Genomic DNA, 71,926 nt, shown 5'->3' on the forward strand with positions numbered 1-71,926 from the left:
CTTTAAAGTAATTAAAAAATATCATTTTCTACCCGACATTAAATAATTGATGTTGACCGTTAGTATAATGTAAGAAAAATTAATATAGCTATCTAACAAACATTTTGTAAGTATTTAATATTAGGATAGAGAATGCTATATTTTGATTACTTTAGAAGCAAAAATGTTGCATCAAAAAACTTATGATACTGGATGCTGTTTGAAAAATATTTCAAGGGCAAAATACCCTTAATTATTTAATTCACCATAGCTAATTTTAAAGGTGAAAATAAGCCATGCCCTTATCAAGGGCTTATAGCCTAACCTATTTTAGGTGTAGCCTAATTTATTTACTAAATAGGCCCAATTTAGGTTTAAGTCTTCGATTAGGTTTATTCAGTTTTGCAGAACGCTACTCAAATATATGTGTATTTTAATTTTTTGATAAAAATATTTTTTAATCATCATTGGTATTTTTATGATTTTAATTTTTTAATCAATTTCACAATTCCTAAATAACTTTTAAATTTTTGTAATATATAAAAATAATGAGTAGTTTTTAAGTTTGTATAATTTTAAAAAATATTACTTGTTATTGTATTTTTAGTTTTATATAAAATATAATTTAAATGATGATAATAAGTACATTTTTTTATAAATAAATTTTTTTATAATTTTTAAAACTATTTTTTTAGTTGGACTAGACTAGGCTCCAAATAATCGGGCACTGGATTGGCTCGAACTACATAAGGGTGTGGGCAATAGGTTAGGATGATGCCAAACTCCATCCAATATGTGCACACTCTTACTTGATTTATGATAGACATTTAAAAAAAGAGATAGATATATGATAGTAGATTCTTGATCTTGTGTAAATTCCCTACAAAAGTGAACTTACTTTTGCCCTAATACCTTGTTTGATTTTTTTTAATTATTCATAGATTTTTTTATTAGAGATAATTCTACTTAAAGTATGATCAGGTACTAAATATAAAGCACATATCTCAACAGAAATTTAGACCTTGGATTCTTCATATTATGAAAGACTAGTTCTTTTTGCTACACCCAATCCATATTAGTACCTCATTTCATTTTATTTACACGGTATTTAAGAGAGGGGAGAGATTTAAAGATCAATTTAAAAAAATTAATATTACTATAGTGACAATGTTATAAAAAAAATGCTCTAATTAAAAGCTTCCCTTGTAAAAATTAAAAACCCTTTGTTTTTAAAAACAGAGGTAAAAAGCTTAAAAATGGTTTAACAAAATTCATGTATAAAATCGCACAACAAATGAAATAACAGCATGATCATGTGACTAAACCTATATACTTAAGAGTTAAGACTTGTGAGACATTAATCCCAAATTCAATGTTGAGAGTGACTTAATTATAATTTAGTACCAAGAAAATAGCCTCACCCCTGATCAAATCTGACTTTTTTTTTTTGTTGGCCAAACTTTTTGAACTTTGACCTGACCTACGCCACCGCAAAAATAAATTGATCAAGCAGGCTGTGGACCGTGCTCTTTATGTAGGCAGGTTGGCATTTACTTTGCTTGACCTAATTTCAATTATAGCACTGTGTTTGAATTTATATAAAATTTTTCATTTGAATATGTAAAAGATTGTAGATTTGGATTTAATTTAATTAAATTCTTTTTTATCATAATTTCTGGTAATTTTAAATTATCTATGCATCTAAATTATTTAAAATTTTAATATTTTCTTCACATTTTTATTATTGGAGTCTTTATGTTGTCGATTGAAAAATATAAATAAGCTCTTGATTTTTAAGTTTTTTTTTTATGATTTGAATCTCAACTTTTGATTTCTTCCTTTAAATTTTTCTATATTTTTTAAACAAACAGTTTTAAATATAAAAATTTTAAATGTAAGAAATCTTAAATTTTAATTTATCAATCCAAATGTCATCTTAAATTTTTTGTGTTAAATACAGAGATTTAAGTGAAAAATTTGTTGTTATATAGATTAAAAATGTAATTTTGCAATGACTTAACTGAACTTTTATCATAAAATTAATTAAATTAATAAACAAAGGTAAAACGATCCAATTAGCCCCATTTACAATTGGGTACCAAACACCTAACTTTACGTCCTTTTTTTTTGCAGTTTTTTTCCCTTTTTGTGCTCCTTTTTTTTTAAATTGCTGTAACAAAATAAATTGGATAAAAATGATACTTTTCCATGTTGATAATTTCCATTTATTTTTTTAATTCTATTCAGTGCGTACTATACAGGAAAAGCTAAACTTACAACAATTATCCTACACAATACATGATTTTACACAATTCTATTAATTAGTGGGACGAAATTCTATATTTTTAGCTCAATTCCAGGGTTTATTTTCCATTTTTTTAATGTTAATTCCTTTTAAACATGATTATTTGTCTGCTGTTTCAGCACTCCTAATTGTGGTGCTCTTGAATCTCAATTCCATGTCCATTGTTCTGGCAACAAAAAAAATGATTAAAACAGTACACTATAAAAATTAAAATTAAATGATCAAAGCATGCTCTTTGGGACTTGTCTTACTTGAGCTTCACAGTTCATGCTACTTATGAGGTAAAGGCTTAATCATAATTTAATTAACGCTCCCAATAGAGTGAAAATAATGTTTTTAAATATTTTTAATCGAATCACATACACTCCCAATAAGTTAGTTATTTATCATTAAACTGACATCATCTTTTACGTTTATCTTTATTTAGTAATGTCTCAAGATGAATAATTTATTTATTGAAGGTATTTTTTTGGGAAAAAAACTTATTATTACATACTGAATGCTAAACATCTCTTATATTTTGACCATCTAATTTCAGAAAAAATATTTTATATTTTTAAACTAAGGGATTACATTTTTAATCACAACTTAGATGTTATTATATGTGCTTTGCATGGTATTTAAGCCGAGTAGCAATGTAGAATTATTCATAACTTATATCCAATATATGTTTCTACATATTTTATAATATAAAATAGAAGAAATACTCAGGTAGATCGAGTTTATCACTTCATTTGTAATCTATCCAATTAAAATACTTCAAATAATTAAAATAAAATATTGTGTGATATTTTTTTAATTAATTTTATTCTTATAACAGGATGCATATTTAATTTCTTGCCTTTTCTCTCTCTACTATCATTAATATCAGAATTAAATTATATTTAATATCATTTAAATGTCATATTTTTATTGGACAGATCACAAATGATGTGATACGCCGGTCTAAGAATTTTTCTATAAAATAGATAGATATAGAGAATAATAGTTGTTTGAACTAAAATGAGTTAAAATATAAATAAATTATGCAGAAAAATTGCCCTTTTAAAATAAAAATTAACATGTAATAAATAAATAAATATTAATTTAATAATTCCCCGACGTTTTTATACAACTATTTATTAATATTTAGTATTCTACGGTCAGATTTATTTATTTAGTGTTTGAAGTTACTATTTGATTTGATCTAATCATTTGATTTATTGATTGATATTTGAATGGACTGAATTTGAATCATGGGCTTTGTTGGAGCAATTATATCCCTTTCACTTAATATCTGGCAAGTGTATTCATTTTTTTTAAATAAAAATACAAGCCAACCACTATTCTAATAATGCTCTCGTTCATTAAAATTAAAAACTTATTCATTACCATTTTTTATGTAAAATGACGTATGGAAAGAACTGTTAATTTTTTTTTTTTAAGAATTTGACTTATACAGGAAAGAGTATTCAGGTTACCATTAGTCTTATAAGTAATTTAAAATGTTACGTATAGAACATATAGAATCGGAATATGAGCCGCCCTTTTAAGCCATTTTTAAGTGCTCAAGACTTGAAAAATTGTAAAATTTTAGTGTAATTGGGAATTTAAACCCACCCTTTTTAAGCCTTGATAAAAAGGCCCAGGCGGCTCCTTTTTATTTCATACCTAAAACATTAAATATTTTCATTTTTAAATTAAATTTAGATTTTATAGTATATATTTTTATTTTATATTTTAAAATTAAAATTTATATTACTTATTTACAACATGGTAAACCAAGATTTAAATTCTTGCTAGAAGAAGTGTCCATATTTAATATCTGATTGTAACTTGAATAAGATTGCATTTAATTGAAAGATATTTGTAAGTAATAAAAAAGAATTTATATATTATTTTTAAATTTTGAATATTATAATTTTTTATTTTAGATAAAAAAATATACAATATTATAATGTTAAAATTTTAAAAATAAAGACTAAGTGCCCGTTTGAATTTTAATTGTGTATAATAGATTTTAAAAATAATTGATTAAATAGTAAATTTTAATCATAATTGATTATGTTATAACACAATCTGTTTGGGTATTGTTTTTCTAAAATTAATTTTAACAAAATTGAAGATGTTTGGATAATTTATTTAGAATCAATTTTAACTGTATAAATTATTATAAAGGACATTTATTTTTAAAATTAAATTATTAATAAATTTGTATATAATATTATTAAGTTGTTACATTTTATTTAAGAAGTAAAATATATTATTTAAATTACATATATAATTAATTAAAAAATTTAAATTACATTAATATTAACATTTAAATTTATGTAAATAAGTATCTCAATATATCTTAGTTGAAATAAATTTAATACAAAATATTTAATTCTTAAATATCAAATATCAATTTTACAATAACTAATGAAGATGATAATATACAAATTAATTTTTAATGACATCGTGGATATGAGTCATATTTGACGAAGAAGTTAAGCACTATCTTAAAATTTTGGCAACATAAAAAATATAACAATATAACAAATGATGTAAAATCTCTCCCTCTCTGGAACTTTGCAACAATTTTCATAATAACCCTCAATTTCAAATTAAATTAAATTAATTTTCCTCTCTCAATTAATATTAATATTTTATTTGAATTAATTTTATAATAAGTGTTATGTGGAGGATGATAGTTGACAGGAACTTATGCTAACAAATTTTTTAAAAATATAAAGTTTGAATTTTACTAAGAAAAAAAAGAAAAGAAGAGAGTTTAGTTTTTATTTTTATTAAATTCTGTGTCTTTTTTACAATTTTTTCTTGAGCCTTTTTTTGTAATTTTTTTCAATATCTTTGTAAATTTGAACGTTGAGGCTGACTCTTCCACCTTTGGCGATTTTTTTATAAAAAACTGGTGTTTGGATAATTGACACCAACAATTAAATTGGCTTTCCAAACACATTGTAAGAGAAGAGGACATATGAGTTCTAACTTTGAGCCTAATCAATAAAGATTAAACATGAAAAATAATCAATTTTAAAACACATGGGCTTTTAAACCTAAGCTCACATGGGCTAAGCCCATAAAAACTAGCCCACCCATTCACCGGCTTTTGACTTAGGTGGTTGCTATAGACTTACAAAAATATGGAAAAATTTCAATAAATACCTTTTGACCATGGTTAATAAAATAGAGAACTTTATAAACTCTGAAATTTAACTGAAGTTGAAGGGCATTGAAGTGAAATTAAAATGCTGAAAGAAATGATAAAATTAACCCTCTCCACAAGACATATTCAGATGATTCAAACACGAATTGTTCATTTTCCTACTATTTGTTATTCATTACCTTACATCAACTTGGTCATTGACCTATTGTATGTTATTTGTCTGTATTTTTAATTGATTTCATTTTAAGTATACTTGTTTAAGTTGTTCATTTACTGTCATTCATTATTCTACTTTAAGTTGTTCATTGCCTTATTGTTTATTGTTTATCTATTACTTTCAGTTTATTTCATATCAAGTATTGTCATCATGTTAATATTAATTGTGCGTTTCTCTATGGTTCATTACCTTATATTAAGTTGTTCATTACCTTATTATTTGTTGTTTGTTTATTGATTTCAGTTGATTTCATTTCAAGTGTTTTCACCATGCAAACATGAGTTGTTTGTTTTTCTACATACCGCTATTCATTATCCTATATTAAATTGTTCATTGTTTTACTATATGTTGTTTATCCATTAATTTTAGTTGATTTTATTTCAAACGTTGTCATCATACTAATATTAGTTGTTTGTTTCTATACATACTGTTTTACATTACCCTACACTAAGTTATTTATTGCCCTACTATCTGTTATTTATCCATTACAAATGTCCAAAAGCAAGGAAAAAAGTTGATTACTAATTCAAAGCAATGAACAAACAACAAACAATAGAGCAATGAACAACAGTATACAAGAAAAATAATAATTTAAAATAATGGACATACAACTATTTTTTTATCAGGGACAGCCGTGTAATTTTTCTTAGTATTTTAATTTTACTCCAGTAGTATTAAAATGTAGTGAAATTTTAGAGTTTTGTTTCTTTTTTATTAATCATGGATAAGGATTCTTTATTGAAATTTTTTTAAAGAATATTTCTCCTTGGAAAAAGAAAAAGGAATTACAAATTGTTGGAATGGGCCAAGCAAAAAAGAGTATGCAGCGGCGACAACAAATTCCGAACAGATCGAACCTATGTCATTCTGGCGCCAAACACGCAAACAGGACAATCATCATTGGCGCGTAGATCCACAACGTGACAAACAAGATCACACAATAAAAAAAAATATTAATTATTATTAATCATGAAATAAATAAATAAAGCAGCCCTCACTTCATCGTCATAATTACTATTATTTTCTTAATCATTTCCTTCTTCATTCACGTCTCTGCTTTTATTCATTCTTTGCTGAAAGTATATCATAATCATTCAAAACCACTGTTGTGTTTCTCACTCCAGATTTGCTCAGAAATTCCACTTGCGTGCCCTTATGTGATAAATCACTGCCATTTTGACCAAGTTTCGCTGTATTTTTGGCCCGATTGGTCACCACGTCGGTTGCGTCTTTTTCATTCTTGGCTCCAATATATTATCCGAACAGGTTTGGTTTCTTTGGGAAGGAAGCGATTTTTACTGGCGGCGTTGCATGAGACAGAGATTAAGGATTGTTTGTTCACAGTGCAAGCCAAAAAAGGCATAGTGTTGCAGAGACTTGTCAGAGAAAGGTCTTGTATTGTTTTTCCTCCTTCGTACTTCCTGGTTTCTTTTGGCTTATAATTTCTGGGTTCCATTTTCTTTCTGGTCTCTTTCTTTCTTTATTTTTGGTTTAATTTAGAAAGTCAATGATTTTGTTTTGCGTGTGCTGATGACAAAGCGGCTCTTGTTTCTAGTGGGATGAGAATGATTTTGTCTTCTTGTTGTGATATATTCTAAGGGTATTGCCGTTTCTACTATTTGTATCATGCAAATGTGCTGGAATTTTTCTTTATGGATTGTCCTTTTGTGATAACCATATCGTGCTTCCTTCACCTGATCACTTTACACAAGTTTCATTGCTGTCTGTTAATAATAATACGCAGTCGAAGCTGATCAAATGATTTAGTTTTTTTTTTCCCCTGTTTATCGATGTGTTCAAACTTTTTTGGCCTTTTCTTCTGGTTTTCAGATTTTCCACTGGGACGGCCCAAGTCCTAATTTCCAATCTATTAGGATCTGTAAAAGCCTTATATCGCTGGTGGGGGCTAGTTCGTATTTAATATGTAAGTAGTTTAATTGCTTAAATGATATGATCCAGTCGTCCAGTTATGGATGTTTCCCATCTTAGACTTTTCTTTCGTACCCTTTTCTCTTCCTTTGTTTCTTCAATTTACCGTTCTGTTGCTTTTTCTTACTTTTCTTTCATGGTCATTTGATACCCTGACACAAAAATCATGAAAAATCATTCCAGAAAAGCTGGAGGTGTTGGAGCTTAGGTGGCTGGAGATTCAGCATCCAAATTTAGTTAATCCCCTTGGTATAACCAAGGAGATGTAACACAGGTTGGCTCTTATTTGTTTTATTACGTTGGAATCACTAGTCTGATGGCTTGTTTACTTTATTGAATAAATAGATAAAAGGAATTGAAGTTAACTATGTTGTGGTTATCTGGATGCAGTGACCACCCTTTTCTCTTCAAATAATCTCTGTTATTTGGTGCAGGCCAATTCATTTATACTCTAGGGAGTGCTTGAGTTCCATTTTTGTGCCTCTAACTTTAATTATAACGAAAATGGAATCAAGGCACAAAACACCGAGTGTTATGGCCAAATTGATGGGTCTTGATAAAGAGCCTTCCCAGCCGCCTGTCAGAGAAAAACAAAGAGTTCTCTCTGAGAAGTACCTTCAGAAAGTTGCCTCTATTGGGTTCAGAAGGAAGCGTTTGTCTTATAAGCATAATTCCTTGGGATTGAGCATGGATGAAAAGGAAGGATGTGGAGAAGTTTTAAGAGCGTTCAAGACAATAAAAAGAGATGAGAACCATACGTTGTCAACAGAAAATAGACAGGAAATCCTTGATTTGTTTGAGCCAAGGATTGTTGGTTTGGAACAGCAGCTTTTCAAGGGCGAGACCTTGATTGAACCCATTAATGCCTTAGATATTGAAAAAAGTGTGAAGCAAGGGAGGACTTCTGGAAAAGGAAATCTGCAATTGCTTCAGGAAATTGATAGCGACCTGCAAATAAATGTGAATGGAGAAGTTGGATTGTATGAAATGTTAAGATTTTCAAAATCTCAGCTTGAATCTAAGGGCATAACTTTCACTTCAAGAATTGTTGTTTTGAAACCCAACGGCAATGATGGAATGGGAGAGAACAGTTTAAAATGCATTTCTTTACCTTCTTGTGGATATTATCCTTTGGTTAATGGGATACTAAAGGACTTCTCTAGTCATGAAAGTTCAAGATCATTTCCTGGAATGAAAAAGAGAAAGAAGTTAGCCGATCACATGGAATCTATTGACTGGAGCCCCACAGCTTTTAGCAAAGTTTCAGAGGAAGTTTCTGGTCAATCAGGAGATGCTTCAAGCAGAGTTTTAGACATGAGGTCAGGTTCACTTTTAAGAAGTAATGGAACTTGTTGCAGAAGTTCTGAAATACTTTATCCTGTTTGTAATGATGATCCAAGATCTGGGACTAAGGACATACTTAAAAAATATTGGGGTTTGAGGAAGGATGCATGCTTGAATTCTTCACTGCATGAGTCAAATAAGCAAAATACCAGCATGAAAGACTGTTCACAGCATGTGAACCATAGGCCTTGCGCTGAGAAATCCAAGTCTCTTCTTTCTTATAGTTTCAATGGTAATGGTAAAGAAGAGAGTTGTATTAGACTGCTTAAATTGAAGAAGAAACTCTCTGAGAATAACTTGTCAGAGCAGAAACCAATACCTATCCAATTGTCTACGTCTCAGGCTCAGCCTTTTTTTTCTTATGGTGACAAAGATGAAGCTAATGACAAAAGGCTTGAGCACAGTAATATTTCGAAGCTAAATATTGCATCTCATAATTCATCAATTTATGGTCAAGTGGTCGATGAAAAGACTGATGCTGATGGAAGGGCCTCCGGAAATCCAAAGAATCAACTGTCTGAAACAGCAGCGTCCATTTTGTTGGAGGACAGCGATTCTTCTAGTCACACTTCATATGCTTCAATTCAACAGGTATTCTTCTTGAATCAGAATTATTATGATAGTTTTTTTTTAAAATCAAATTTATTGTTTCTTACAATTGGATTGTTCAGTTTACAATTTAAATGTTAAAGTCAGGTACAGGGAGGACCATGGTGTTTAAATTTCTGTCAAATGTTGTTGCTGATATATATGGTTATATTGTGAAATCAAAGTAGGATTGGAATTTTCATCTTCGGAGATGGAAAGACACATGAATCATCCATGAAAATAATGTGGTATTAGATATACTGTTTTGGGGATAGTTTACATTTTATTGGATCCTCTGGGTGATGAGTAAATTGTAGAATAGTGGAATTTGTTTGAAGAATTCAGATCCTGAGAGGTACAAGTCGTAAAAGTTATATTATTCAATGAACTTCAACCTTGAGTATGGGGGTGCTTTGGATGTGTCAAAAAATTGAGTTTCATCTGGTCAATGCCGGGGACTCTCAAGGGATATTCCTGTAGTCCTATAAAGATAGAAAAACAAAAATTAGATATAAAGCACTCATTATAAAAGATAAAAATGTGCAGTGTTAATAGTGTCGAGTTTGCTGGGTGCCAATCCACGTGTAGCCCAGCAAAACTCTGAGAACAGGATTACATTTGTACAACAATACTTAGTTGTAATAATCTGGTGTAAGAGAAAGCAAATGGGGTTTGATTCTTCTCGTTTTGTTCCTTTTTTGCATTTCATTTGATATGCAGAGAATATTATTATTTGTTCTGAAGAAAATTTTGCCCTAAATCCTGGCTTAGCTAAATGTAGGTGGTAAAGTGAGTAATGGCTTCAGTTCTGATATTTGTCAGGGAGTTATTTTGCCTTCAATGTTTAGATTTTTTTCTTACTATTGTTGTTTCTGTTGTTATTATTTTAGGTGTTTTGTGTCTGATATGTTAAGCTATAATTTTCTCTCCATATTTTTTCCCTTTTTATTATGGATTCATTATGATGAAGAACATTATGTTATACTATATTCTAAGGAGCCATATAAACCAATAGTTAATGCAAAATAGGATTGTAAATTCTTAACTAGATTTAATTGTGAATTTGTTTTATTTTTATGATAAAGAAATTAATTAAGTTTCAGACTACTTCTGATCTTTTGCATTTCATCTGAATGATCTTTAATCATAAATCTCAAAATGTAGATGTGAATGTTCTCAATAAATGTACGTGGAAGAATCCTAGCTGGTGCAATGCCTTTGATTTATGATTTAACTTCCTGTTATGCGAAGTTGTCATTCTTCTCATGTAATGGCCATAAGATTTATCCATGTTAATTCTTCAATAACATTTCAAATTCTCCGTAGTCATTTTGAACTTCCTTTTATTTTTCCTCATGTGATATCAAAAACTGAAAGAAGGTTTATGCTATTGTGGAAGTCAATATTTTTGCAGATGAACAGGATCATGAATTTGTGATTACTGTTTCGTTGATGCAATTCTCTGTTCATGCATCGTTCATTGATGTCATACTGCTCAATTACACTATTTTATAATTGCAGGAAGAATCAGAATTTGAAGATGATTCTGTTTATTCGGTCTCATCAGAGGCAAAGCCAGATTATAGTTGTAGCTTTGAGGAGCCGTACAAACCTAGTCCAATCTCAGTTTTAGAGCCCCCATTTGGAGAAGACATTTCATTTGGCTCTGACTGCTTAAAGTTTGCCGGTGATGACCTATGTGGTACATAACAAGCTTTTTTTTTTTTTTTTAGCTGATGCCAAGCACGGTTAATCATTATCTAAATCACCATAAACCTGGAAAAATAAATATGTTTGGTCCCTGATAGATCGTTAGACTTTCATTTTGGTTCACCAATGTTGGAAAGAATAATTGAAATTTCTAAGGCCATGTCCTTTAGAGTTTCTACATCAATGTCCCTAGAAGCTATAATGCTATATCTTCATGTACCTATATTAGAATTATTCCTGTTTTGATTATTTAATAGGGGTCATTCATCTATTCCCTTGTATGCCTATTGATACCATGTACAAGATGATGTAATACAAGCAAGCAAATTGTAAATAAAAGTGGGTTTCATGATCTATAAAAGACTTAAGTGAAGGTCCATCTATTTGTCGGGGGCTAGAAAAGGATTTTCCTACATTTACTATTTTAACTTTTAATATTTTAGTATAATTATGAATGCATTATTGCTTTTGTAATCAGATTCGTCAGAAATGGACAATGAGGGACTAGGTTTCGATGTTTCAAGCGATGAAGATTGTGTGGACGGATCTGCAGGAGACTTGGATGAGAAGCAAGATCTTGGAGAATTTTTGAGAGCTGAAGAAAGTAGAGAGTTCTCCTACGTTGTTGAGGTCTTAACTGAGGCAGGTCTCTCTAATACAAACCTCTACACAGACTTCTGTACATGGCACTCTCCACAATGCCCTATTAGCCCTTCTGTCTTTGAAAACCTTGAAATGAAGTTTGGCAAGCAGCCATGTTGGAAGAGATCAGACAGGATGCTTCTCTTTGATCGTATTAATTTAGCACTATTGGAGATTCTCCAGCCATGCATGTGTATTCCGGCATGGGAAAAACCAGTATCGAGAAGGTTGAATGCTGAACCAAGCCATGCCGTGATGGAGGAACAGCTGTGGGAATTGCTTGCTGTGCAAGAAAAGGAAGCTAAGAGGGAGTTGGCAGATAAGATGCTTGTAGAGGGAAACAGTTGGATAGAATTACGTTATGATATTGAAGATATTGCTCGACAGATTGTTGAGTTCTTGGTAGAGGAGCTTGCAGAAGAGATAATTAGCTTCTAGATTTTTTGAAACATAGGATTTACATTTTTTTTCATGTGAGGCATTAGAATTTGCATTTGCATGCGCAAGAGTTTTTTTTTTGGTGGAAGCATACGCAAGAGTTTTATTTGCATATAGCACGATTTTGAGTGTTTTTGAATTAGGGTGTAGGTATGGTCTCCACTGTTGAGTTATTATTTTAGGGCTGTTGAGTTTTATTCATTCATGAGGTGTACATTCATTTTGTATTAGGAAAAAAAACCAAAAAAAAAAAAAGAAAGGAAAAGAAAAGAAAAGAAAGAAAGAATGGAATATGATTTTGTCTGTAATTGGCATGAACTCTGGATCTATTTCATAGTATCAAGTCATTTTGTCTGTAATTGTGTTTGTTAAGTCATGCCATGGAATATGAAAGAAAGAATGGAATATGATTTTGTCTGTAATTGGCATGAACTCTGGATCTATTTCATAGTATCTAGTCATTTTGTCTGTAATTGTGTTAGTTAAGTCATGCCATGGAATATGATTTCTTGTCCTCTTTTGTTGCCTCCCTCCACCCCCCCCCCAAAAAAAAAAAAAAAAACAAGAAGAAGAAGAAGGTAATTTCCTTTATTGTGGCTATAGTTTTTAGATTTCAAGAGAATAACTCAATCAATGGTTCTCCCTATTGAAGGGTTGAAAACCTCTTGAAGATCATCTGTTTATAATGGGAAATAGCATAAGCATTAATGTATGGAAGAACCCTTAGATTCCTCAAAGTCCAAACTTTAGAATTGTTGCAGGTGTTTCCTCATACAGCTTTGGAGAACTGCACAACTTCAGATCTGATATGTGATGGAAAATGGTCTCATCTCTTACTGAATCTTGGCTTTCTAGTTGTGAGATTCAAGCCATTAGGAATATTCCTCTTTGTGGAAAATGGGTAAGTATTCTGTCGATGAAGGATATCATGTTGCCAAATTAATTTTTAATCAATCTATTAATTAATATCAGTTCTGGTTGTTCTATTTCAGTTACTATTTTTCTTTGAAAGACTATTTTCAGGTTAAAAGTTTCTCCTAAAGTGCATCAGTTTTTATGGGAGATTTCAAAGGTTCCATCCCTATCAAAGCAAATTTCAGGTGAGATTGAAACCATTGAACATTTATTATGGTAATGGTCAAAGAAGGTTTGGTTCAGTAGTCACGTCACTTTCCAAGTGAATAATTACAATGTTTCTCGTACATGTCTCTGGCTTAATCGGGTATTATTGGGTTTGAATTTGGATCATTTTAGCTTTGCCTTGTTGGTATATATATAGAAAAGGAATATGCACAAGGAGTTAAGAAATTATGGAGCTTGACCCAATATTGACCGCAACAAATGCTAATGATGGAGTCGTCATTATTTTATTATAAGAATCTTCCCTATGGTCCTCCTTATAAGGCTCTTTGCAAGTTTAAAATTTTTCCTCCTACAATACCTTTTGGTTTGATATTCCTTAATGAGCAAAACAACCTCTCGACTGACTCATTATCTTTTTTTTTTAATAAATTTTATTGAGAGTGATTTTAAAATTTTTAAAGCATTTGCTAATTTTAACTGAATTCCTTAATATGATAAAGTTCTTAGTTATTAATAGAGAGATTCTTATAAAAAAGGTCGAGAAAGTATTTGATAATTTTGTCATTCTTTCAACAATAAACTCCACTGTTAAGGCATCAAGTGTGCTCCAGTTAGACATAAGATTAAATTCATACAGATGAGGCTTTTGTCAGTCTGATGATGAATTGCCTTGTACAGGAACCAGATTGGATTTAGTAAAAGAAACTAATTTATTATATTATGATAAATCAAGATTTAAATCTCAATTAAAAGATGTGCCCAAATTTAATGCTCAACTGAGCTTCGAATGGGATTGCTCTAATAGAAAAATGTCAACACTGTATTTTGTTTGAGTATTTTTTTAAATTAAATAAAAATAATAATAATTAATTAAAAAAATATATAAAAATATTATAAAATTTAATTCTTTTTTGGGTTATATTTTCAAAAAAAATTTTTAATTTAATTGATAGGGCTTAATTTTATTTTAGATAATTTTTTTGGTTAGGATTTTATATTTTTAGTTCATTAAAATAATCAAAAAACATAAAAATACAAAAATAAAATTTAATCTTTTTTAGGATTATATTTTAACAAAAAAAAAAGTCTTGTTTAAATTTTTAAAAAATCTCTTCGAAATTACTTAATCATCCAAAGATATTAGAAACCAACTTTTAAGAGTCAACTCATTTTAAATTTCTTTCTTTAAATTTTGTTATCTTTCAAGAAAAAGATATGCTTGTCTAATTCAAAATCAGATTTGTTTTTTAATTTTTAAAATTAATAAACATAATTAAAAAGCAAAAAAAAAGAGAATTATAGTTTTCTTAAAAAAATTAATAATACAATAATATAAACCGATGGGTTAAGTTCTTGACCCATCAGTTTCAATATTTGCTTGCCCGTTTCAGCACCGTACGTAGAAGAAGAAAATGCACAGAAAGAAAGCAAAAGGAGCAGACGGAAAAAACGCAGAGAAAGAAAGCCAGAACAGCACACATGAAACATAGCCAGAGAGAAGCAAACACAGAACAGAAGAAAAGGGAAGAGCAGAGAATGCCATAAAAAAGAAGAAGCAAGCGTGCATAGTGAACACACGAAACCAGAGTCACAGAGGCAGAGAAGAGACGGCAAAGCCATAGACGAGAGAGTTTTCGGCACACACGCAGAAATGTAGCGGAAGAGAAGGAAAAAGCAAGAAGCAGAGCAGGTGAGTAATCATTCATCCCTTCTATTCTCTATATAAGGCTAGAAAATAGAGATTGAGAGGGGGAGGCGACCGAGAGTCTGAGAGAGAGTGTTTTCTAGAAAACAGAGACTGAGAGGAAGAGGTGATCGAGAGACCGAGAGAGGAAGAAATAGAGACGGAGAGACGAGCTTTTCTTTCTAGAAAGGACTAGAGACGAGAGGCACAGAGGAAAAGAGAAGAAAACGCCAGTCACGGGACGTGAGAACAGAGCCAGAGACGCATAACGAAGAGAAGAGAGCACTGATCCAAGACAAAAAAAAAAGAGAAACGGAGAGAAAGAGGAAACCAGGAAGAGATGGAGAGACGGATTTCTTCTAAAAAAAAGAGAGATTCGAAACGGAGAGGGGACCGATATCAAGAGGAGAGAAGAGACCGCGATCAGAGGGAAAGAGTTCTGAAAAAAGGAGGCTGGAGAAACTGGCTGAAAAAAAAAGGAGACGGAGAGAAAGATCCAAGGTGTGCTCAAAGTGGAGATTGAAGTCTTTGCATATTGCTATTAGTGGCATTCAAAAACGGTAAATGTTTTGTTGATTGATTATCTACACTGTTGTGGAGATTCCGGTCATGTAGCGATATCAGGATATGCAAATCCTTTCCCCATGCTTTCCTATACGTTTTCCCAGTTTCTTGTGCTATGAGCATGAAAGTTGTCTTGATTTTGATGATAGAACTATGTTTGCTTGAATTTGATTATTCGCATATCCGGCTTTGTTTCATTGCCCTGGCGCTAATCATATAGTCACCTGCCTCCTTGTTGATTTCAAGATTGGAGTGCAAGGGGTTAATAGAGTGATAATATTATCATGGTTGAGCCGACTTGGCCATTTTGAAAAGTGTCATGCTTTGGGCCATTTGCTGATGGAGTCATTGAAATTAATCATTTATATAGCTTTTTCATATTCTTGGCACTTCTTTAAAGTAGAAAGGAAAGACTCCATATGGAAATTAGATTTGCTGCCATGAATAATTCGATTTGATTTTGGCATGATCTTATAATGTTTTTGGCGCAAAAAAAAAAAAAATAAATAAAGTGATTGTTGTTTAAAAAGAAAAGTGAAAAAGAAGGATGAAGAGATTATAAATAAAAATTTTGCTTGCTAGCCTGATATAATTATAGGCATATTCCCATTATAACTTTACCTCAAACAATGAAAAAAATTGTGTGATCATTAGGCTAGATTTCGGAATTGGATTTTAAATATATTTTTAACATGAAAGGGTATATAGATAAGTGGTGGCATGGCTTTGACCCTTATACCGACAGAGGCCTTTATTTGTTTATAATATTTCCACATTATCCTCTATCCTTCTTCATTTATTTGCGTGCTCATTATGTTACTAGAAGGGAGTTCTATTTTTAGGTATTTTGAACTTTATAATTGAAATTCAATAAAAACAAGAGAGTATATATTTGTTTGTTCCTTATTTGTCGTGGAAAATTTTAAAAATTTCTGTAGGCATTTAAAATAATTTCATATCATGTAAATCAATTAGATTTCACAAATATGAAAGCAAAACTTATATATTAATATGGACTTCAAAAGCCCATCATTAAAATTAATTTTTTTATATATAATTTAAATTAATAATTCATTTAAGTTTCACGTGAGATTTTAACAATTTTCGTAAAGACTTAAATTAATCACATCATCGTATGGGATAATAAATTCTCGCAAATGTAGTGGTTTTCAATTTTTATAATAAATAAATAATTTTTGTAAATAATTATATAATACACAATTTAAAAATTAATTAATCAAATTAATGAATTTAAGTTGTAATCACATTTACCGATTATATCTTTTAGTCATGTGAGACTTTTGAATCTCTGTAGACTTCTAAGATAATTATGTTATCGTATGAGTCAATAAGACTCTGCAGATATAACGATTAAGTTTTTAAAATATCTATATAAATTATATATTAAATTAATTAAATTAAAGATGTATTTAAATAAATTTAATTCTTTTATCGTGTGAGATTTTAGAATCTCCACATATATTTAGGATAATTATATTACCGTATAAGTCAATAAAATTTTGCAGATATGACAATTAAGAGTCTTTAAAAACATGTATATACACACTTAAAATATATTATTAACACTTAAAAATATACATAAGAATATAAATAAATAAATTAAATTGTCAAATTATTTTATCGTGTGAGATTTCGGAATCTCTGCAGATATTTAGAACAACTGCATTACCATATAAATCAATAAGGCTCTGTAGGTATAACAGTTAAAATTCTCAATCATAAGACATAAAAGAAAAATAATTTTAAACTTTTTTCTTTCTTTATTCCAAAAATTCAAAAATTAAGAAAATAATTAAAATTAAATTACTTTTTGCAATTTCAAACATACATATCAAAATTTTAAAAATTATTTTATTTGCAAAATAGTGAATTATTTCTAATTAATTTCTCTTTAAAAAATATATTTTCACTAATAGCTTTTAAGCTCAAGCTATGTAAATTTTGATCCCCATCACAGGGTACGTAGGCCTCAGAGTCAGATTTTGAGTCAAGTCTTCCTTCGTAAATAAATAAATATTTCTCACTTAATTCTTTCATTTTTATATCAAACACATGAATATGAATATAAAATGGATAATTAAAATAATTTTAAAATCATATTAATATAGCACAATAAATTTTAGGTAACCGTTTTGATGAACGGGTGTTGTGGGGTGTCTAACACCTTTCCCACACTCAATCGATTCTTGAACATACTTTTTTATTTTTGTAAACCATCTTTATCTTCCTTTAATTGGTTTTTCAAGATTTCCTTCAAAATTTTAGTGGTGACTCCTCGTTCATCCATTCCTGCCTCAAAGGCTGAAACCTTCACTCACGCACCGTCCGCGTCGCATTTTTTGGGTGTGACAAAAAATACTCACCAAAAAAGAAGAAGGAAAAATGACAAAAAAATTCTTCTGAATTATGTAAATAATAAATTAGTCCCTTGAAATGTCATAATACTAATGAAGTCTTTGGGGACCTCTTTGTTAATAACTTTTTAGAAAAAAGATCATTTTACCTTTATTGACAATTTGTGATTTCTTGCTCAATTATTGCGATTCTTTGAAGAAAAGTTAAGATTTTTTAAATAAAAGTTATGAATGTAGTTTGTTAATTTGAGAATTTATTTTTCAGTAATAGAAATTACACTTGACAAATTGTATTTTTTTGTTCAACTCTTGTGATTTACATAACAAAACTTGTTATTCTTTAAATAAAAATTGTGATTGAGGCTTGTTTTTTAATAACAGAAATTACACTTGACAAGTTGTGATTTTTTGTTCAACTCTTGTAATTTACAGAATAAAAGTTGTGATTCTTTAATTAAAAGTTATGATTGAGGCTTGTTATTTTCAGTAAGTATAAAAGGTCTTTTTCTTAAAAAAGTTATTGACAAAAAAGTCTCTTAAAACTTCATTGGTATTATTACATTTTAAGGGACCGAATTGTTATTTTTATAATTCGAAGGAATTTTATTGTTATTTTTTGAAAAAAAAAAAAGACTGATGGCCTATCATGTAGACATTGTTGGTTAGATAAAATGACTTAATGGTCAAAGGTGATGATAAGGGCAAAATTGTTATGTTTTCCAAATATTTAGGTGAGAAATGACAAAAAAATTGAGTTTAGGACATCAGACATTCATTGATTAATACTTTGAGGATAAAAATGATACTTAATCTTATTGTTTATGCCAACATGGGCATGTATAATCAAATAAAATGACTTAATGCTCAAAATAAACAACATGGGAAAAATTGATCCTTTTTAAAAGTTTAGAGAAGAAAAAACTAAAAATCAAGTTCTAGTATCTCTTGACTAATACTTTGTGTTTGAACCAAAATTAGCGTGCTCAACCAAAATAAAACAAGTTACCGAGGCTCAGATTAGCTAAGGAGTGGATGCGGCCTATTAGCAAACTATCCTTGCATGCGTAAGTGAAATGATGCATTTCGAGAGAAGGATTGACTATGTTGTGTCTACTCACTCAGATTTTTGGTGCACTCTCATTCAACATTCCACATAATGAAGCACCACTTAAAAATTTTAAGATATGAGCAGTTATCTGCTCTTGAAGGTACCAAATTTAAATTCAAAAGGAGTGCATCGTTACCATTTTTTTATAAATAGGCAACAAGCGTGTAAGTAGGATTTTTGTCGACACTTTCCTAAACTTACCCAGCTCAAACACACTACTCTTAACCTTGTAACACTTAATCTCGCCTAGCATAACATACTTTCCTTGTACAGACTCAATCCCCTTGGCTAGTTTTGCAATTGTATTTCCCCTTCTGTCTTTATAGAGCACTTGATTGTACTCAGTATATTAGTAATGATATTGAGCTTCACGCATAAGATGGCACATCACTTCACTATTCTTGCACATTATTTGATTCTTTAAGGAAATTATGACAAAAGACTTTGGGAACTTACTTAATTATTTACTTGCAACTCACATTTTTTAAGAACTTGCTTTTTTGGCATGTTTGACATACCTTAAGAGTCATGACGCTTTGACCTTTTATTAAAAATTGAGCCAATACTTTACAAAAGTGATCTTTAATCTTTTCTCTCCCTCTCTTTTTTAATTGGGTTAGATCAATCATGTAATTAGTTTTTTTTTTTTTTGTTGGGGGTCTGATTTTTGGTCCATTTAGTTGAACTCAATGTTCTCATCTTGGTTCGGTTTAGAGATCTACAACTTTTTATCTTTTTGATATATTTTGTTTTTTATTAAAAAAAAAAAGTTGAACTAAATGTTCTGATTCCATTTTCACAGCGTCAATTAGCGTTGTGAGATGCGATTCATGCCTGGCTTGTCATTGTCAATTTAACAAAATATCATAAAAATTCAACGGATACAATGTTATTTTCTATTTAAAATTGGCACTGGAGTTTGCTCCAATTTATGCCATCTAATTCAATTTAATTTTATTGCTCCTCCCATACGATACAAAGTCAATTTTATCCAAGCAAGACGAAAAAGTGGCCAACATCACGTTGCAAATATATTTTTTAATTGCAATTAATTTTAATAGGAAAAAATTGCAATAAATTTTGAAATAAAAGCAAAGAATAAAAAATTCCAGTAAATATTTACAAAAACGAAATTTTTTTTGGTAAAATAAAAAAAAACCAAAAAAAATTTGTGTTGTTGGATATTTTTATTCAAGACTGAATTTATCTGTCGTTATTACATTCTTATTATTAAAAAATTTTAAAAATGATTTTTTATTTCATAGAATATTTATTTATAAAAATGATATATTTATAAAAATAAATGAAAAAAAATATAGGAACATTCCAGTTTTCCCAATAAGGAATTGACTTTTTTCTCCTTATACTGTTATCGAAAATTGGTCCCCAAACGGCAAGTTCTAATTCTCCTTCACAGCATATATCTCTCTGTCTGAGAACGCTTGAACTAAGTTTATACCCCAACAATTTTTTCGCTCCCAAAATATCTCAGTCACTCACTATCTTCTTACCGATAATCCAAAACTTCATTTTCCTGCCATTTTTGTGTTATCCATGGCTTCCGTTACGGCTGACCTCGCAGCTTCCTTCATTGGCTTCGCTTTTCGAACCCCAAATCCAAAACCCAGTTCCTTCACCCGACTCCGAACCACCCTCTATCCTCTCCTCTGCACCTCCAAGAGAACCCATACCCAGCCCCTAACCTACTCTTCTCTCAGTATAGCGAAGCCTAGGAGATGTGCTCGCAGGTTCACGGCTGCTGCAACTTCCATGACCACGCCCCAGAGTGAGAATTCCGATGTTACCACCTTGATTCCCCCCGATAATCGTATCCCAGCTACTATCATTACTGGATTTTTGGGTTCTGGAAAGGTTTATTTGTTTTGTCCCAAATTTTTCCTGTTCTTATGCTTTCTTTCTTCTTTATTATTATTATTATTATTTTGGTGGTGTAAGCTGCTCCGATTCTTAGTTTGATTCTATGTATTTATTTTTAATATTACTGGCTTTGAGTAGAAGAGTTTTTCTAGTTTTTCTTACGATCTGAATGGATTAGGGAAATCCGCTAAAGCAAAGAGAAAAAAGAATGACATATTTCGTTTGTTGATTGCGTGAATAGATTGGATTCCTTTTTCTGGTCTAATAGTCTAAAATACATATTTGGATTTATTTCCTTATATAAGATTGAGTGGATTTTTTTTTTTGTAATTGTTGATAATGGCTTTTTGGTGGAAGCAATGTCAATACCTGACTTTTGTATTAGAGAAATGTTGCTTCCTGGAAAATTTTTATTAACGGATCATAATAATTGGTGTGCTTGAGTCGTTTGCTTTTTAGGTTTTTGCAATGCAGTATTTGAACTGATATTGATATGATTTTATGTGAAATTGACCATTTGACCAGACAACGTTACTGAACCATATTTTGACTGCGGAGCATGGGAAACGAATTGCAGTTATTGAGAATGAGGTGTGTGGTAGAATGTTCCTTATTCTTCATTTATATGGTGAATACTGAATGCATGACAGCATTAGTTTGGTGAAGTTGACATGTTGGTTTCTGCATGTAGTTTGGTGAAGTTGACATAGACGGTTCATTAGTGGCTGCAAAAACTACTGGGGCTGAAGATATTGTAATGCTAAACAATGGCTGCCTTTGCTGCACTGTAAGGGGTGATCTTGTGAGAATGATCTCAGAATTAGTCAGTAAGAAGAAAGGGAAGTTTGATCATATTGTTATAGAAACTACAGGTAAGGAAAAAAAAAATGTACGGGCCTAAGTTGCATTTGTTTGTGGCTTAGAATTGGAGCTTTTTTTTATATTTGACTACTTCTTTACCAATTATCAGGCTTTTAAAGCTATGTAGAGTTTCTTCACACCTGAATAATTCTCTAATCAATATAGATATGTTGGACCTTCTCATTACAATTGTTCTTAAAATGATTTGTTTGTATGTCCACAGGTTTGGCAAATCCAGCACCAATAATTCAAACATTTTATGCAGAGGATCAGGTTTTTAATGACGTGAAGTTGGATGGTGTTGTCACTTTGGTTGATGCTAAGCATGCCGGTTTTCATCTTGATGAGGTTAAACCTAAAGGTGTTGTAAATGAGGCTGTGGAACAGATTGCTTATGCTGATCGTATAATTGTAAATAAGGTATTATGTAGTCTTTTATAATGGAGTGGGTTAAGTTTTATGAATCAGTTAAATCTCAACATTTGAAGTCTTCCAAGAATGACCTATCAACTTTTAGTCAATTAAGCACACCAACTAATTGATATTTCTTTTTAATTTTTAATTTAGGTTCCCCTAATCTATCCTTACGTTGCAATTTAGAGTTATCTTTAAAAGTCTTCATGTTGTGTAAATTATTTATAGACATAACTTTGAAATTGATATCTCAGGCATGAATGTGAGATACAAGACTCATTAACATGTTATATTGGATTTTGATGCCTTAACATGTTAACCACTGTTGATCATGTACCTTGTTTTATTTATCTTGGATTTGACACCTTAACATGTTAACCACTATTATTTGTCAATTATAAGAATTCTTTTTTGTTTGTGGTGTGTTGTTTGTATAGGTTATGTACTTTTGGAATGTGCTATTGTTCTTTGGAAAGCAGCATTTTCTTTATGCCTGAGATAAAATAGGCTAATATTTCTGTAATTGTCTGCATTGCACCAGACTGATCTTGTGGGTGAATCAGATATTGCTTCCTTGGTCCAGCGGATAAGGGTTGGTGTCTTTCTCCTTGGATTATATCTAACTTTTTTGAATCTGACATTGCTTTCATTTCACTATTTTAAACACATTGTGAATGTTAATGTTTTGCCCATTGTATCAGACCATAAATAGCTTGGCTTTTTTGAAGCCTACAGAGTTTGGGAAAGTTGACTTGGATTATGTCCTTGGCATTGGGGGCTTTGATTTGGAGAGGTAGCTTCTTTTATTCATTTTTTAAGTACTGGGTTTGCATTGTCTATAAGATGATGGGAACTTTAGGTTCACTCATTTATATATTGAGTGTCACGGGACTCCTGCCTGCATTTGCACTTTCATCTTTTTTATCATGCGGTCCACTTTCATCTTTTGAGGGTCACAAGACGCCTGCTTGCACTTACACTTTCATTTTTTTTAGTCATGCTGTCCACTTCTCCATACTAAAACTATTTGTCTTTTTTAGTTGGCCTTTGATGGTTGCATCTTCATGTATGATTCTCTGCTGTATGCATGTCTGTGATTTTTGGTGTTGATTTTAGTTCTGAATGCCCACAGTGCTATCAAGTGTCCATACCTCTGCATTGTCTTGCTTCAATGCCATGTGATTCTAAATCTTAGAGGATGTTTGGATATTTTTGTTTTATCTTTTTTAATCTTTCTAACTCAGCCATTTAAGCCTTGTTAAGTTGGAAGCTTGTGTTTGCATGACGATAAAACTTTGATGCAATTTTTACATCTTTGCTATTGGTTTTCTTAAAATAAAAGCAAGATAAGTTTAGGATTTTATAGATGCATGTATGGGCTTACGTATCACCATCTCTTTATTTGGTCTTTCAAAGAAATTTCACATGTTATATTTTATTGGAGAACTTATAAGGAAGGATAAGAGGAACTTTACCCTGGCCTAGTCCTTTACTTTATTTTACTTTAATTTCCAGGATTGAGAGTGCTGTCGATGCTGAAGGCTCAAAGAAAGATCACCACCACAGCCATGACCATGATCACCAACATGACCATGACCATAAGCATGGTATCTGTTAATTTGTAATCTGAACCAATACTTGTTACCTGACATGCCATTCTTGTTTAGGTGCATTCCCTGAGTGCTACACATATAATATTAGTCTTACTTAAGGAGTACAACGTATCCAATCCACGTACTTGATTTGGTTCTGTAGGTGTGAATTATAATTTGCTATATTTTATAAGGGTGCTGGTAATTTAAATTTCTCTGTTCAATGTTTGACAATTTATAATGGGGCACTTTATAGAAGTTTTTCTTTTCTGTGTAGTGTTATGAAGTAAAAGAGCAATCCATTTTTATGTATGTGCAGAACACCATGATGGGCACCACTCTCATGATCACACCCATGATCCTGGTGTTACATCAGTGAGCATTGTTTGTGAGGGAAGTTTAGACCTTGAGAAGGTTTGTACTAGCAGTTTGAAACTTATGGAGTATGTTGAGTGAATTTTTATTTTTCTTCTTTCTGTATCTTTTTTTAATCTCTCTCTCTCTCTCATGCCTGTGACATGCCATGTATTCTAGATTTTTATGTGTAAATTGAATGATTGGCAGTTTATACTAATATTATAACTTTTATTTTTCAGGCTAATGTGTGGCTTGGCACGTTGTTGTTGGAGCGAAGTGAAGACATCTATAGGATGAAGGGCCTTCTATCTGTTCAAGGAATGGACGAGAGATTTGTCTTTCAGGTACCTTTTTGTTCCCTTACCATGAAGAGATTCCTAGAGTTTAACTTCCTGTTGACTTATAATTGGATGCTATATTTTGTGTGGTAGTAGTTGATGATGATAAAGATGGTGCTTCCATTGAACTTTCTGATTCTGCATGCATAACATATTATGTTGGCAAATTTGGCATTCCTCGGAGTGAGACATTAATTTCATTATTTCTATTTTCTAAAATCAAATAATATAACTAACTGCCTGGTAAAAACCTTTTCATTTAGCTCTTTATTGATGTGATGTACTGGACATGTTTGAATTTCATGCTTTTAGTGTATTTGTAAGATCCACTATGTCTATGTTCTAGTTCCCCAATTTTGCTTGGGACCATGTTTGGGATTTGGGATGAACGGGAAGAAAAGTATTTGATGGAAATAGAAAAGCGAAAGAAGCCAAATGCATGGTTGAATGAAGATTTCTCCCCCCCCCTTTTTTTGGGGAAAAAAACTCCCCAAATTTTTCTTGTATATTGCGTGGATGAATGTGTCATGCTATTTATAGTTTGTAAACAGTGCCATTTGCTTAGATTTTCTATTTTTAAGAGGGAGAATGACAAATGAGGACCTTGTAAGAATATTAATGTCAAATTAGGATTTTTCAACATGACGTTCTTAAATTTCAGTACTTCTTCTACCATATTTCAATAGTAAAGTTTCTAATTCGGCATTAATGTGCTTACAAAGTCCTTACTTATCATTCTCCCTTTTTAATACTTGATTTAAAGGAAGAAAGTCTTCTAAGAGTGTTGGCAAACTAGTAGAAATCCTCATGGAGACTTAAGTAGTATGAGATATCAGTTCCCACATTGAGTAGTATGAGCTGCTTAATGTGGTATTTAAGTGGATTTGTTCTCCTATCTCAATAGCTTGCTTTTGGGGTAAGGTTTCCCATCCCACTTAAGTACCCATCAAATCTTTTCCTTTTTATTAATGACCCCCTAAAGAAGAGCAAGGTTTAAACCTGCCTTCATATTGTCTTTAGTTGCATCATGGATGTGATGGATGCAATGAGAACGCTAAAGTCCTGGTTTGATTGCACCTTTGGAGAAAAACTCTCTTTAATTTATTACACACAAGCAAAATATATAATGTTGGGAGGGGTCTACCTTTTACTTCCGTACCCTGAGGGAGATTACTCTGTCTATAACACAATAAAGGACATTTTCTAGAAGTTTTGCTTGGTTCAAAATATAGGTCATTGGGTAACTTCTATAATTATTTTTTCAACTATAACTTTACTTCATTTATTACGTTTTTTTGAAAAATTGATGCATTGGAATTTAAATTATCATTGTCAAAACACTTATATAGGGTATTTAATGAGGTAAAATTGGTAAGATGTTTTTTTTTTTTGGAGTAATTAAAGTTTTAACTAATATTTTTTGAGAACTGTGAATTAGTTATCAATGCCTTATATTTTGGTCTGGAGGGAGTAGTCCTTGCCACTAGTAAAGGATGCTGTTGGTCTTATCAATGTATATATATGTTAAATGTTTCAGACTCTTGTTATCATTACCCATTATTGACCATAATCTTTTTATTACTTTTGCTCAGAAACTTGAGATCTTTTCATTCATAAAATCACTCTCTTTTTCTCCCCTCCCCCATTATATTTTCCTGTTCATTTCATTTTATTTTGCATACCAAGTGGCTACTCCACACACACACACCAGATATGTTATGACATTTATTATGATGGTTTTTCTGAATTAGTCTTTTTCTTGTTCTGTCGCAGGGAGTACATGACATATTTCAAGGTTCGCCGGATCGGCTGTGGGGGCCGGAAGAACCTAGGGTTAACAAAATCGTATTCATAGGGAAAAACTTGAATGCTCAGGAATTGGAAAAGGGGTTCAAAGCCTGCTTGCTGTGATGCTAACAAGTTGATTCTAACGTCAGAATTCATCCTTTGCTCCGGCTGATTGTGTTTTGGGCATATAATATGTGAGTCTCTGCATCATATACCATTACCATGTCCAACTCCCGACTGATTTTTGATTATTATACAAATATATATTGAAAGCAACACAGAAGTCAATTTATAAGGAAGCTTCTGTCTTTTCTGGGTTCTCATTTCGTCTCATAACTCTTTTATTGCATCCATTTCACTGATTGTTGCTGGTTTCAATTGGCTCTAAAAAATGCTTTCCGTCCTAGAAGATAGGTTTTTTTTTTTTTTTTTTGGAAGATTGAGATGCTTTGCTACCATATATTTTGATTGAATAAGAAAATGATGAAAAAAGAAATGTATGTGGAATTAATTTTTTCTAACATATATATATATATATATATATAACATATTTACTAATTAAATATGCTTAGATATAGGTTATAAACTTATAATATTCCTTTTTCTACACAATTATTTGGTACTGGATATTGTTAGAATGTTTATATTCTATATACAATATGGAATTTACAAGAAGTTGTGCTATGTGTAGGAGTAATGTCGATTCAAATTTCCCAAAGTATTGGGGAAAAATAGGTTTTGCATAGGTATCAAAACACAAGCCATGTACCCAGCATGTTGTATACTAAGGCATTTCACTTGTCTAGGTCTAATTCTGAAGTTCCAGAACTAACACTCATGTATTTAGGGGGAAAATGAAGCAAAAATTCATGATTACAACTAGAATTTTAATTTTATCAACTCAACTTTTCTATTGCTGTGTCTAATTTGTATCTGTTTTTTTTTTTTTTTTGGTTATTGCCACTTATCCTAACTAGTTTTTTCATTGGCCAAAATTTAAAAAAAAAAAATTTACGCAAGTGGCATCCCCCATTGGAGGAATCATGTTTCATACTCATCATCAATCATCAATCTAAACCCTGCAAGTCGATTTTAGATGGTCTCAAGATTTTATTTTTGTATTTTAAACAAATTCTTATTTTAACATGTGCATGTGTTGAAGGTTAAAAAGTTTATAACTGCTATTTTTTTTAAAAAAATTATCATTTAAAAATCACACGTTTAAAATTTTAAATTTCAACTACCTAAAGTCCTGAACTGAATTTAGATAATTCAGATTTCATGTAGTGCTTTGGCAGGGTAAAAAAAAAAACGATTTTTATTACAATGATGGCACGCAATCCTACTGTAGTTAACGAGCATCCATGAAGGCTCTTTTTCTCTCTCTATTTTTTTTTAATAGACATGGCATCAATTAAATGTGTGTTTAATTTTTAATTTGTTAAAAATTTATTTAATAAAAATTAATTTAGTGAAAGTTAATTATTATAATAAAATTTATATTTAAATATATTTTTTAAAAAATCAGTTTAATAAATTAAAAGTTATTTGAATTAACGATGTTTTGTGATTTTGAATATATAATGATAAAAAAGGATATTAATTTAAATAATTGGTAATTCTTATTATACAAATATAATATATTAAAATGTTTAAAAAATGTGAAAAAATTTAAAATAATATAAAATTTAAGATGTTAAATAATAAGAATAAAAAATATATAGTTTAATATTGAAAAAAATTATGTAATAAATAGTTCAATATTCATTAATATTAAATAGTTACATGATTAATTGTTCAATTTATGATGTATAACATTATTTTTAATAGAACTGCGAACCTTATTTATTTTTTTATCAGAAACTATACTTAAAATTGCACTTGAAATTAATGATAGAAATGTATGCTTTATTATCGTTGTGGGTGTAAATCATATTTTCATCTTGAAAATGCTTAAAATCAAAATCAATTAGAGATTTTTTTTTAATAAAATTATGTATAATTATTGTTGCACTAACTATGCAAACTTGTACCACAAATGAGTAACTAGGCGCATGTGGTAAGATTGTGAATTTATTTTTTCAAACTCTAGAAGTCCTTTCAATCATGATATTTAAACTTGAATGATAATAATTAAAAACTTTATTATTGTATGCAAATTCAGATGAATGCTTGAAATTTGAGAGGTGATGCTTATGAGATTTATAAAGATTTAAATATTCACGTGACGTTGGATAGCTAGCATTCATCAAATAATATTTACCTATCAATAAAAAATATAAATTGTTGGAATTAATTAAATATTTAAATAACTTATTTTAAATTAGATAAATATAAATAGAATCGAAAAATCCACATTTCAAATCCACCAAAAAATAGCATTGGCAAATTCAGATTTCAGTTCCCTTTCAACCCACATTTACAAAGTAATTGTACTCACTTAAAAATTATCCAAATAATATTTGACATCTCAAAAGTTAAAAAGTGAATTTCAAATGTTTGATCTTAATTATCCAAACGCACCCTATAAGACGGTGCAATTATTCACTAATTATGAGGAATCCGATCATAAAAAACTTCTACAGCCATTGGTAGGAAAATTGAAAATTCTAATATCAAAATCATCATCTGTCGCTTGATGAACAAATTGATCAATGAAAACTTGCCAATTCCACATATGTATGAAAAGAACCCTTTTTGTAAATGATTCAAGTTGGCTTGAAAACTCTTCATCACCAACACCAAAACATATTGAAGTAAAGAACAAAAAACAAATTAAAAACTTGACCTAATGATTTGTACTAAGTTTCTTGAGCCTCCATGCATTTAACTTTTCATAATGCGTTCTCTCTCTGACCTACTGAGAATTTGTACTTGCTAGTGGACTATTCATTTATCATATATCTTGACCTTGAAATATATATTTATGGGATTTACTTTGGTGGGTTTTTTTAATTGACACTTGTATTCTTTTGATCGCAAAGTTGGAAGTTCTTGTATGACAAATATAAATATTTTGAGTAGATTAATTAAGATTTATATTTTTAGTTGTTTCTAATTAGGCTTGCTTTGAACATTACGATCAATGATGCTGAAAAGAAGATAATGAAGGGGAAAATAGAGATTAATTAGTTGGATGTCAATAGAAATAAATTAGTAATTATTATGTCAAAAATAGTTTGATATATAAAATAAAAAATAACCTTCAAATCTTCATTTTTATAAAATAGAAAGAGATATTGTTGAGCAGTTATAAGAGCATGATAAATATTAGTCATGATGATTAAAGAGGCGAGTAATGATGATTTTGGGATTAATTAGATGGTTAAAAAGATTAACATTCTTTTTTATCTTAAATAAAAAAATAATATGACTGATTTTTAAATTTTATGCAATGCACAATGAAACATGTTTGATTTTTAGATACAATAATGGATGGTCAAAAATAAAATAATCTTAACGATGAAATAAAAAAATAACAATTGGATTAATTGGACGGTCAAAGAGGTTAGAATGTAATGCAAACTGGGTTGCGATTAAGATTGAGCGATTTGTTTCTGCCCATACTTTATCGTACCTGACAATTGAATACTAATCAAAATGAGTTCAAGTTTTGGGAAACACGGTTGTTAGGACAAAAAAATTAAGAAAATTTTAAAGTATGTGAATACCGTCCAATTTAAAAAATTTAAATAAAATAATTTTCAAATACCACTATTTTTTTTATTTTATCATGCGGTATCTTGAAAAAATCCCATCTTAATTAATTTAAACCTTATTATGTATGACCGTTATTACTAATGATAATTTCATGATTATCTTAAGAATGTTTTTAACTTATTTATTTATTTATTACGACTGTATATCACAAGACACATTGCTTTAAGAAAAATATTTATTTTGGGTGTTAAAGATAAATTAAAGTGTATGATAGATTTTTTATTTAGAAAGGATATAATTTTAAAGGGAAAATAGCAATGGAGGGTTGCTAAAGAAAATTTATATTAATTAGGAATTAATTGTTGTCAAAATTTAAATGGACTGTTTTTAATTTAGAATGAATTGTTATTAAAACTTAAATAAATAATTATTGATAAAAGACTAATTTAAATTAATAAGTATCTATTTTAATTTTAACAACAAGTGATTTTTAACTAGTTTAAATTTTCTCCGGCAGTTCTTAATTGATATTTTCCCACTTTAGGATGTATATATTAATTTAGAAAACATAAATTAGTCACGAAACAATTTGTTTAATTTGGTTAACTTGCAAACAGCTTTAAAGTTAAAAAATGGGTTAACAATGATAGTTATGGTTAATAATGGTAGCCTACAATAACGGTAGCTTCCAACAGCCAAATGTTACTTTAAAAAATAAGAAAGGAATTGAATGAAAAAAATAAAAAGAAAACAGACGTTGTTTTAAGATGTTTTTATTTTTATTTTTAAAAATAAAAGTAGAACAATTTTAAAAGCATTTAAATACAAAACATTTACTCAAATGAGTTTTTTATTTTATTATTTTTAAAAACAGAAAATGATTTTCAAAACAGGAATTTAGGTGGCTTAATGGCTTTTAATATATTTTATTTCTTATAAAAATACATTCTATTTAAAAATTTTTCTTATCGTCGCCTTTTTCATATTTCTTAAATTAATATAGAAGGCAAATGGATTTGTATACTTATACATTGATAGTTAATTTGTTTTAGCATATTTTATGAAAATCTTACTTTTTTTTAAATCTATTTTGTAAGTTTTCATTATGTTTGTTTAAATTTTTTAAAATAATCAGAATTTGAAAAAAATTGATTATTTTAAGAAACTACTTTAAGCCATTTATGAAAATAATCTAATGTGATAGATGAGAGAGAGTGTTTTAAAGAAGTTAGATATGCAAATATATCATAAAATTTTAAAATAATATAATAATAAATTATTTTTATAAAACAAATATTAAATAATATATCATAAAATTTTAAAATAACTAACTAATAATCACTTTGTTATTATTGTAATCAAATATAAAATAATGTCTGCTTATTATAAATGCTTATATTTTTAAAAAGGGAGTATAAAATAAATCTCTTTTTATAAAATGTTTAAACTATATAAAAAATTACTTATTTTTTAATCCTAAGAAGACGAGCCCTAAATTGGGCTCTATAGTTCCATAAATTTTAGTGAATAAATTATATTATTTATAACTTATAAATAATATAATTTTTTATATATTTTATACGTTTTTTTTTGTTAGTATAAATTATCTTCTTCAACGTGCAGGATCCAATTTAGTTGAGCCTAAAAGGAATTAGCACATTCACTAAAAAAAAGGGAGCAGTACAAGTGCGGGTGAAAAATATGAAAAATACAATACAATATTATATGAAAAATATGAAATTTTTTAATTGCAAAATATAAATATGAAAATATGTTTTATAAATAAAAATTTGGAAAGTGGTAAACAATATAAAAATAAATTCAGTTCAAAACAGACATTTGAAATATATATAAATAAAATGTCAAAAACAAATTAAAACAAAAATGTATACATAAGAAAACTTAAAATTGTAGATTTGCAATTTAATTTAAAACGTCAATTTTCATTTCTATTTATATTTATGTTACCAAAATATATCTTATAAGGCCTTAAGTAGTTTCATCTTCTTAGGAAATATACAAATGAGTTTTAAGATATCTTAAAATGTATAAAAACAATATTGGACATAAATATCGAAAGAGGAGTAACATATGGGGTCATTTGTTTAAGATTTTTCACAAAAAATATTTATTTTGAAAAAAAATCCTATTTTGTAAAATTTTATAGTATTTATTTAAACTTTTAAAAATAATCAAAATAAAAAGTTATAATTCTGATTATTTTGAGAACATATTCAGTAATTTTTTAAAATAACCCAATTATTTGAGAACAAAGAATGTCATCAAAATCATAACAATTTTTATTATTTTAATCAAGCATAAAACAATTGTAACCCTTGATAAAATATCTATAAAATAAAATTATTTTTTATAAAATCTATAAATTATATAAAAATAACTCATTTTTTAATTGTAAACAAATAGGCTTTGTTAAGCAAAATAGAAGTCCAAAATAATCCAACTCATAGATCACTTGGGAAGAAAATCCAAGTGAGAAAGTGTTAATTTGATTGTGTGTGTGGTCAACATCAATTGATGTGCGTAAAACTGCAAAAGCTTTATTAGTTCATCTTATTATTAATGTCCTTAATTACATAATTTAATTGCATTGTGTAGTGACTTAGGTCTCTCTAAAAATCAATTTAATGATAGTTAGGTCCTACTAATAAATTTTGTTAAAAAGTAAGTTATAAATATTAAAACATTTAAAAATATAAGAATTTAAGTTGCAAATCATTAAGAAAACCTATAAAAATTGAAATTTTTATATTTACAATTATTTTTAATAAAATTTACAATTTAACTTTTAACAAAATTTTGTGGAGACTTAATTGTTATTAAAATGTTGTTATATATAATTAAACACCTTTCCTAATAAGATTTGAACTTTAATTTATTATATTGTGAGACATTAGTCCATTTTATTAATCCTAAGCCCACTGGTATTAAATTAATCTTTGAAAATCTGAGTGTTACACTGCGCTTTGTATTCACTTAACAGAGTATTAATTAATGTCCAGCTAATTTCACCCATGCGTTGCACAAAGCCTTGTTTTATTTTGAATTATGTCACAATTAATGTTTATTCTAATTTAAAGCTTATCCAGTTATCCGCTAGGAAATACCCAATTATTTAAAATTTAAAATTAATAAAATATCAACATTTTACAGGTTGCATATTATTGTGAGATTTGATATTTTTTAAAGTATTTTTTTTAATGTTTTTGCAGGCACAAAAAGTCAATTTTTTTGTTACCTCTCAAACAGAACATTTGAACGAAACGACGATGACTGAACTTGATTTGTACCCAGCATATTAATTTTATTTGAGTTTCAAAAATTAGTGAATTTTTAAATTAATACTAAAAAAAGAAAAATCATACATTATTTAATATTTTTTCCTTTAATTTAGTATGAGTTTATTATTTTGAGAAGCATATTATTTTATTATTTTTTAAAATCTAAATATAAAATAATTTAGTGACAAAAATATTCATTTAAAAGAAAATGATGACGATGCGGTTATTTTTTGGCATTGATACTTTTGTCTACCCACAAATGTTGATTGGATTGATAAAGAAACAACTTATAAGATGTAAATCAATGTGATGAATTTAAATCATGTTATCGACATACATATTTTGTTAGCAAATAATTTGCAGATATTTTTATAAGCATTCTTTAGTTTTGAAAGTATATTTTGACTCTGATGAGTTCAAAATTTAATTCATCTAAAGTTAATCTTATTTTTTTAAAAAAAAAAAATCTCCTGTCTTAAGGTTTTGGAAACAATACAATTGGCGTCCAATCAAAGTTGCTGTCCATAAAGTACCTAATACTAAAAATTGAATATTATTATATGTATGCTAGACCATTATATTTAGAATAAATTGTATTGTTTCTCAAGCCATAAATAAAATAATTATAATATGAATTTCATATGACTTTAAATTTTCATTTGTTCTAATATATATTATAAATTATATTTTATCATAAAAAATAATATATATTCCTATATTTATATACAGAAAATTTTTAAGCCCCCATTGATCAGTTTTTTTTTTTTGGGAGTCGATGAAGAATCCTAAATAACATTTAGCGGGGAAGTTAAAATAAAAAGTACATTTAATTTATTTATACACAAGATAAGATTGATTTGTTAAGTAATTAATATTAAATAAAAATAGAAGTAGTACTTAACCAACAACTAAATACATCACCACCAACAGAATACCTAAAATTTTCCATTAATAAATAGCTCATGCCAAGATCCAAATCCACGAACAAATTATCCGGACATCATTATCTTTATCTCTGTCCTTTTTGTCCATTTATTTTTGCCAACATTTAAAAAAATTAGGTTTTTGAACAAAAATATATTTTATACAATTCTCAATTACTCACAACGAAAATAACAGATTTTTTATTTATAAAATTCCCACGCGATCCACGACCGCAGCCAACTTGACTCGGATAGGATAGTATAATTTTTTTTTTGGGTCAAAAAATAGGATAATATAATTTTTTTTGGGGGACAAAATCAGGGGAAAAAAAATTAAAAATTTACACACACACAGACTTTTGGAACTTCAACACGTTGACTTTTTTTAAAAAAAAATTGTTTAAAATAATTGAAATCAAAATTTAATAATTTGATTTGAAAGATGAAATCAACATCATATAAGATTGAAAATAAATGCAAGGATAATGGAGAATAGTATTCTTGAGATAAAAACGGGATGAGAATTAATGATAAATTTTATCCGGAAATTAACAATCTAAAACGCTGTATGGATGGGAACGTTTAGAAAATAGACATATTAGTTTTCCACGTCACAAAGACTATATATATGTATATATGTATGTATCTCCTCGGCTTCCTAAATCTCATGCACTGATCATCGATATCTTTGAACCTAATCGTCAATCTCTCTTTTCTCTCTCAAAGAACAATCAACAACATCATCATCCTTCCTCACTGCTTCATCATGGTCTCTCTCTCTCTCTCTCTCTCTGTGAATTTCTGTATCTTTTTCAGATGATTCATTTTGCAACTTAGCTTTCTGGGTTGATTTGCAGGAAAGTAATAAAACAGATATCAGATACGAAGAGGTATGTTTTTCTATCAGCTTTTACGTTATTCAGATTATTCATACAACGTAACTTTGGTTCCTATCATATGGCGAAAGGAGGGGGCTGATGAGGGCCATAACCTCCAAAGTTTTTGGTGTGTTTGATTGCTTGAGAAACAAATCTGTTTAAAAATATGTTTTGAATTCTTTTTCGTGAGACAAGAGAAAAAAAAAATTGGGTTGAAGTAGTTCTGAAAAAGACATATCTAACCATCTCTGTAATGTTTTGTTACTTATCGATCGTTGTGCAAAACTAGAGAAAAAACAATTATGTTAATAAAAATAAATATTTATTTCACCACTTTCAATTATGTTTTTTAGAACAATGATTTAGACAGATTTTTTTTTCCTTTTTTTTTATTTCCAAAACTGACCTAAGACTTGTTCTTGTTGTTAGTTGTTTTATTTCCAAAACCTGCTGTGTAATTTGTTACGAACATAAAAATAGAAAAACAGAATCAAACAATCCCTTTTTTTTTTCCTTTCCAACATACATGTGATATCAATTTATTATAGTATATATGATTTATAATCTGGAGGCGTAGATTAAATTAAACTAAAGAGAGAAATGGTGTGGGATATATATCAGGAGTTTATAATGAATTCAAGAGGAATGAAGCTGTTGACAACGAGATGGGTTCCAATGGAAAGAGAAGCAAAAGGGCTCATTTTTATATGCCATGGTTACGCCATGGAATGCAGCATCACCATGAGCAGTACGGGTCTCTATATATCATTAATTAATTAATCCCACTCATTTTATGATTAATTATGTTAATAATTATGATTAATTAGGCACCGCGAGGAGGCTAGCAAGGGCAGGATATGGAGTGTATGGAATAGATTATGAAGGCCACGGCAAATCCGACGGACTCTCTGCTCTTGTCACCGACTTTGATGCTCTCGTCAATGATTGCTCTCACTATTTCTCCTCCATTTCTGGTATCCTCTCTCTCTCTACACTTATCCTGGGTAGGATTAGTTATTGAATCGATCAATGCACTGTTTCAATGATTAATAGTTAAAATCATAATAAAAATAAATCAAGTTAGTCATGAGTAAAGTATTTCATCAAACGAGTCAAGACAATTTATCGATTTAGTTAGATAGATTGACTCAAATTTTTATTATACTGTGATTATTAAAAAAATTTACATCGAATAGAGTTGGGTTGGAATGGCTCATAGAATCTTTGGTTTTGAAAGTGGGTTATGACGATGTAGTAATGTCTAGACGGCTCACACGCAAATAAAGTTAAATTAGAACAACTCATAAAGTCTTATGCTTTTAGATTTTGAATTTTGGACCCAATTCCTCATTTTAGGATGCTTCCCACTAATTTTTAGAAGATTTAGTTTGGGATGATCAACAAGTCCATGAAATAGACCATTGAAAACCCTTCAATTAATTATATATAGAATTTGGACCCAAAAAATGGCATATAAATGATCATTTGGAAATATTCCAAGGTTTGACTTTTCTTCTGGTTCTGAATTTTCCTTCCAGGCAATATCAAAATCAAAATATCTTGAAAACCATTCCCTGCCGTGTATTGTGTATTATCTCCATATACATCATTTAATTATATTATTCTCATTTATTTATTTGACATATCCATTCAAATTTGACGTCTAAGTTTACCAATGAAGATAGAGTTTAATAGAAGGGGTTAATCCTTTACAATGTGATAAATTAATATTTCAATTCTCATTAAGAGAAATGCCCGTATTTAGTACTCAATAGTGCCTTGAATATGATTACTTTCAATAAGAGAATATTTGTAAATGACCCAAAAAAAAATTTGACACCCAAGTTAAGAATGAAAAACTATGTTTATTTTAAATTAATAACATTTATATGCAAAAAAAAATTCAGAAAAGGAAGAGAACAAGAAGAAGATGAGATTTCTGTTGGGAGAATCCATGGGAGGAGCTGTGGCTCTGTTGCTTCACAGAAAAATGCCTCACTTTTGGGATGGAGCTATTTTGGTTGCCCCTATGTGTAAGGTTAGTTTCCTCTATTTCTTTCTTTTTTTAAAAAAATATTAATATAATTATTTGGTATATAATATTATTGAACCTAATTTTAAGGATAATTCTCTTAAGAGTAGAGTCCCTTTCAATCAACCGAGGATCATTGCTTTGTGAGTGTGTGTATTGATGTGAAAATATATTAACTAATGATGATATATATTAAAAAAGGAAAAATTATAGATAAGTCTCAAGTAAAAAAATTAATTACTAAAATATTCCTTCAAAAACTTGTTCTAAAAATATACATGTTGTAAATTTTTCAGTTTAACTCACAAATATTGGAGGCCTCCTCTAATGCGTCCAATATTTTATAAGTCAAACTAATAAATTCATGATTCATATGTTTTTTTTCTTAGCAAAAGTTTTTTTCAAGCAACTTATTATAGTAATAAATCAATTTTAGAAAACCTATTAAAAATTAACTTTTTTTATATAGGATTTGTCATTATATTTATCCTAAAAAAATAGGAAGGATGTTATTTGGATCATATTAATTTTAAAAGGGTCAAATATTCAAGTAACCGAGTTGCCAATAATTTTTTTTTTTACAAGAGGCTCAAATGACATTTTCCAAAGAAATAATATAAAATAAAAACCCTGGATCTTTTTATTTTTTAATCTTATCTTTTTGTTATGCGTCTTTTTCTGTTTGGCTTTCTCTTCTTTTTCCTGTTTTTTTGGTAGCTTTGACTTTTCTTATATGCCAGTCATGTTTGGTTGATTGTGCTACAGATAAAAACTCTCATTCGCCCCTTTTGTTTTACTCTTAAATGATTTTGGGTCGTACGAGCACATAATTTAAGTTGGGGAGAATAAAAGTTTGACTTCAAAACTCTAAATTAATAATATTTAAATTTTTAATAAATTTTTAAAAAAATTAGTTAAAAATATCAATTCAGATAATTATAAATTTAAAAATTTCAATTACAACTAAGTATTTTAATATCAAATATAACTCTTAAATTATAATAGAAATTTTTATTTGTAACTATTTGATTTGATATTTAAAATTAATTTTGTACAAAAATTTTGTTTGAGACTTATTTATCATTAATTTAATATTTTAAGACTTAATTGTCATTCTCTCTTTTAAGTTGTAAACAAAACTCTAATTTTAGCACTGATAAATGTGTGACACATATAAGAAAAGGTTGCTACACAGGACACACATATATATTGATCAGAAATTAAGAGATCATTTTATTATATATATTTAAAATGTAAAGGAGTTAATTACACATGAAATAAAATAAATTAATCAATGGTTGAGAGTCATTGCATAAGTTTAAAAAATTGGGATGTATATTGCCAAGTTGAGGAGAATTCTGTTTGATGCCGTAGCCTTAGGAATTTGATTTTTTTTAATTATTGAATATTCCAAAGATTTATATAAAAAATATTTTTGTTGTTGTTATACACATAAATGTTAAATTAATTCAACTATATGATATAACTAAGAACATCTTTTGAGGAACGTCTAGTTTATTTCATCTCTAAATTAATAACTATGTAGTAATCTATGTATCATCATTTTATATGTAATTTTTGAAAAAATTATTCATTTAGCCTCTATATTTTGGACCTAGTTGTAATTTAATCTTTAAAATTTTGACTTAATTGTAATTCAATTTTTAAAATTTGCCTCTTGCAATTAGTCCTTATAGTTTCAACCATTTAGATATTAATCCTTATATTTTTTAAAAATAAAATTATAAAAATTAAAAATATTTTAAACTTTATATTTATAATATTTATAAAGATTAAAAAGGATCAACATAATTTTAATATTTATAATTTTATTTTTTAAGATATAGAGATTAATATTTAAGTGGTTGAAATTATAAAAATTAAATTATAAAAAATAAAATTTAGGGACTGAGTTATTAATTGAGTTAAAATTTTAGAGATTAAGTTATAGTGAGTTAAATTTTAGGGATTGAATTATAATTAGATTCAAAATAAGGAATCGAATGATTAATTTTTCCTTAATTTTTTGACCAGATGATTTTTTATTTAATTTTTTTGACCAGATCATTCTATATTTAATTACAATCAAGAATTTAAGATATGCTTATTAATGTATAACTAAAACCGACTTCCAAGTGTGTGCATTAAATTAAAAATTGATAGATACATTTTAATATATTTTTTTTAGTTGATTCGTTAAAGCAAAATTATTGGATGACATTAGAATAAACTATATTTATTTGACCGATTCTTAAATGCTACCATGAATTACATGTGATCTAGAAGCAGATAACATAAACTTTAGGCTGAGTAATTACCTGGGAATTATTAAAAATATTATAATGTCTACACCACACTTTTTTATTTGCCTTCACGCAAAAGTGTTTGAATCTATTATCTGTCTACTATAATTAAACTAAAGCACATGCATAGATTTCTAATATGTACTATAACCTAAGCTAACTTATTCATTTGAGTAAAATAAACCAATCTCAATATTCTTTTGCTGAACTTATCCTCAAAATTGCACAGTTAGATGTAAAAATTTTATTAAAAATTTCGTTGAATTACAGAGATAATATAAGTAATTGTGGGGAATATTTCCCTGATTTTTACTGACCACTATGCATTCTTTATTCTTTATTTTTTTTAAATTTGATAATAAAATTTTTAAGGAAAACATAATCTTTGATCTTATAATTTCATTAGGTTTTGCTTTTAGTCATTGTAGTTTTTTTAATGTTTTCATTCATTATAGGAATTAAAAAAACTGAAGAAACTACAAAGACTAAAAGCAAATCTCGATGAAACTATAAGTATTGATGATTGTGTTTTTTCAATTTTTAAATTTTAAAATTTTATAACTAATCTCCTCCCAATGGTTGGTTGGTTCATTATTTTATTATAACAAATGAGAATATGTTAATTGTATACATGAACATATTTTTTTAGTGCATTGTATAAAGTATGAGAAATGGGCCATACGTCTTATAACTAATAAAAAACAAAGTTTTTTTTGACACAAAATGGACCTTGTGGTATATTTTTTTTTGGTCTTATATAACTAATTAAGTCCCTCACAAAACAATTAAATATCACAAGTTTTTTTTTGACAATTAAGTATAATAAAATGATAATTATTTTAGCTGTCATTTTGTCATCCACCTTATGGTATTTATTTTATTTTGAGAAATTTGGGCATAATTCTCCTAACATAGGAAGGATTACTTGTTATAAACGTTATTATTTATATTCTTCAATTTTGAACAAATAAAAAATTATTGATGAGAATAATTACTTGCAGATTGCAGAGGAAATGAAACCAAACGCAGCAACAATAAAAGTATTGACATTACTAAGCAAAGTGATTCCAACATGGAAAATAATCCCAACTCAAGACATTATTGATGCTGCCTTTAAAGTCCCTCAAGTCAGAAATCAGGTACCCTTAATTAAATTTTGATTCTTTCCCAAACTCATTAATCTACTATTTTTTTGTTCCTCTAATCATGATAATTCATAATTATAGTAAGATGATAATAATGATGATGAATGTTAATTAATTGCAGGTTAGAGCAAACTCATATTGCTACAAAGGAAGACCACGCTTGAAAACTGGCTTTGAACTTCTAAGGGTCAGTTCAGAAATTGAGAAAACACTTCATGAGGTAATTTTGTCGTCAACTTGTTCATTTTAATACAGTTTTTTCTTTTAAAAAATTATTTGCACTTGTCATTTTATTATCTTGATATATCGTTCTATGTGGAATATATAAGTCATTTTACATAAAAAAATGAATAATTAATTACTTTCTTTCAATTTTATCCTTCATTAGTTTGCTTTGAGTAGAGTAAAAAATTTAAAAATGAGAGAAAAAATGTTTTAAAGATAATGTATTTAATAAGGGTAAATGAACAAATTTCTTCCTTTATCAGACAATATCAATAATTTAATTATTTTTTTTAAATTTTGGTAGAGTAGTTAAACATGACTTATATATAAAATTGGAGTAAGCACATTTTTAAACAATATTCTCACATCCAAAATCCATATTTTTTTTTAATATACAAGCATACAACTTTATCAAGTTAGATTTGAGTATTATAGGATCTAAGTAGAAAAACTTTCCCAACATGATTTTTTTTCAAATCTACATGATTCAAACCCTCAACATTATCCAAAGAAAATTAAGTTCCTTTTATTCGATCCAACCACCATTGGCACAATACCACAACTTTAACAGTCCAAAATTCGACTCAATCCAACTTAATTTATATATAGGATGATTTATTTTTAATATATACTTTTTTTAGAACGAAAAAAAAAAAAGATGACAAGTTCTTGTGGGGTGTTTGATTGTACAGGTATCACTTCCATTTTTGGTATTGCATGGAGAAGAAGACAAAGTGACAGATCCATCAGTGAGTAGTGAACTGTACGAGGTGGCATCCAGCACCGACAAGACACTGAAGCTGTACCCTTCCATGTGGCATGGTCTGTTGTACGGTGAGCCACCTGAGCATCTCAACATTGTCTTCTCAGATATTATCTCATGGCTTGACCACAGATCGTCCTTGTCTAACTCCAGACTTGAGAAGGAGCTCAAACATATCAATGAACCTCTTAAATGAATTAGCATTGTTCATCAGTTTTTTTTTTTTTCATTCATTGTAATAATAGGTCACTTTAAAGATCATATGGTATATGGTTTTTGTTGTTTTGATTTCATTTATTTGTCTTCTTGATCCACATGGTAAAGTGATCTCTATCCAATACAGTAAGATTATAGTCAAATATTATAAGTACGAATTATAGGCTGTCTGGGACTCTTAAAACATGTGGCAAGGGCTCAATTCCTAAGCTATGAATAGAAAAACATCTATTGAGAAAAGTTAATCCCTTAAATAGAATCTCAGTATCTGCAGAAATGAGTCTCTAGCGCTAACGATACCTTGGAAAAATCCAAAAAAGAAAATAGCTCATCTAATAATTTATTGACAGAACCTAAACCTTTCATCCATTGCCCAATCTTGTTGCAAAGTCCTCTCTCATGTCTTCTCTCCAAAATTTCGAGCCCCAAATATATTTGAATTGCTCATGTTACATACTATTTAAGGGGGAAAAAGAAATTTCCAAATACTACCTTATTCAAGTTTCCTTCTAAATCACTGTGACTATCACTTCAAGTACCTTTTGGTAACAAAAAAGCCATTTACCCTAAGAAAACTACTTTTAACAATAATGTCGTCCACATACTTTCACGAAACACATGGGAATAAGAACTTGTTGCTTTCCTGGGGTTGAAAATCCTAATGGGCATCATCACATTATCTTAGTATCAACCTTTCAATTTTTTAAGTACAACAGAAATGCCAACTGGGCCTCATGTAATACATTTCACCCACTACAATAAACAATGCTCAACTTCTTTCAGAAACTAACTTTAGACAGGACATGAAATCACTGGCACTACTTCAACTAAAAATGAGAATCCACATGCTTCTTCACATTGTTAAGGCATTGTTAAGGCTAAACTACAGGTAACGCCCAACCAACATAGCTCAACAATGATCTGCAAAACAACACCAAATATGAAGCATTGGTCAACTCCAAAATCTCTTAACATCAATCCATTCTGAAACAAGAAAATAAATGCCCATCATTTGATGGGTTGAATCGCTGGATCAACACTGCAACAGACAGACAAACTGCAGATTCAACCACTCCAATCGAAGCTGATTGATGGAAGGAGGCTGTGTCAAATTGGCATTGCATTTGTATTATCAGTTTATAACGACAGTAATTCGATGAAAAGACTAAACTAGCTTTTACATGTCAATCCCCCCATTTTTACCCCCAATTCAGTCCATCCCAAAGAAGGAGGCTTTCGTATAAGCAAAAAGAAAGCAGACTGAGCACAATGTGCGGACAGTGATGGATAAAAAGTCAGGAATCTTAAGTCATAGGTTGATGTGGCTCAGGTTCAAATGACACAGTATTGCCAAATTTGTGTTTAAAGACGTTTTGCAACACTGAAACCAAAAGAACAAAAAGCCTTAAAATCATGCCAGAAAACATTATTTTAATGCAAGGGATTTTCTCATGGGGTAAAGCCGAAGGTGTCAATAATGAGCATCACTCCACACTTATCAAGGTCAAGCCTAGGAAAGGCCAGTCAACGGGCCAGAACCTTCGAAGGAAATAGCACAAGTTCTTGTTTTGAATGATTGTGAACCATAGTACAAGCCTTAAAGCCTCAGGAGATAAAGGAGCCTACTACCACAGGGCATTGGGCACCTTTCCCTTAAATTGCCATGTCTGGAAAGTAATGAGTAATATTCATCTCTAGGTAGCAATTGCAGTCCAAAAAAATCAAAATGGTGATATAGAAAGATTTAAAAACTTAACAAAAGTGGGCTATATCACACCTTTTGGTTGGTCATCTTTCAAATAATTTTGTTCCGTACTTCCTCAAGCTTCTTCAGAATCTCTCCAGGGGTTCTGTCTAATTCATCAGCAATTTTCCTCTGCAAGTCCATTGGCAATGTTGGGAACTGCTCGCACAAATCTCCATCAATTACATCCTACATCATCATGTAGACCTCTCAGAACTTTGTCACAATTATTTCATTAAACAAGCTAAAGAATCTAAAGTCATATAACTTCCAATGAATATAAGAATAATGTAAATGAATTCATAAAACTTACCTTAACAGGGAAATAGGCAGATCTATAAGCCATGTGGTCTCTACCACACAAAGGAGGATGATCCTGCCTCAAATGCATCTCCAAATGAGAAAAGAAGTCAACATCATCACGGGAAGTAAAAGCATGCAATGCCCCTACACTTCCCATAACTGTTCCATATATAATGCTCTCTCCACCACCTGGTATAAGAGATGCTTTCTGCAAACATGTAACCACATCACCAACATGAAATTGTACAATTTCTTCCACCTTATTGGGAGCTCCATTCAGCTTCCCCTGCTCCCACTTAATTCTCCCACCAGTAGGATCTTCCTCTATCTCATCTGAAACATCTTGTGGTAAGCGGACAAAATAAATGTTTCCAAATTTATCTGCACCCGCCATGGTGTCAAAATCAACATGGTATGATGCAGTAACCCATCTTGGAACGCAATCATCTGCGAATATATAGAGTTGATTTTCATCCCGCCTATACTTGCAGTAATGGAAAGACTGGAGAGAAAACACAACATAATCAGCAGAAAATTGGAGAATCAAAATGACATGAAAGATAATACCAAATTAAAACAGTGAATATGTAAGACTGCCGTTGGTAACAACAGTCACAGAAGGTGTTCGAATTAGTTTGGGTGGGAGGCGGCAATATTCTCAGGTTTCTTAGGATATTGGGTGATGGAATTAAAAAAAAAAAACAGTGAATAAGTTTTATATCTATATTCTAAGTTCAAAAAGATATAACTAGATAATTTTAGTAAAGTTTTTCCCTGATTTGAGAAATCCCCTAAAAGGTTTCCAACAAAATTTCTCACACTAGAACTTGTTGGACACACGTTCCTGCCAAAGGCATAGCCAAATTATTGGAATACGTAAGTACCTAGATGTGCACTTATTATAAATGTCTATTATAGAAAATACCTCTTGGATGTCACCAACATAAATGCGATCACGATATGTCTGGATTGAGACAATTGTGTTGGGGAATAGTTTATTCTCACATTTCCTTAACAATCGTCTTTTCCCCAAATCATATAGCCTAAGCACTGGCCCTATTCCTGCAAGCAATCTTCCTTGAAATTGGCATAAAGCAAGTGGAACACCTTCAACCTGAGTTTTGTGAAGAAGTTCAAGGGATCTTCCATCTTCTACAAATCTATAAATATGAATAAATCCAGCACTTAAACTCCTTTTGGGCCAAAACTGCAGTCCCTTTGCTGTACCAACAGCTAAAAGAGTTCCATACTCCTTATCATGGAAATTCACTGTGCATACACTGAATGCAGCCTCATTATCCTGAAGCTCCAGAAGACAAGTAGTATTTCCTGTTCTAGGATCAAGAACTCTGATGCAGGAAACCCACTTCTCTGATTCAGCCTTTGGATAACCATAATGCTCATCAGAGAGTGGATCATCTTTATCTTCATCCTCACCACCATTCTCCATTTGGTCTACATTACCATTTTCATTTTCTCCTGCTCCGGCAGCCTCGAAACATTCTTTTCTTGCAGCCTCACGCTCTTCTGCTGTGAATGCTCCTTGATCACTCTCAATCATAACCAAAAGCTTTTTTTTGGGTTGTAGCACAAACTTTCTTGGTGTGTATCTCAGTGGAATAACTGTCTCATTAAATGTTTCCCCAAGCCTTTCAATAGTAAAAATTCTCAATGCCTCACCAGCCACAGCAACTACACCTTCCACACATTGGTCCGATGAAAACGATGCAGCATATTCAAGGGTTTCATACGAAAGGGGAGTTAAAAGGAAATGCCCCTGGTGGATGTAACCAAGCCAGGGTCGACTCGACAAGCAAAGCATTGCACGCTTGCCTCTTACAATGATGGGAAATAGCTTTGGGGCTCTCAATCCTAAGAATCGAGAACGAGAATCAGAAAGCTGACCAGTAACCATATCCACAACAGTTCTAAACAAGACACCATTCTGTAAACCAGCATTCAGGAAAAGGCTAGCAGGATGATCTGCACCATCCTCACCACCAGTGGATGCCTGAACTTCAAGAAACAGAAGAGATTCTGGGGCTGAAGAAACACTTTGCACACTAAGAATCTGCATACAATCATCAGGATCCAATGACAAGATACGGATGGTCTTATCATATGAACCAACAGCAAGAAAACGAGATCTTTGTCTGCCTTCAGGTACTGCTGCAATATCCAGACAAGCAACATCTCCAGACATTTCATGCTTCTCGACTTCCATCAACTGACCTGTGACATCCACCTCAAAGTAAATCAGTTCACCTCCACTCAGTGCAATGACTACTTGAAGTCTGTTTGAACCAACTTTTGCAATTGTCCTCTTTCCCGGAGTTCTCCACTCATTAATACGTCCATCCTCCCTTATATGTCTGATGCCATTGGGATGAACCTGCATGAGAGAATCATCACCTATCAAAGAAACAGCAAGAGAGGGTGTGGTGTCAAGAAATCCACTGTCACTAACTTCTTCAACTGTCTCACCAATGGAAAGGACAAGTGTTGCATTTGTGAATGACACAACAATATATGCATCAAACTCATCATTAACATTCTTTTTCACAGTCCAGACAGCACTGGGTATGCCTGGAAGCTTTGACACTGCCATCTCACTAACTGCTAATCCAGTTCTCAAAATCCTCAAGGATGAACGAGGACCACGCCCACACAGTGTAAATATTTGAGGAGTTTCTTCTTCGAAGAGATTTGTGACTTTCATATCCATTATTGGCATCAAACTCTCAACCTGATCAATCCTAACAAGGTTCTTCAGTCTTCTAGGCTGGAAAAACACTGGCTGAAAACCTTCATCAGTTTCCATTAGTGTTGCCGATGAAGCTTCGACATCAGCATCATCCCCTATTGCCTTGAACTGATATAGAGCATGATTTCCAAACTCTGAGGCTGCAAATAAAAATCCTGATTTCAACACACACATTGAAGCAGTAACTGGAATAGTGTCAAAATACTTAATTTTCAATTCTGAGACACGGTCACCATCATGTTCCAAAGTAACCTTGAAAATGTCTCCATATTCTGTCTGCAAGAGGAAGAAGAACATAGATTTCAACTTATGCATAGCTGCTGAAACTATAAGAACTCCACGCTCAGCAGGCAAGTCAGCACGTCTTGGAATCACAGCCCGGACATCCGGGTGTCCCTGATTTTTGTAAATAACAAAATTTTCTGCACAAACCAGCACACCGCTAGGCCCATCTCCACCCCCAGGAACAGTGACAAGTAGATTTGCCCCATTATCAACCTGTTCTGACCATTTCCTAGACACATGATTCAGCCCCAAATCAAGCTCATAAAATGTTAAATGTTTCTGAGCCTCACTAGCTGCCTGACCTGTTGAATCCTGATCAGCCTCTGAGTAATCCAATTCAATAGCGGCAAATATTGGGTTCTCAAACCCACAATCAACACCGCAAATAGAGTACACTAAAGTATGAGACTTATGTGCTTCTAAAGGAGACGATATTGTCAACCTAGCTGCAGTATCCCTATTTAATACATAAACAAGCTTTTGCTTCTCACAAGCCCCAATCATAACCGCCCTGCCCTTGGGATCTATGGCCAAGTATTGTCCTGGAACAATCCTACGGCAACCAGATTTGCCAAAAGTTTCCTGGTGGATTTTATCAAAAACGTTTTTCTCCTTATTGTACTCAAGAATTACAATTCTTCCAGAGTCAGAGCCCACAACGATATAGTCCTTCTGAGCCCCAGTAAGCCTAAATTGAGCTAAAGACCTTATAACACCGAAAATTTCAACAGAGAGTATCGTTTGGATCCTACCATTATCGTCAGGACGGAGAAGATCAAGAACTTTGCCTCTAGCAACAACAATTTCTTGGATTTTTCCACCAGAGAAGCTTCCATTAATGGCGCACACTATGCCAGTAGGTCGCTGGAGAGTAAGACTGTAGAGATACATGGTTCACCCGAAGGAAGCGAACAACGGGTTCGTGATAATGAAGAAACGAATAGAAGAGGGAATAGATGGCTTCAAGGTTTCTGAGAAAATTAATCAATGAATCGTTTCATCACTGGAAGTGGAAGAATGAAGGATTCGTGCTCCGAGTAGTGAGCGGGTGAGATTCAGCAGGAGGGAATGGGGTGTTGCGAGTTATCGTCGCGAGGGGGAATATAAACCCTAGGGCAATTTTGTCTTACCGCCCATCCACACTGTATAGTGTATGGTCAAAATCACCTAAATGCGAAAAAATATATATATAAAAATCGAAATCATCGTGGAACTGATCTAATTTTAATACTTATCATACTTCAAAGTATAAAATATTTTTAAATAAAATTTTATATATTAATAAATTTTATTAAATATATTTAACAATCTTATCATTTTAAAATAAAAATATAAATTTTTAAAAATACTCATTATTTAATATATTAAAAAGATATAAAATAAAAATTAATTATAGACAGAGAAAGAGTAATATTAAAATTAATGTGTTTAATAAGACTTTAATTTATATAAAGTATCTTATATTTTAAATAAATTTTTTTAAAAAAATGTCATATAATTTATGACGGAGAGAATACAGCGTATTGAAAATGTATTGCCTCTGGACTGTTTAAATTCAACCTAAATGGTCCAAATTTACTTCTTTTCAATTGGTGCTTTTTAAGTAAAAAATATTTTTTAAAAAATTGACATTTAAGATATTATTTTTATTTTAAATTTTGTATCCATTAAAATAATTTTAAAAAAATCAAAGTAAAAGGTTATAAATTTAAACCATTTAGATTTAATTTGAACTTTAAGATGAGCATTGAAACTAATTCCATTTCTTTATATTTTATATTAATTCAAAAGATTTTTGGGAAATTATAACCAAATAATGGTGTTTGATACTTCAAGGACTGAGGATGGTGGTTTGAAGGAGAAGAAAAATCTATTGAAGAGATGTAACAAGAAGGTGTTTGATACTTTTCATTATTATATTTTTTTAAACGTTGTTAAAATTTTCCATTCTGTCACCATTTTTGCTTCTTATGATATCGCTTAGTTCAATTTAGTGAACTTTTTAAAAGTTAACTGGACAAGAAGTATACTTTCTAGAAATTTTAACTTTTCGGGGTTTTCATAAATAATTTCTTCTTTCATTTTTAAAAAATAAATATAGTATTTTTAATGCTAAAGGCATAAATATCCTTTTAATTGAACTTTAAATTCATACATTTTAAGAATATTTTTGTAAATACAACAATTAATAAATACTAAGAAAATAGAACTTATCTAAGTTTTGCTCAGTAAGTTGCTTTCCCAATTGTGAGGAAAGTATATATAATGTATAACTTATCCAATGCTTCACTACTTTCATGTTTCTTATAATTCTCATTGAAGATTAAGGTAAATTTATATTTTTGAATTTAAAACTTGAATTTGTATTGCTCATTTTGGACTTTAAAACATTTTAATTTTTTTCCTTTAGAATTTGGATATATAATGTAATGATGTTGAACTTTTTTCTTTGGAGGGGGGGAACTCATTCAATAAAAGTCAGTTTATGTTTTACAGAATAAATAAATTTTGAATAATAGAGTTTCAAGGCTTTAGCCCATAAGGGCCAAGCATGCTCCTTCTTCATCTCTAGTACATGAGGTTAGTTATTTTTTTCTTTTCTTTTTTATAAAAAAAAGTTTATGTAAGTTAGATTTTGAGAATTTATTAGAGCCTGAATAGACATCTAAATTCAAAAAATACTTACAGAGATACTTATGAATTGCCAATCAATAAGATCTCACATTGACAGCGAGATTTGATCCCACAACCTTATAAATTATGAGTCAAATCCTCACTAATAAAAATCAAACATGCTCTAAAATGATAAATTTTATGTTCCAAGGCTCCAACCCTAAGGCCATTTTACATGGATGTGAAATGAGAGCCAAAGTACGATTGGTAGAGTTGTGACTTTAGTGGTAACTCAAAGAGTTGTGACTTTAGTGGCAAGGTGTAAATAATTCCCAAACTTATTAGTTATGCATCTTTCTCAGTTGAAATCATACCATAATCTTTTGATTAATAATGGAGAGAATATATAAGAAATTTTTTGTAACATCTCAGATGTTTAAAATCCAAATTACAGTTTAATTAGATGCCAATAAAGGTTGTTGAGGGCTAAAAGTCCTATCATGGTATTTCAAGGTTAAATGGAATTTTGTCTTTGCTGGACAAAAAATGATTGGCATTGCAAATTACATTGTTGACCTCATGACATTGAGTAAAAGTTGGAACGTATAAAGCTACGTGAGATGCTTGACGATATGGCGAAGTTCTTTAGCAGTGCAACGCCAAATAGCATTAAATTTGCTGTAAATCAAAGCGAGTCTCACATTTTGAACGAAAGTAGAAAAGGAAGTTGATGGGTATCTTTGCTATGGCTTCATCCCTTAAAGGTTTTAGGTTTATTCCTCACTTAAAATTAACATTAACATGATTTTCACCATTTTCTTGCAAGTTTTGTGGTTAGTTTTGAGGGTTAAAAGTACAATTTGAATTCTAAATTATAAGTTTAAAGACAATTTAAACTCTAAGTTTTTAAAAGGTATATTTTGAACTTTAAACAATTAAAATTAAGATAATTTTACTCATATCATTAAATTTCAACAAATGTCCATTAAAATGGGGCCTAATGTGCTATGTCCATCAAATTTCACTCTTCCTCACTATCCTACCCTCAATTAATGAAAATTATATATTAAGTCCTAATTTGATGGACGTTTGTCTAAATTTAATTGTGGGGATAAAATTGCCCTAACTTTAATTATTTACAATTCAAAATGCACATTTTAAAAGTTTAAAATTCAAATTACCCTTAGACCTATAATTTAAAGTTCAAATTGTATATTAATTTTAGTTTTGATGGTTATTTAGGTATTTTGAATCTTTTGCCATATTGAAGGTATGATTGTGTGTCATTTGTGATTCTACATGGGATTATATATTTTCTTGAAAACCCTAGAATGCTATGGTGTGATTTTGTAGAGGAGATGTGCAAACCAAGATGGAAATGGTGTTTTTTCTTTTAATATTTAATGATGTTTGTAGGTTTAGTTTGTCTTGGACTTGGGCATCTTAGGTTGGATTCATGATTCTTTTTTTTTTTGGCAAGAAACCATAAATGATGGGTATTAAGAGCTTATTTGGTTTCTATTCTCATTTTTTATTTTTAAAAGTTTGTAATACATTTTTTAAAATTATTTTTTAAAACAAAATAAAAAAATTCATTTGATTATGTCAATTAAAAAATAGTTCTGGAATTAAAAAATAAATTGATAGTGATAATTATAAGTAATTAATGGTGGTGACTAATAATATAAATTAGTCAAGATAACTATAATTTTTAATTAAATGTAGCATATTTTAAAAACAAAAAAAATAAAATGAAAAAAACTTGAAGTTGTTTATATTTTTATATTTTTTAAAAAAATGAAAAAAATTTTGAAAACAATTAAATGAAAAACACTTATCCAAATAAGTTTTAATTTTTTTCTATTTTGAAAAATGAAAAACAGTTTACCCTAAATGTCTTAGTTATAATGCTATGTTAGGAGGTGCAGGGTGTCTAACTTGTGCATTTGAGAGTTGAAGAAGTTGTCTGTGTAGTCTTGGAAATCCTAGTGCACTTTAGTATGGTCCTCTGATTATATACTTGTGAGCTTGATAGTATGATTTATATTTGCATGTTTGGCTAAGAGGGCTCAATTACATACTTAAGCAATAGTGGTAAGTTTAACTTGGTTATTTGATTCTCCAAACACTTTGAGTATTTATGAAAATATTAGGTAACTTTGGCTATGATGGATTTGAGAACTTTGGATATGGCTTGCATCTCTTGGGTTCTAATAGAGTGTATTGGATTTTTTGTATTTCCCAAGATATTCCTATAGCCAATAACTATAGGATTAATCCTAAAAAAAATCTGAACTTTATTTAAGAGATTGTTCTCTCTTGAGCTATGCTCTCTATACACATCTCCAAGAATCGTATCTTAAAATGATGCTTAAAGGCCCAAACTATTATCATCTGTGCCACTCTGATTTGATAAAGTATATTAGATCTTATCATTGATTGATATTAGAAGTGGTCATGGTTATGGGTCTCAAGTACGATTGTATGTGATCTTTTTTTTAGGCCAATAGAAACATAATCAAAACACAAACTCAAAAGATATAATAATTTTACTCTAAGTATAAGAGTAAGAGTTCAATTTAACGACCATAGAGATTGTGGGTTTGCTGCAATTATATTTATCACATAAGATTCGTACCCAAAGATAATTTGGTTTAGTGATGAGACCTTAATAGAACTTTATGATGAAAGTAATATTTTGATTTTTGAGACTTTTTAAGACAAAGACCCCCAACCTTTTATCAGAAGTAACGCATTCCCAATAGAGAAGGTGGAGTTTTTTGTTCCCATTAGATGAATTTCAAAAGAAATTTTTAGAGATTTTATCGATTTCACCAGAACATTATCGAGTAGAAGGTAGTTTACATGGTGTAATTGGGAAGAGTCAAGAGAACAAATTTTATGAGAACTAATATTCTCACAATGTTGAGGCATTTACTTCTCCAATTGGCCAAGCATGAGTTCGTCGTAACAATTAATGGCGGAAAGATAAGCTTAGAAATATTCTTGTGAATATGAGGAATTTCAAGATATTTGCTAAGGTTACCAATGAAAGGAATTCCTAATTCATTACTAATTTGTAATGCTGTGTTGATATTGACATTTTAAATCAATAAAGTTTAAATTTGCTATGTTGATTTTCTATCCTGAAGTATTGCAAAAGGCTGAAAGACAATGATGAATGATTTGCACTTGAGAAAGGGATAACTGTGCAAAAAGTAACATATCATTAGCAAAAAATAAATGAGAGATAGAAGGTTCATTATATGTTAGTCTAATCAGCTTCTATTCATTTTTATCAATGCTACTAAGTATGCAATGACTTAATTGTTCAATATAAAAGACAAAAAGATAAGGAGAAAGAGGATCCCCTAACGAATGCCAGGAGATAGTGTGAATTTTGTAGATGGCCCTCCATTTCATAGAATTCTCATACGTGTAATGGAGATAGCATTATGAATTAATTTCTTAAAGTGGCTATTTATCCTAGTGGTATTGGGCATCGTCAATGAAATTTCAGGATAGTCTGTCGAAAGCTTTTTCAAAATTCACCTTGAGAAAAATTAGTATTTTACGACATTGTAAGGATGCTAAGGAGGTTTGGAAAAAATTAGTCAATCCTACCAAGCATAATACCTTTTTTTTCCTTTCTTTGTAGAATTGGATAATTTGATATGCTAAAAATGAAGCAAGAAGCTTGTCTACAAGAAGATTGCTTTGGCAAAAAACTTTTTGCCCATGCCTGCTAGAACATATGGAAAGTCATATGCACAAAAGTCTACTTTGAAGATATTAACTTGGACTGATATTGCCTTCTCCTGCTCTCAACAAATTATCAATGACCTAAAGCTTTAATCCAAACTCAACTTTTTAAACAAAATTAGCACCAAACATAAAGCTAGATGGAATTCACTAAATCCTGAATGGGCTAAACTTGACGTTGATGGTTCGGTCAACCTTAATGGTGTAATTATTTATGGAGGCCTTATCACAGATGATAAGGGTAACTAGACTAAGGGCTTTTTCAAAAATTTTGATTATCAACTTAGTATAGCAGTTGAGTTTATAGGGATTTTGAAAGGATTAAACATTTGCTGAAATGCTAAGATTCCCAGACTTAATGTTTACTCAGACTCTATGGAAGCTCTTTCCCTCATTGAAAGCAACTTCTCTTATGCTCACTCTCTCTTAACAATCATCAGAAATATCAAAAACCTCATCATGGGAGATTGAAAGGTCACTTTTGATTATGCTTACAAAGAATCTAATCAATGAGCCAATAAACTTTGAGTGAACATTTTGATATTACCTTATTTGACAATCTGCCCATAGATTTTAGGAGTCTTATGGCTTCTGATATGACCTAAACTTAGTTTCCATGCACAGTTTCTACCATGGCCTTGTATTAAAAAAAGATATAACAGTTATCGATAATCAAAGTCTCTAACATGATTGAACTCCAAAAATAATATTCATTACAGAAGGATTGGAGGTCTTATAACCCAATCAACTAGGTACGACCCCTTCAATGAATCATGAGTTGTCCAGTCAACAACTTGATTAGCTTATCTAATAATTCAAATAAATTGGTAAGTCCTTCTAATATCCTTCTTAAACAAATTATTTTCAATATGAACATTGCACCTCCAATCAGAATGAGATATATTGTTATTAATACAATTAATCAAAATTTTATTATTGGATTCAAATGTCACCTCACATAATGATTCATCAACAACATAATTGAGAGCCATTAACATTGCCATACACTCCCTTCATAAACCAGGAATCAATTCTACATTGATTTGGATATTCATCTATAAAGCCAACCTTAAGAGTCTCTAACAATAAGTGCTATCTCAGCCATGCTCTCAAACCTATAAAAGAACAATATAATCACAAATAATTTTAATTGAATTACCAGCCAAAGCCTTCCAAACATGAGTCTTATTCCCTTTATTAGAACATTCCAAAAACCTTGACCCCATACTCTAGTTATTCGCACTCTAATATTCAGATAAAAGATTATTTACATCTTGCTTTCCAAATTTGCTAATAATTAAGATTATTGCCAATAAACAACACTACCTACCACACTATGTGATTGATTTAACAGTATTTTCATCAACCTTAATGGACAAACATAGACTTTAATCCAATCACATAAAAGCAACAAATGTTTAAGAAATTCTGCACATTTAGAGAGCATACAGGACACATCACTAGACTTTTCACCCCTCTTATTAAGTAATCCATAGGTTGGGATTGTATGTGATCTTGCAGGAGCACTTGAATAAATATTTTTTATTGGCGAATGCTTGAATTGGTTGAGGACATATAATGTAATCACCGCATATTATTAATGGTAACGGGTAAGTATAGTGAATCTTGTTAGTTTGTTATTGTGTTGGTTGAAGAATACAAGAGCTTACTGGAAATTTTGGTGTAGCCTTGGTTCTCCCACTTATGTAGTTTGAAGAAGATTGTTCAAAAATTCTTAGACCCAGAACATTACATGAGATCAATAATCTTAAGAAAATCATATCAATCATTAAATTGATCGAAGTACTGATTTATAATTTATTGATGGGATTATAGTTTAAATCATGATAGAATTACTCATAAATAAATTGATATATTTTAAATAATGTACGTTAGAATTAAAAATTAAATATATAAAAAAATAAAAATTATCATTTAAATCCCAAACAAAATAATATATAATAAAAAAAATCCATTAATATTCAATCCCCTTCATCCAAAATATGTACATACATGCATTTAGTTTAACTAGTTAAGGAAGTTAAATCAACTTATTTTGTATTACAAATTTGGGTCTTAGGATCAAATTATATCAAGCAATAGAATAAAAAATAATTTATAATTTATAACTTTAGAATACATACATGACCATATGCATGCAAACATACATACATGTTTCCTCTGGCAGCCTAGATATTCCTCTTATTTTAATTATAATTCACTTTTAAATTGTTTTATTAAAATAAAAAAAACATCAAAACCTATTAACTATATTTAAAAATATAATAAATTTTCAACTTTAATTTTATTAAATATACATACTTTAATGACATATTTTCTTTCTTCAACATTCAATTAATGGAGGATAAAAAAAATTTATAATAAAAATTTATTGATGTGATGGATAAACAAAAAAAAAAATATCTTCACCCTACCCTATAAATAAGAATAAAAAAGGAGTAGTCTCCTCTCATGGCTGGACCGAGCATGCAATCAACCAATTGAGTTTACAAATCTAGTTTTGATTTCATTCTTATATTATTAACTCTATTTTAAGCACAAATTGTTAGAACCTCACTAAATTGATATTATGGATTTAAGTATGACCCCTCCTTAAAAATAAAAATGAGATATCTAATTTTTACACAATTGAAAAAAGATCAATGTATTTTACCGAATATTTTTTAAATAAATGCATAACTTAAATATAAATAGTAACTTTTTTTATAAAATGACAATTAAGAATAAAATATACTTAAAAAATATACATAGTATCTATATATTTTAAAAATCATTTTAATGAATACTTATAAAGAAAATCATTAAACCTATACCGATAATTTATTTATAAAAGTCTTATTTGTTTATATCTATAATAATGGAAATAGATAATAAATGATTTTTCTCAAAAAATAAGTATGATTTTGATTGTGGATAACAGTATATTGATTTAATTTAATTAATGAATATTTTATTAAATTAAATTATTTTATCCTTCACCCATATATAACGTACAGAAAAAGTCGCGACCTGTGACCTAGGGTTTACTTCCACGGAGAGGAAGAAGAAAGAAGTGCCGCTAAACCTCGGAAGAACACCGCAATGGGTATCACTTGCCTTCTAAGTCATTTTCCCCATCTGTTTCTTATTTCTGTGACTGATTTTTAATTTTTGTTGTGATCTTTAATTGCATTGTCACCATCAGCGAGAATCAAGGTTCATGAATTGAGGCAGAAGACGAAGGCTGATCTCCTCAACCAGCTCAAGGATCTCAAGGCTGAGCTCGCTTTGCTCCGAGTTGCTAAGGTCACTGGCGGCGCGCCCAACAAACTATCCAAGATGTAATCATCTCTTGCTCTCGATCGATTTTTTTTTATTATATATTCAATTTGATCCCCGACAAATATACTTCCTCCATTAAAAAAAAAAAGGTAATCATTCGGCTAGTTTCGTTGAGTAAATAAAAATTTTGGTCTAATGAAGGGATAATTTGCTGCAAGTTACAAACTTTGAGAGAATAATGTTGTGTATGTACTTTTTTCTGTGTTTTATTTTGCTCTGTTTGATTGTCTATAGGGTGTTTATGTTTATGTTTGTTTTATCATGGGGTGCAGTAAGGTGGTGAGATTGTCCATAGCACAGGTTTTGACCGTGATATCTCAGAAGCAGAAGTCTGCATTGAGGGAAGCATATAAGAATAAGAAGTATCTGCCTCTTGATCTGCGTCCTAAGAAGACTAGGGCTATTCGTAGAAGGCTCACCAAGCACCAGGTAATCCTCTATATTATTTCGTAATTTATTGCTTTGCTTTTTTATTTTTGGTGGTCATTCTTTCTTTTTGGTCCCACTGCTTTCTCTGTCACTTCAGTTCTGATTCCTTTCTGATTGAAATATGTTTTCAGTGTTATTGTATGAGTTAATTTAAGTATCATAATATCTAATGTGACAGTGGTCTTAAGAAAATCAAGTGAACTTTTACGTGCTTCCGGTTGTTTAAAGATGGTGACTGCATTGAGTTGTTTCTGTTCATATTCATGTATCCACATGGGACTTTATACTTTCAACTTTGTCTTTTTTTAAAGTATCACAATATTTATTTTGCTCAATGGTCCACGATATTATGGAACCTGTGTTTATATGTTTATCTGGTTTTGAGGTGTAGATGCATATAGACTTGATTGTTTTTGTTTCTCTTCATGTGTTTGCTTGAAGGTTTGGCACTTTGTAACATTATCCTACATAAGTCGCCCATTTTCTTGTATTCTTGGTACCTTTGTTTTGAAAATAGCATGAAGTGGATTGAGCGTTATGGAAAAATACAACATAGCATGGTTTCCTAATAACACATTTTATATGAATATATATTTTTATTTTCGGATGAACCATTGCATAACATGCAAATATGTTGGTTGTATTTATTATAAAAAACAAAGCGTTGGTCTTTTGAAAACCCAGGGTTGGTTGCTGCTGGTGCTTTTCGATCTTATTGAACAAAAACTTGCCAAGATCATGTCATTGTGCAAATGAAACCAACTATTTTGAAGTTATGCAGCCAGTTCTGTCTGGTTTGCTTGCCAAACTGGGTATTAGAAGATAAAAGGACATCATACTTCCTAGCTTGAACCCCTTGGGCTGGTCTAGTTTTAAAAACAGCTATACTTATGAAATATGATGTTTGGATTTCATGTTTTGATTGACTTGAATCAGGGAAACCTGACATATCTTGATTCTGATTTGGATGGGCACTAGGTATTTTTGGCAACTAGGATAGATGTGTGATCGTTCTACCTTTTTGTTATTTGAGTATTGTGATTGATCGATTTCATTGGAGTCAAATGACTTTATAATCTTTGAGCTAATCTTTAGACTTCCTTTGATGATGAGCTGTGCTGAATGTTATGTTGCCTTATGCTTCTCTATTACTGCTTATGCAGGCATCATTGAAGACTGAACGGCAGAAGAAGAAGGATACATACTTTCCTGTGAGGAAGTATGCCATTAAGGTGTAGGGTATTTGGGCAATCTTCTGTAAGCTTTTGTTATTAATTACAAGTTTTGGTACGCTTCAACAAGTAGTTTTCTGTTGGTGGTATTGAATTCATGTTTTGTTACTTGAGTTTTGAGACTTGGTGTTCCCTTTACATGCTGCTAGGTTTGATACAGTGTCATTCTATGAATAGAATTCAGTTAAATTTTTATGCATATCTTAATGTTATTCTATTTCATTCAGCATAACCTTTGATAAAGAAGCAAGGGAATGATACGAGTTGGTATTCGGTTAATAGTGAAGGTTCCTTTGTATTCTTTAGAGATTTTTTTTTGGGAGAGGTAAAGGGGAATGGAGGGATTTGATTGATCTTCCTTTCAATCCTCTAATATTTTAATTTCTCTTAAATTGTAGGATTTAGGGATCATAATTATGAATTTGTGATAAATGTTATATTCTTCTACATTAAAATCACTTGGTCTTTTACCTAAAAATCAGGAAAAAAAAAATGTTAGTCTAATGCCATCTATTTTGATGCCAAGTTGCCAACTGTATTCTTTGTTTTGGGCCAATAAACGATGATAACACTACTTAGAAGAAACTTAGCTAGACCAATTGTGGTTGAATTTAATTTTTTACCAATCTTGAACATCTTTATGCACAAATTATTTGTTGACTTCTGACTTGTGAATTTCGTTTAGAACTAAATTTAATTCTTAGATGATCCCCCCCTCCCCGATTTCGTACTCAAAAATCAAAGTATCAGTTTAGCTTTCCAAACCAATTAATATACTTTATATTATAGTTGTTGGAATTAAACGATATTCGAAAGTTAATACCCAATCCCACACACACACAGAGGTCACGTTTAACTAATTTATATTAAAATTGCCTCATCTATCCAATATTACCCCTAATTAATTACAATAAATTATGACTCTTATCTTATCTCTTCGGCTCCTCTCTCCACCGTAATATATTTATTAATATAGAGGACTATTAGAAAAATATTGTTTCAAAGATTTTGCAAAGTGACTTGTATGAATGACTTTGAAAAGCTTTTAGAGGATGACCTATAAATAGAATTGAAAGGAGTTCTTTCCCTGATCTATCTGTCCTATGGTTGCAGTTTTGGTGACACAGTTTTGTTGCCCTTTGTGGTTTTTCCTGATTAGATTCTGGACCTTGCTAAGTCCTCCAGTTGATGTAGTGGGGCAAGTCCAAGATTTCAAAGGGTTCCAATAAACAAAAGAATAATCCATATGTTGACCCCCTCTAGAGATATTCATAGAATAGTTTCCAGTGCTCTGCTTAGTTAGATTAATTAATTAACGGCTTAGCGATTTCATTGCCTGAGCTTTCCTCAAGCAGCTGACTTTACTTCGTAACCTTAACGTACTGTTCAATTCAGGGAGGGAGGGAGGGTACAATGAAAATACAACACTACGAGTTCTCTATTTGCACAGAATCTATATAATTAACCATATTGTTAATATTCGCCATAAATATAACTATTGGCTTTTTAATAACAATAACTATTGGTTTTGTAACCTGTAAATGTATTTCATTTTATTTTTAGTGAACCATATTCATCCATTATGTGTTTAAAGATTCTAATTTGATGTTGTGCTTGTTTATTTTGTTTTTGTTTTTGTTTTTGCCTTCTACTTATTCTACTTATTTATTTTTATATAACTCATAATAATTTTAAGAAATCAGCATAAGAAATAACAGAGTCTATGTATATATATTAACCACCGTTAAGTTCTTATGATCATTTAAAAATATAACGACTAACATTGAAGTCATGAAATTTAAAAGACCTGGAACAGTGAAAAAAACATAGAAACTAAAATTAAAACATGTTAAAAGTATAAAGTTCAATTGTATTTTTCCTAAAATTTTATCTAAACACCCTCATTTTCTCAAAAACCATGTTTCAGCCCCTAAACGAAACGTGATCTTTAAAAAAGTATCCAAACACTTTCATTTATTAAAAACTACGTTTGAACCTCTAAACCACCTTAATTGAGAAGCAATTTTGACTTGCATTTGCATTCCATTAAATCAATTTTCTATAATGATGCTCACAAGTCAAGTTAATCTAAATTTTGTTTTGCCCAACACTAATCTAAATGCACCCTTGATGTAATCGAATGAGGTCCTTCTAATGACAAACTCGTTACTGATGATTTGTGGTTCTCTTGCCCCCTGGATTGTAGGGTTGACCGGATCAGACTTCTAGTTTCACTAATTCTTGGTGTTCAGAGGCTAGTGAAATTTTATAACATTGTGATGAATTTGATAGTAACATATTACTTTTCAAATTTTCATATGAGAAAGAATTAAACATTTCTGTACACAGCATTGCAAACTTGAGTTATGGAGGAGGACATTGGAGTCGAAAGGTTTTCGTTTGAGTAGAAGTAAGACGGAATATTTATATTGTAAATTTGGTAAAGGACTATTCGAAAATAATGTGGAAGTGAAATTGGGAGATCAAATTATACCTCAAGTGGAAAAGTTTAGATATTTGGGAGCCATTATTCAAAATGATGGCGAAATCAGTGGAGATATTTCACATAGAATTCAAGCTGGGTGGTTTAATTGGAGAAAAGCTAAAGGAGTTATTTGTGACCGTAAGGTGCCTAATAAACTTAAAGGAAAGTTTTATCGTACTGCTATCAGACCGGCAATGTTATATAGTAGTGAATGCTAGGCTCTAACGGGACAGCAAGAGCATAAAGTTGGAGTAGCAGAGATGAGAATGTTACGATGAATGTGCGGACATACATGTAAAGATGAAATTCAAAATGAGCACATACGTGAAAAAGTGAGGGTTGCACCTATTGAGGAAAAAATGGTAGAAAATCGGTTGAGATGGTTTGAGCATGTACAAAGAAGACCAAGGGAGGCACCGGTGAGAAGAGTGGAACATATAACTTTGAGTCCGATTAAGAGAGGTAGAGGAAGGCCTAAGAGAACACTCTTGGAAGTTGTTGAACGTGATCTCTTAATTAATAATATTTCTAAAAGCTTAATAAATGATAGAGCACAATGGCGTCTTGCAATCCATGTAGCCGACCCCACCTAGTGAGATAAAGGCTTGTTGTTGTTGTTGTACACAGCATATCCCTAGTAAATGCGCCAAACTTTTAAAATCATTAGATGAGATTTTAGTTATATATTTCTGACTTAAATAGCTATCTAAAATATGAGGATTTTAGTTATATGTTTCTGACTGAAATAGCTATTTACAGTAAAAAGAAAGAATCATTCTCGATGCAGGCACAACCAAAATAAAAGTTACAAACCGACATATTTTGCCAAGTTTACAGAATACTGTACTGATGCTAATACTAAACTATTACAAGAATGAAGGGAGAATTGAATATAAGTCTCAAAATACATTTAAATATTACAAGGTCGGTTGATAACTTAACAAAAAAAAAAGAAGACAATTATTAGCAATGAAAAATGACAACCAGTTGTCAATAGATTTTATGATATTTAAATGTATTGTGTGATTCTCAAAGTCATTCCCCAAAAATGAAACGCCGTAATTACAAATAAATACAATCAATAAATAATATAAGGCGAGCCACATTATTCAGAAATTATAAGCAGGGCAGCTCATCTCAAAGTTTCGTATAATTACACAAAACCCAGTTTAGTTTTGCTTTATTGTATGTCAATGGAGACTAAAAAACCAGAAGGTCAAATCCTGCAAGGCATTCTAATTCAAACAAGACGAGACGTCTAACGGCCGAGAAATGGATTGCCAACCTGCACATAGTTGCAGAACATCTTTGAAAGAATGTAAGGGTGCCTCCATAGTCCAAGCTGGATAATATTCAGAAGGGTGGAATACGCATCCTTCTGTGTGTTGTGATTGTAAGCATGGTTGTGCACCATTCAGAAATACGTCTCCCTCAGATATTATGATGCCAGATTTCTGCTCCTCCTTGTCCGCAGCCTAGGGAATTAATATTACAAGTTCACTACAATTAGAAGTTGTAGTAAATGTCTCTAGAGGATTTAGCAAAGGAGATAGCTCAGGAACACTACGAATTTACCAAGTTCTCCATTTAAAATAAGAAACAGGCGGCCTTTTTTCCCCCAACAACTCAGCACCACATGATTGCTGTATGGTTTAAAAAACTTTCTTTCACAAGTTACGTTTCGTAGTGAATGACCTGAATACCTGATAAAAATTTTAAACTTGCTCCTAAGCTTTGTGGTTAAGTAAATTTCTGGACTAGTACAACATACTTGATCAGGCATGCATAGTGATAATTGGCTTATATAATGGAATTTTGCTTATACGTGCAGAGCGACTATTCAACTAATCAAACCTAAAATATAGAGGGCACTATCTGATTGTAAACAATGGGATGCAATGAAAGTGCATGATGGAATAGTTACTAAGCAGACTGGTAATGGGTAAACTGGCTAGGTATGTGTTAACAGCTAAGTCTCAACACTTCAACTCATCAAACATAAATGCAAGTTTTGTAATGGCCTTGATACTGGATTGAGTTTTCAGGAATAGGTTTGTGTATCAATTGTGTATCCAAGTTCCAGGGCTAACTCAATAGTTTTGAACTACAGTAACATTTGTTGTCTTCAGGAAGGACCTAGGTTATTTCAAATAGGGGCAGCCGTCAGCCTCCCTAAAATTTTTCCTTCATTTGTCATACATATGGATTATGCATGTAGGTTAGATTGTTTTTTAAAAGAAATTCAAACTTTGCCCTGTCGTCTCCTGTCCCACAAAATAAAGTCTAAAAAAGTTGGGAAAACTTCCCCCAATCAAGTCCAACAATACTTGAATCTAACCTGATCTGATCAGATAGCCATATAAAAAAAATTATTTTTACCTTTCACTTCCCCTGCCAATTTTTTCTAGTTCCGTCCTTGGTTGTCTTAATTGCAGGGGCGTGTGATGTTACACATTAATGCATAGTCTAGAACGACATTACAAAACAGACTAGACTGAGAACAGTATTGGATTGAGAAAAATATTACGTACTTTAAATCCTGAGATGACACAATGGTTGAAATGATAGATGTTTTGACACATTTTCAGGTTAAAGCTGAGTTCAGAGGGAAAAGAAGTGCAAAAATATTCATCTTGAGCATTCGATGGACCACATAGGGCCCCGATTAATGAGGTTTAAAAATAAAATTAGAAGTGAAGAGACTAACATTCTACCTTCTCTGTATAGAATTCAAAAGTCTTTTTCTTAGTTCCCGCTTCATAAATGTTGCACTCAGAGTATATCTGCAAAATGCATTGAAAAAATTATTTGTTTGAATAATACTAATAGCCTGGATGAAAGAATAATCCAAAAAAAAAAAAAAAGATGCTATAAGAAAAGTACTTACCTGGGACTCAACACTAGCACAAACGGCGTATATACCCCAGTTTCTGGTGTAATTGTTGTACAGATGAACTTTTCCAAATCTAACACGAGGTTGCCTTTGTCGTGTCCCATCGAAGAAGCAGTGATGAATTGTCACACGGATGCATCTATCGCCGATGTGGGATGGGTCAGCTCCAATTAGCATGGTTTTATCATGCTGTGCAAAGTAACATCTGATGACAAAAGTGAAAAAACTCAGTGATATACAGCATATATGACCAAGTCATCATGCAGCTCATTTCAAACATTCAGATTTGAACCCACCTAGATACAGTAATATCTGTGCTTTGTCTTGTAATGTCTATGAGTCCATCATCATAATCACGAAGACTGCAGCGATCTATCCATATGTGCCTAGAATTTGGTTTTATTTGAATGCCATCAACATCATGACCCCTGCCACCTTCAAACTGAAGGTTGCATACAATTATGTGCTCACATTCTTTCAGCCTCAAGCCCTTTCCTGTGAGCTTTATGCTCTGGCCTCGGCCATCTATTGTCTTATAAGATGATACACTCAGGTATGATGATAGATGAATAGTACCCGAAACTTCAAAAACAATCCAGAGCGGCTCCTTTCTACGACATCCATCTCGAAGGGATCCGGGTCCATCATCTGGAAACAGAATATGGGTTTCAATTTTTTTTTACATTCTTTGCATGGTTTGTGGCCTCTAATGAAACTATTTGATAAGTCAGCAGCTACTCCTTTAATTAATGAAAACCTCAACGTCTCAGTGCGCTCCACAGTATAATTGTCTATCTGCATACATACATATGACCCAACAAAACTTTTCCGTTCTTATGATAGTGAGATTCCAAGTCCCCAGATATTTCACAGATCCAAACAAAATTAGTCCATAATACGGTGGCAGTCAGCAAATACAAATTCCTCGTACCAGCCTCATCGCCGAAGAACATCAGAGCAACCAATACGTTGATTGACATGATACGGCATTTTTCCACATATCCTACTATATCTATAACCTCAGATATATCCTAACCGAGCATCACATTTCAATCCACAGATTAATTTGGGTTAAAAAAAATGACAGAAAGAGGGAAATTTAAATCAATTCCGTCTGAAATGCATTAAATAGACCGGGAACATGAAAGCATGAATAAAATCTGAATGGGGACAAAAACACCATTTACAAGCATCGAAAAATCCCGAAATTACAATAAAACAGCTGTAATTTTCTGGAATAGATTAGATGATGAAGAAGGAGACATACCAGCGAGGGTGGTAACAAAATAGAGAGGGCCGTGGAGGCCACCGATGGAGTCGCGGCCGAAACCCTCGGCACGACCCGCCATTGCTCTCAAGCTGAAATCAACATCGCTGTATGGTAGTAGTGACGCCATATTTGCCTCTGTTTTAGAGACCTCAGAGTCAGAGATACGAGAAACCACAATGTCAGCTTCTGATCGTTTATACGGCGACCTTACCAAAAGTAGCGCCCGTTGGAGACGACTAATTATTAAATTTTTTAAGTAATTAAATAATGGAAGAATAACAAATAAACACTTTATAAAAATATTAATATTATACTGTACATTTTTAAATTTCAATATTTTTTTATCATATTTTAATATTAAATTTTTTAATTTAGTATTAATATTTTTATAATGTTTTTACTTATCATTCTCCCATTAATGATTTGATTGTCACTTTTTTAAAAAAAAAATAATTGAAAAATATCTCAATGTATGCAAACGACAATTGAATGTGGTAAAATATAATAATTATGTTTTAGTCCTTGAGGACTTGCCTGGCGTTTTTTTTTTTTGGGGGTGAAATGACATATTTGTCGGTGTAAAAAGATCTTTTATCTTAATAAATTAGTGAGTACTTTGTTTTTGGAAAATGATTACATTTCATGAAAAAATGATTAAAATAGAATAACAAATTATAAGTTGTTGTGTGCAAATTTCATTAATATAGTCTAATAATTAAAAATTAGTTATTACTTTTTTTAAATAACTAGTTTTTTTAGGGAATGACCAGAACGCAATGGCAAATTGCAAGTTACTTCATTGAAAAAAAATTGCACAAAAAAACTTATAAATTGTTATTCCATTTTAGTTATTTTTTCAAGAATACTAGTCATTTGCTAAAAGAAAGTAGTAATTAATCTTTAGTTGTAGAACTTTACTAATAAAAAAATTGCATAAAACAACTTGTAATTTGTTATCCGTTCTAATTATTTACCTAAAAAAACTAGTCATTTTTTGAAAAAGAATAGTGAATGATTTTTAGTTGTTGGACTTCACTAATAAAAAAGTTTGCGAGAGAAACTTATAATTTGTTGTTTTGTTTTAATTATTATCTTAAGAAAAGTAGTTATTTCCTAAAGCAAAGTAGCCATTAATTTACTAAAATAAAGAATATTCTTTACAAGGGCAAATATGTCATTTTACAAAAAATGTTGGGCATGCCTCTAGGTATTAGAAAATAATTATTACATTTTGTGATATTTAATTATCATTTGCATATTTTGAAGCTTTTTTATGTCATTTTCTCTCTTTTTTAAATCAGCAAGATTAATAAAAAATCATGTTTAGGTCTTAAAAAAGGAACTTATTTATAAATAAATCTCATTAATTTGAAAAACTACAGCCATGTCCCTGTGAAACAGGTTACAATGTGCCTTAGTGTTAAAAAGTCCAAATCACCCTTGTTTATGAGAGAATAAGGATCTAATGGGTCATAAGTGATTAAAATAATTTCAATTTTTTTGAATAAGAACTAGATATTAGTATTCACTGATGAGAGAGAGAGAGAGAGAGAGAGAACAAATTACAAAGAAACTAGAAAAAGTCTTAACTTTCATCATACACACCATCTCCTAAGAAAAGAAACAATTATAGTGCGTGCATAAGTTGATAAACATCAGGTGAAAAAAAAAAAAAAAGAAGCTAAACTATTTGCATAACAATTAGATTCTCTAATCTATACATGAAATTAATTGAAACATTTCAATCCCTACTCAAAAGATAGTTGCATCAGATAATACCTCTATACAGAAGAATGAAGTTACACGAATTTTATTTCCGATTCATAGCAAATACACCAACAGGAAGAGAAGAGTGAATAGAGGGGAATTTGCATTCTAGAGGTTTTTTAGAAAGTGTTCTCATCTGGTTTCATGCATACCATATGTGACTCCCACTCAAGAGACGAAGCCGCTACCTCCACAATTCAAGAAGAAGGGAAATATTATATTTAAGTGCCATTCTTAATTACACTTAAGAATCCAGATTTCCTTTATATTTTGATAAACCCCCATTTTCTTATCAGACTTGTATACACACACACACACACCTGATCCACCAAGGATGAATAACTCAATATTACAAGTATTTGCAAATTTTTTTTTTGTAATGTTCATGCAGACCATTATTATGATTTTGGTATTTATGTCTCAAGATTAATTCTCATGTCTTGGTTTCAAGATATATAATTAATTATACTTGATAAACTGAAATAACAAGCTGAAATCTACGATTTATGGGCAATGTGGCTATAGGTTGTTGATGTTTATTGGAACGAACACATTGTAGAAGGTGGGGTGTTTGGGATAAACATGGGACAGGGTTGATGGAGGGTTTCATGTTATGCATGATAAAGAAATGTGGCTAAATATATATAGCTGGAAAGTTCATGTATATTTGGAATTATCAATTATAAATTCTTGAATCTTCAGTTGTAAATATGACGATCTAATATGTGAAAATGAGATTTTTCACTTGGGGTGTGTGTTAAATTTGGAGGTTCCTTGTTGAATATATGAAGAGAAAATTGTAAATAGTTGACGTATAGTAGCTGTAAATAAATGATGAACGAGATAGTAATTATAAATATTTGAAGAGATGATGTTAATTGCGATGAGAAAAATATGATAGAACTTTTACTTGTTTTTGACAATTGATCCATGTATGATTGCTAGTTCCTCATTAAAGCTAGAGCTGGCAAATGGACGGGGGCCCATGAGCCCAATTTTTCAAAAAATGTTCATTTTCTAAAACCTGCCTTTATTTAGAGAGTTTAGGGCTAAACCATTTAACTTGTTTTTATATTTTATTAATTTTTAAATTTTTAAAAATAATTTTTTATATTATAATATATCATAGGATAAATTAGCTCATTGGCAAGAAAAAAAAAAACGTCTTGTACCCAAGAAATATGGACTAATTTTTTGAAAATTTGCAAGTTTATATTGATATATAAAAAGTTTATTATTAATATACAAGGTTTATCATTGACAATATAAAAATTTACAAGGGGTTTATCATTGATATATAATAATATATTATTAAAAAATATAATAAACTAGCCATAATATAAAATATAATAAATGTTGGGCTGTTAATTTGTTTTGATCCTATAATGAGTTATATCCGCAAAAGCCTCCTTTTCATATCCTTTTTCTAAATTGTAATGTCATAAAATTTAAAATAAATAATATAAATTATAATTTTAAAGTAAAAACATATATTCTAAAATTTAAATTTAATTTAAAAATTAAAAATATTTTATTTTTTAGGAATAAGACAAAAATGGGTTTAAACGGAATGCCTAAATCCATGCTTATTTTTTTAGGACCTAGATAAGCCAAGCTTAGAAATTCAATTATACTAAATTCTTTCAATTTTTTAAGTCCAAATTCTCATAAAAACGTGCTCAAATGGGTATCTCATCAAGTCTAACTTGTGTTCAGAACTCTAATTAAAACAATTATATTATTATTTTTAGATTGGAGGACAAATGGTCGATGAATAATCAAAACGAGAGAAATCTATAATCAAAACGAGAGAAATCTAAAGTCCTATGAAGGTGAGAGGTAAAACAAAATTAATAAAGGCACAATAACATTAACATTTGAAAGGAATTATAAGATCATATGTATTGGTTGGGTTAACATGATATAGTATTGTTGAGATTGAATTGAAGTACCACATGTAAATCTATATGACAATGGATATTAATTAATACCAATGTTGCAAAACTTTAATATTAGACCTAACTAAGCTTTATTACTATTAAAAAAAAGCAACATGCTACCGGGCTTTGGCCATACATTTACCAAAAAAATAAAAGGCAACATGCTCAATACAACCCAACTCTTGACCAAAGGGTGATGAACAACCCCAAACTATGGGAATTATAATGAGAGATTACATTGAACTTCTCTACCTAAATATGATGCTTAACTTTCAATTATATATACGTATATACAGGTTTAAGCTAACAACCAATTATGATTAATAATACATTAATATTCCAACATTATGTCTCTACCTGTTGGCTTATGACCTTTGTTTATCTTTTCGTTTTTGTTTGTATTTCTCGGACATATCTTTTCATCAAAGAAATTCCATATTGCACATGGTTAAAAAAAATTATGTTAGCATTTATAAGCTTACGTGTCCTAGTTAGCATTTATAAGATATATTCTCTTCGTTTAAAAATATAAAGTATTTTTAATTTAATTTCACCTCAATAGAATAGTTATTTATTTTTAAATTAACTTTATTTTTTTATATTTACCCTTATCAAACACCCTACAATAAATATAAAGTTATTATCAATAGAGGTACTTTTGAACATCTTGAAAGACTAAAAATATCTTATATTTTTTAACATCAAACTTCTCAAAAAAATATTTTATATTTTTGAATAAAGGGAGTACATAATATTGCTAGCTCCTTTGGTTATGTTATTTTTAATTTATCTTGAGGATGATTATCTTTTTTGTCCTCATTTTCCTTTGAATTTTGTGGATACTTTAATTCCGTAATGTTTATTTTTCTTTAATGGTATATTTAGATTAATTAGGATTTGGATTTGGTTCAAATCTAAAGATATTTCAAATTATAATTTATTTATAATTTAAAATTCTTTTTACACTCTAATTATTTAAAATTCTAATAACTTCAATCATCTTGTTCTCTTTCCATTTTTATTATTGATGCCTTTATGAGTCTTGTACCTTTTCTCATTACTTGTCAATTAAAAAATAAAAATAAATTCATTATTTTTAATTTTTTATTTTTATTTTGAATCTTAGTTTATCTCTTTTTTTTCTTGAAAATTTTTAAACTACTCAAATAAAGTATTTTAAATATATAAATTTTAAATGTGAGATTTGAAATGTAAAATTTTAAATCTAAAAACTAAATCTGAATCTGTCAATTCAAACGCTGCATAATAGAATTGATTTTTTTTTTTTGGTTAAAAAAATAGAGGGTTGATTGGAGAGGATTACAACAGTGATTTTTTTTTTTGGTGGCCAATTAAATGGAGATGGGCCCCATATGTAACAAGGATCAGAGCTCGACGCGAAAAAAGATCGCGCGTTATAAGATCATTAATAGTATAAATAACCTCAAATTTTGTGCAAACCAAATATTTAAGTTAGGCTAAATTATATATTATTCTCCTCAACTTTGAACTATATACAAATATCCTCCTTAAACTTTAAAATATTTAAAATGAACCCCACTCAACTTTTATATTTATACAGAAAACTTTATATAATTAATTTTATACATTAATTATTTACATATAATTTAAAATTTATGAAAATTATTTATATATCAATCAAAGTTTAGAGGCTTAAATGCACATAAAAATAAAATTTAAGAAGATATGTAATTAATGGTTAGGAATTATTTACATAAATTTAAAAGTTTAGGAAAGTTTATTATTAAGTTTTAAAAATTAAGAGAGTTATTTGTATATAGTTCAAAGTTTAGGAGAGCTGTGTGTAATTTATTCTCTAAGTTATAGTTATTCTTGCCAAACTCAATTCCTAAAATCAAATTTATCATTGAATTAGCTTAATTAGACATTGGCTTATAGGCTCACAGCTCATTAATCTAACCATAAAGTTTGAAAAAAAAAAAATGGTACAAACCTTGGGACCAAACACTCTGCTCCCTTCGGTTCGTCCTCTTATTCAGATTGAACTCTGAATTGGTTCATGGTTTAAATAGTCAAAGTTAGGGTAAGCATTACAATTAGACAGTTTGGTAAAAATTTAAATATAAAGATAAGTTATTAATATATCATAATAATAGAGGGCTAGATATAATTCTTCTAAGAATGCTAAACACTATAGGCACCTTCCTCAAATCTTGAGAGATGATATCAGCAAAATTAAGGAAAGAATGAAACATCTTGAACTGATCTTTGTCATTCGTAATAATAGTCAGATCTTCCTTGTATGGTGATAGTATATTCGAACAAATTATCCGCTTGAGAACTTCCACAAAATACTATGAGTATATAGCTTCCTGAATCAAAACTGCTTAATGAGACAACTCTTTTGAAAGAGAGCCGAATAAATTCGTATATACTTTCCACCAACTTTGCATATCCTTATGTTTTGCCACATGAAATTGATAATTTGTCGAAGTTAGGAAATTAATATTCTTCAAAGAAATTAATAATCTAATTGGGAGAATGACATTTGGGTTGTAAGGGAACTATTCAATTTTTTTTTTGTTGGCAGCATTTTTGTCACTTTGGTCCTTTAAAATAATTACTTTCTTTAATAATGGATTAATAAATATCCTAGACCTTAAATTATTAAATAGCATCCTAAACCTACATTCTTGAAATGTGTAAAAATCTTCCTCAACTTTTAAATTCCAAACTCTTGAAACCCCATAATTAAATGGAGAAAACGGCTATTATTTTTAATGATCAAAATGAGTGCTACATTAACATGCGACTAAGCCTCACAACTACAAAAGTAACAACTATTTTATCTAACTTAACGATAAAGTTTTACACGTTCAAAATTTAAAAGTTGAGAGGAGTTTTTACATATTTTAAGATTTAGGTGTTTAAAATTCAAGATGCTATTCGTACAATAATTTAAAGTCTATGATGCCTTTTAACAGTTTAATAGAAACTAGAATGTTAATAATTACTCCTTCTAGACTAAAATATAGGATAGGATATTGATAACTAATTCACAGTTCTGAAAAAATATTAGTTGAAACGTTAATTTCTCAAAAAAAATTACATATTTGCAAATTTACCATCATTAAATATTCTATATATGTGAGTTAATAATGATAATTAAAATTTTAATACATTGTTTTTTCAAAAAGAGTAATAAATGAAGTAGAGATATAGTTGAAAAAATAATTATAAAAGTTACCTAATACCTTATATTTTGGATTAAATAAAGCTCTTGAAAGATGCCCTATATTGTGATCCGATGTGAGTAATTTATAAAGGAT

The 71,926-nt window shown here is 30.2% G+C and overlaps 6 protein-coding genes across 14 annotated transcripts; 4 read left to right on the plus strand and 2 right to left on the minus strand.

The window, feature by feature from the left end:
* Positions 1-6,695: 6,695 nt before the first annotated feature.
* On the plus strand, positions 6,696-15,936 carry LOC129292948 (uncharacterized). Of its 8 annotated transcripts, XM_054930683.1 has the most exons (9): positions 6,699-7,039; positions 7,480-7,573; positions 7,762-7,852; positions 8,013-9,513; positions 11,032-11,212; positions 11,699-13,201; positions 13,324-13,400; positions 14,734-15,073; positions 15,172-15,936. In XM_054930683.1, exons 4-6 carry the CDS (start codon positions 8,083-8,085, stop codon positions 12,298-12,300), a joined length of 2,214 nt encoding a protein of 737 aa, XP_054786658.1. In that variant the 5' UTR covers positions 6,699-7,039; positions 7,480-7,573; positions 7,762-7,852; positions 8,013-8,082; the 3' UTR covers positions 12,301-13,201; positions 13,324-13,400; positions 14,734-15,073; positions 15,172-15,936. The 8 variants fall into 8 exon arrangements, with proteins under 8 accessions (XP_054786659.1, XP_054786658.1, XP_054786655.1 ...); XM_054930684.1 differs by having other exon boundaries at positions 6,696-7,039; positions 11,032-11,197; positions 14,734-15,936; XM_054930680.1 differs by having other exon boundaries at positions 13,313-13,400; positions 14,734-15,936.
* Positions 15,937-20,537: 4,601 nt separating this feature from the next.
* LOC129293944 (uncharacterized) lies at positions 20,538-26,663 on the plus strand. Its single transcript, XM_054932087.1, has 10 exons — positions 20,538-20,986; positions 21,518-21,583; positions 21,684-21,864; positions 22,077-22,273; positions 22,809-22,859; positions 22,969-23,060; positions 23,783-23,874; positions 24,179-24,273; positions 24,456-24,560; positions 26,328-26,663. The coding sequence occupies exons 1-10, from the start codon at positions 20,669-20,671 to the stop codon at positions 26,463-26,465; spliced, it is 1,335 nt and encodes a 444-aa protein (XP_054788062.1). The 5' UTR covers positions 20,538-20,668; the 3' UTR covers positions 26,466-26,663.
* Positions 26,664-34,875: 8,212 nt separating this feature from the next.
* On the plus strand, positions 34,876-41,863 carry LOC129292743 (caffeoylshikimate esterase-like). The gene is made up of 8 exons (XM_054930372.1): positions 34,876-34,993; positions 35,082-35,114; positions 35,724-35,850; positions 35,930-36,076; positions 37,010-37,140; positions 40,439-40,576; positions 40,704-40,802; positions 41,500-41,863. The coding sequence occupies exons 1-8, from the start codon at positions 34,991-34,993 to the stop codon at positions 41,764-41,766; spliced, it is 945 nt and encodes a 314-aa protein (XP_054786347.1). The 5' UTR covers positions 34,876-34,990; the 3' UTR covers positions 41,767-41,863.
* A 572-nt stretch (positions 41,864-42,435) lies between these two features.
* LOC129292741 (spliceosome-associated protein 130 A) lies at positions 42,436-48,002 on the minus strand. The gene is made up of 4 exons (XM_054930371.1): positions 44,759-48,002; positions 43,844-44,335; positions 43,564-43,719; positions 42,436-42,707 (listed from the first exon to the last, which is right to left on the minus strand). Exons 1-3 carry the CDS (start codon positions 47,771-47,773, stop codon positions 43,582-43,584), a joined length of 3,645 nt encoding a protein of 1,214 aa, XP_054786346.1. The 5' UTR covers positions 47,774-48,002; the 3' UTR covers positions 42,436-42,707; positions 43,564-43,581.
* An 8,249-nt stretch (positions 48,003-56,251) lies between these two features.
* Positions 56,252-58,486, plus strand: LOC129293453 (60S ribosomal protein L35-like). Its single transcript, XM_054931441.1, has 4 exons — positions 56,252-56,363; positions 56,463-56,598; positions 56,872-57,028; positions 58,192-58,486. Exons 1-4 carry the CDS (start codon positions 56,360-56,362, stop codon positions 58,264-58,266), a joined length of 372 nt encoding a protein of 123 aa, XP_054787416.1. The 5' UTR covers positions 56,252-56,359; the 3' UTR covers positions 58,267-58,486.
* A 3,246-nt stretch (positions 58,487-61,732) lies between these two features.
* On the minus strand, positions 61,733-65,118 carry LOC129292660 (probable pectate lyase 4). 2 transcript variants are annotated; one of them, XM_054930258.1, is made up of 5 exons: positions 64,906-65,107; positions 63,935-64,286; positions 63,633-63,843; positions 63,460-63,528; positions 61,733-62,220 (listed from the first exon to the last, which is right to left on the minus strand). In XM_054930258.1, the coding sequence occupies exons 1-5, from the start codon at positions 65,033-65,035 to the stop codon at positions 61,981-61,983; spliced, it is 1,002 nt and encodes a 333-aa protein (XP_054786233.1). In that variant the 5' UTR covers positions 65,036-65,107; the 3' UTR covers positions 61,733-61,980. The 2 variants fall into 2 exon arrangements, with proteins under 2 accessions (XP_054786233.1, XP_054786234.1); XM_054930259.1 differs by having other exon boundaries at positions 62,026-62,220; positions 63,453-63,528; positions 64,906-65,118.
* Between the last annotated feature and the right edge of the window lie 6,808 nt (positions 65,119-71,926).

This window comes from Prosopis cineraria, unplaced genomic scaffold, assembly GCF_029017545.1.
Source record: "Prosopis cineraria cultivar Desert tree isolate PC_DT_omini unplaced genomic scaffold, ASM2901754v1 PC14, whole genome shotgun sequence".
Classification (NCBI taxonomy): domain Eukaryota; kingdom Viridiplantae; phylum Streptophyta; class Magnoliopsida; order Fabales; family Fabaceae; genus Prosopis; species Prosopis cineraria.

Excerpts from the sequence above, each read along its gene's own strand:
- LOC129292743 (XM_054930372.1), top strand. Across the intron at positions 36,077-37,009 it reads CTATTTCTCCTCCATTTCTG|AAAAGGAAGAGAACAAGAAG; the intron begins GTATCCTCTCTC and ends AAAAAAATTCAG. Across the intron at positions 40,577-40,703 it reads TCCCTCAAGTCAGAAATCAG|GTTAGAGCAAACTCATATTG; the intron begins GTACCCTTAATT and ends AATTAATTGCAG.
- LOC129292660 (XM_054930258.1), bottom strand. The coding sequence starts at position 65,035 with ATGGCGTCACTACTACCATACAGCGATGTTGATTTCAGCTTGAGAGCA. Across the intron at positions 63,844-63,934 it reads ACAGATATTACTGTATCTAG|ATGTTACTTTGCACAGCATG; the intron begins GTGGGTTCAAAT and ends TTTTGTCATCAG. Across the intron at positions 62,221-63,459 it reads TTGAATTCTATACAGAGAAG|GCTGCGGACAAGGAGGAGCA; the intron begins GTAGAATGTTAG and ends TTAATTCCCTAG.
- LOC129292741 (XM_054930371.1), bottom strand. The coding sequence starts at position 47,773 with ATGTATCTCTACAGTCTTACTCTCCAGCGACCTACTGGCATAGTGTGC. Across the intron at positions 44,336-44,758 it reads ATGTTGGTGACATCCAAGAG|TCTTTCCATTACTGCAAGTA; the intron begins GTATTTTCTATA and ends TTTTCTCTCCAG. Across the intron at positions 43,720-43,843 it reads CTGCCTATTTCCCTGTTAAG|GATGTAATTGATGGAGATTT; the intron begins GTAAGTTTTATG and ends ATGATGATGTAG.
- LOC129292948 (XM_054930680.1), top strand. The coding sequence starts at position 8,083 with ATGGAATCAAGGCACAAAACACCGAGTGTTATGGCCAAATTGATGGGT. Across the intron at positions 9,514-11,031 it reads CATATGCTTCAATTCAACAG|GAAGAATCAGAATTTGAAGA; the intron begins GTATTCTTCTTG and ends TTATAATTGCAG. Across the intron at positions 11,213-11,698 it reads TGCCGGTGATGACCTATGTG|ATTCGTCAGAAATGGACAAT; the intron begins GTACATAACAAG and ends TTTTGTAATCAG.
- LOC129293944 (XM_054932087.1), top strand. The coding sequence starts at position 20,669 with ATGGCTTCCGTTACGGCTGACCTCGCAGCTTCCTTCATTGGCTTCGCT. Across the intron at positions 20,987-21,517 it reads GATTTTTGGGTTCTGGAAAG|ACAACGTTACTGAACCATAT; the intron begins GTTTATTTGTTT and ends CCATTTGACCAG. Across the intron at positions 22,860-22,968 it reads CCTTGGTCCAGCGGATAAGG|ACCATAAATAGCTTGGCTTT; the intron begins GTTGGTGTCTTT and ends CCATTGTATCAG.
- LOC129293453 (XM_054931441.1), top strand. Across the intron at positions 56,599-56,871 it reads CCCAACAAACTATCCAAGAT|TAAGGTGGTGAGATTGTCCA; the intron begins GTAATCATCTCT and ends CATGGGGTGCAG. Across the intron at positions 57,029-58,191 it reads GAAGGCTCACCAAGCACCAG|GCATCATTGAAGACTGAACG; the intron begins GTAATCCTCTAT and ends CTGCTTATGCAG.